This window comes from Protopterus annectens, chromosome 3.part1 (genome assembly GCF_019279795.1).
Source record: "Protopterus annectens isolate FY-2018-M chromosome 3.part1, PAN1.0, whole genome shotgun sequence".
NCBI classification, from domain to species: domain Eukaryota; kingdom Metazoa; phylum Chordata; order Ceratodontiformes; family Protopteridae; genus Protopterus; species Protopterus annectens.
Window position 1 is genome coordinate 833,131,741 of NC_056732.1, and position 72,089 is coordinate 833,203,829.

Genomic DNA, 72,089 nt, shown 5'->3' on the forward strand with positions numbered 1-72,089 from the left:
AGTAGACAATATCCGACAGAGTATAGCTGGAGTTTTTTAAGGCAGTCAGCATAGGGCATCTGCTTTAGGCCTGTGATTCTTTTAGTGAGGTATTTCTGCGGCCTTTCCAGTTGTGGCAGATGTCTTGAGAGGTACATACCAAATGGGGTGTTGTATTTTATAATGGGTCTAATGAGAGATAAGTACAGTGGGACAATGACCTCCTTTTTTTCTGGATGAAAAGCCCTTAGTAATTAGGTGGGCCACATAGAAGGATTTCCTGACTGTTGTGGCAATGTGGTTATTGAAAGTGAGACCACTGTCCACCTGTGTTCCTAAGTCTCTTATCACACTTTTGGTGTTAAGTGTACTGCCACCTATGTGGTAATTCAAGGGTACATGTTTTTTCGCAAAGGGGATAACTATACATTTCTTGGCATTGAGTTTCAGCCCATGGCTCTGGCACCACGCATCTGTCTCTGTAAGGTGGAGGTAGTAAAGAATAATATGGAAGAATACTGGTGATCTTGAATTTCTAAGCTGCCAATTTGCTGTGACGTATGCTGTCTTCATATTTTTGACCCATGACTTTCAAAAAAACAAAAGTTGTTGTTATGCTTCCCCAATCATCCAAGTCTTTCTCGAATCAGGGCAAGCAGTGAATCTGGTTGTGAAGCAAACCTTTTGAAATGTTGAAGCCTGTAATAGAGAAAGTGCATCAGCTAGCTTGTTTTTAGATCCATTAATATCAGCTAGTTTGTTTTTAGATCCATTAATGTGGTTTAGTGTGAAATACATGTTGATCTTTAAAAAAATAAAAAACAGAAGCCTTAAAATGGAGATGACCCACAAATTCTGGATGACTTTTTGGTGAGCACCTCCATTACTGCTTTGTTCAGTGATCTAAATATTAATTGCTTATTTCCACGTTGGTCTTGCCATACCTGGATTGTGACCCATACTGGAACATTTTCTAAAAATGTAATATCCCTCCTCCTAGAGTGGGACCATTTTTTGGACATGGATCCGAAAAGCAGTGACCATTGAAATAACCTCCCATGCCACATTTACACATCATCGAACAATTGAAGGTTTTTGTTTGATTTCTATTTATTCTACCAGTAAGATGTGCAGTTGTAATCCAGGATGCTAAGCCAGCTGACAGCATATCTGGTCTCTTATTTTAATTGGCTCTGTCTTTTTCTTTTTAGTTTTTTGAATCTATGGTTATAGCAGTACCATGGCATACCCCCTTTTAAGAAAAGGGACGTCCTTACAATGAGAAAATGACCTAATAATGGGATGACCACAGAATGGTTCCTTTCTATGATAACCACCATGTAGTGTGTAAACACTATGACCCAGTTGTCTCAAGACCTAAATTCTTTGGTTGCTGCCTGCCCAGGACCACACAGGCTTCTATAAAGCCTTTAGATTCTTTCAAGTTGGTATCAATGATCCTATGAATGCTATCCACACCTAGTAGATCAAAAATGATATGAAATTGCCGCTCCTTAGCTTGTCTTTTACCAGTTGTGATATACGAGCAGTGATAACTAAGCCCTGCATTTTGTTTTCAAGGTTGTTGCCCTTGCTGATTGTGTTGCTGGTGCTCTACTCTAGTGCTGATGATGGGATCCCTCAATCAGAGGGCATTGTTGGTAATAACTGAAATGATGGAGTAGTAGAGTTCTCTGTGGTTACCTTTCTGGGCCTTTGATCAAAAGGGGTGTTATTGTTCCTGCCTACAATCTGACCTAATCTATTCCTGCCTTCTTCATTAAGTGCTTTAGTAAACATATATAAATAGTCATCTATAATCACCAGTTGATCCTCCCCTTGATTATCAGGTGGTCTTAATGACTACATACCTGCAGGGTTATGTTAAGATTTGTCCTTAGGGTCCTGAACTGCTGTCTCCTTCCTGTTTTTCCTTCTTTGTCTTTTACAAGCAGCACCCTCCTCTTTACTTACTGCCTCGTTGCTTTGACCTGAAGATCTCTTCATGTTCACTTACACCTTTTAAGACATATGGTCATTCTCCTCAGAAAATAATCTGTCTTCACTGAAAATTCAGATCCATCTTTGGATTAAAGAAGGATGATGATCCCTAAAGAAAATAAATATTAGTGCAAGACCATGGAGATATTTTATATATATATATAAACGTGCATGTATAAAATATCTGTCTACTGTCTTTTCTGCTTGTATGCCTGGAAACATGTCTTAGCACTTCTCAATGTTTATGTTTTCTTTTTTCTTTATTAAGTGTATATTGAAGCTACCATCTTCACTTCTTTATATTTATTGGTCTGATGTGTATCTGTACCTTTCAGGCTGAGTAGGAATGCTGTTGGTGTGGCATCTGGGGTGGTGTGTGGGAAACTGTGGGTGTTATATCTCTGTTAAGCAGATTTATTTACTTTTTATAAGACCTATTGTTTAAACATGCCTTTAGACTGGCTTTTTTTTTTTTTTTACAATTAAGGATCCTTTTGATTTACTGATCTGGCTGTTCTTGAATGTGCTTATGAGGTGTTTTGGATGTAGTATGGAGATATAATACTTTCTGCTTAAAGGAAAGAACTGGTGATGTGTGCTTGCAGTTACTGTATTATACACTTCACGTATGTTGGGATGGTTGTTAGGCATCTGGTTGCCCTTGTAATTTGGATATCCATATTGCAGTAATCTTATTACCATATATAATTTTTATTCATTTTTTATGTATGCATTTGCTTTGGATACTTAGTTGGCTTGGGGTAACATTTCTTATTTGTTATCATTTTGGTGTAAGATTTTAAATGGTTTTAATTGTAGAAATTGGTGTGATACAAGCAGGGAGAGAGATGGGAGGGAGGTATTTATACTCGTCCATGCAAGGGAAGAGGTTCCTTTAACAGAAGTTCATGATTGTTGCTGCAAAAGGCCCTGTCAGGAGTTACGGCTAAAGTAAACAAATGCTTACCTGAAGTGATGACCTCATTTTATTATGGCTATTTCCTTACCATTACCCAATGAGTAACCACCACAACCTGATAATTGAGTTAGCTGTGGTACTGCGCTTTTAGTTGGATGACCACTTAACTAAAACTCCATGGCTAGCAATAGAAATCAAAGTGCAAAATTACCGCTTTAAAGGAGAAAGATAAGAAAATGATATAACTGAGTGATGTCCAACTAGAGATATTTGCATCCTTGATAGCTAACTGTTTAACCTCTTTCTATATATGTATACAAGTAAATATATATATATATATATATATATATATATATATACATATGTATGTATTGAATAGAAAATTACCTTTAACTCATTCTTGATATGCATATAGATTGTGGGATTTATGTTGTTATTAAGCTTCTTTGAGGCAGTCATCAAAGCCTTAGATGAGAGTAAGGTGGTTTACACAGCCTATCTTGACCTCGCCAAAGCTTTTGACACCATCCCCCATTCTGGAATTATAGCTAAACTCACTAAATTACGTATAAATCCCTACGTCACAAGATGGGTTGCCAACTTGCTCACTGACAGAACCCACACTGTAAAAGTTGCAGACTCCAAATTTGACCTCAAAGCAGTGACAAGTGGAGTACCACAGGGTTCCGTCCTGGGACCTCTCCTGTTTGGTGTCTACTTCTCTGAAGTACAGGCTATCAAAGAAAGCCTCTGGCTAATGAAGTTCGCAGATGACTGCAAACTAGGAGCCATAGTCAAGTCCCCAAATGATGTGGACATCCTACAGAAGGGCCTCACTGAGACAGATGCCTGGTGTCAGAGCCATGGCCTCAAGCTCAATGCCAAAAAGTGCAGTGTCATCCCCTTTGGTAAAAATTCTGTACCCATGAACTACCACATAGGCAGCAATCTACTTAACACCGAATGCGTGATAGAGACTTTGGGACCCAGGTGGACAGTAGTCTCTCCTTTGATAGACACATCGCCACAGTAGTCAGGAAGTCTTTCTACATGGCACACCTCATCATAAAAGAGTTCTCATCCAGGAAAAAAAGAGGTCATTGTTCCCCTCTACTCGACACTCATTAGACCCATTATAGAGTACAACGCTCCTTTTGGAATGTACCTCACAAGACATCTGCAGCAGCTGGAAAGGCCAAAGAAGTACCTCACAAAGAGGATTACTGGCCTCAAACAAATGGCCTACACTGACCGCCTCAAAAAACTCCAGCTTTACTCCATAGCATATTGCCTAGGTGATCTCTGCCTAACATAAAAAGCTATGTCAAACCCAGAGCTGTTGGACATGCTACACCTAAAGAAATCCCAATCCCTCCGAGCTACACACTCTAGGGACCTAAACCTTGTCACCACAATAAACAGGACATGCTGGAGGGATAGATTCCTGTCCCAGAGACTTCCCAAACTCTGGAACAGGCTACCCATCTATGTCAAGCAAAGTTCTTCATTAGCACTCTTCAAGAAAAATCTTAATGAGTGGATAGGAAATACACCCTGGGGATCACTTCTGTATCTCTGTTCGACAGTGGCACATGAAAATAACTTTCTTGGGTGGTATAAGCCAGGGAACCTTGTTGGCTAGGCTTAAGTAGGCCTTTGGGCCAATAGCCTAGCATCTACATATGAACCTATGAACCTACATACATTTTAATACTTATTTTGAAAGGTGTTATATCTTTACAACTGTATTATTGTTGGCTTGTTGCTCTAAATCCCGGTCTCATTCTTACCTTTTTTCTCCACTTGCTATTTAACTGATGTCATTACCCTTAACATATAACTACTGTGTTATGTCTGTTTTTCTTTTATAATAATGTATTGCATTTATTGCAATAGTTTCTTTTTATTTTGTTCTTCCCATGTTCATTTTATACTTTTATTGTCTTCACTTCAGTGTTAATATTTATTTTTACATGTATTCATATAACGTGTCTCATCTTTTGGAGCTTTTTTTCCCTGGGCCTCTGCTGAAAATGGATTCCTAGACCCAGTCAGACTTTCCTGATAATCAAATGTCAATTAAATAAATACATAAATACATTTTATTTATTTACCCAGATGACTTTGTAAATAAATAGTATGTTAAGTTTTTGAATGTTTTATAAATCCATAAGTGTTTCTTTGTTTGCCATATTCATGGAAAAACAGTTTGGGTAATGTTTTCCTAGATGATCTATGTCTGCATTATATATCAATAAAAATATTGAAAAAAAATTCCCAACACTCAAAACATTAAAAGCATTCCTGAAAACACAAAATCATGACTACACATTACATCAGAACACATGCTAGAGAAATGTAATGGAATACCTCTACTGATGAACACAATAAAAATGTGTTGTTGCAGTAGGATAAGACTGTCAGCAGCTGCCATATTTGGAGCAGGCCCCCACACCCCCAAACATACAGCTGCACTAACCTGAAGAAGGGAGAAACTGCACTGCAGAAAGGAATCACTGCCAGTGAACACTAAGGGAACACTCTGTCAGGGACTCTTTGCCAGTGGACACTAAAATAACACTCTGGTAGGGATTCACTGCTAGTGAACATTAAGCTGACACTCTGGCAGAGATTCAATGCCAATGGACACTAAGCTGATATTCTGGCAGGGATTCACTGCCAGTGGACACTAAGGTAACACTCTGGCAGGGATTCACTGCCAGTGCACACTGAGGTAACAATCTGGCAGGGATTCACTGCCAGTGGACACTAAGATGACACTGGCAGTAGTTCACTGCCAGTGCACACAAAACTGACCCTCTGGCCGGGATTCACTGCCAGTGCACACTAAGCTAACAATCTGGCAGGGATTCACTGCCAGTGCAAACTAAGTTAACACTCTGGCAGAGAATCACTGCCAATGCACACTGAGGTAACACTCTAGCAGGGATTCACTGCCAGTGGACACTAAGCTGACACTCTGGCAGTGGTTCACTGCCCTTGCACAGAAAGCTGACCCTCTGGCCAGGATTCACTGCCAGTGCACATTAAGCTAGCACTCTGGCAGGGATTCACTGCCAGTGAACACTAAGCTAACACTCTGGCAGGGAATCACTGCCAAGCACACTAAGGTAACACTCTGGCAGGGATTCATTGCCAGTTCATACTAAGCTAACACTCTGGCAGGGATTCACTGCCAGTGGTCACTTAGCTGACAGTCTGGCAGGGATTCACTGCCAGTGCACAGTAAGGTAGGATTCGGGCAGGGGTTCACTGCAAGTGCATACTAAGCTGATACCCTGGCAGGGTTTCACTGCTAGTGTATACTAAGGTAACAATCTGGCAGGGATTCACTGCCAGTGCACACTAAGCTAACACTCTGGCAGGGCATCAATACCAGTGCACACTAACATAACACGCTGGCAGGGATTCACTGCCAGTGCACACTAAGCTGACACTCTGGCAGGGATTCACTGCCAGTGTGCACTAAGGTAACAATATGGCAGGAATTCACTGCCAGTGCACACTAAGCTTACACTCTGGCAAGGATTTCTTACAATATATCAAACTTAGCAATAAGAGAATCCACCTGCCAAATACAGGCTAGAAGCTAAAAAGAGATGGGCACAATATTCAACTTATAGCACAGTTTACTGTATATTGTGCAGTTGGCATGAATTATGAAACTGTTAAAATTCTGTTCAAATGCATGTTTGACATTTGAACTGCAACCCTTGCATTCCACAAATTGAACAATTTCTGGCTTGTGTTCCTGCATGAATGCCCTGTGGAATTGTTTAGAATTGCATGGATCAGTTTTAGCCCCTATATTATTCACAGTGTATACCTTTCCAATGAAGAATGCCATTCCAAAGTCTTCTAATTATATTCAACTTCATTTTGTTAGTATCACAATTACAAGTACAACTTTATCAGTCATGGAGATTGCTTAGATTTCAGTCCAATTGAATGACTAGTAGTTGATTGAAGCTAAACCCTATAAATAGTAAAGATAGCGCAGATATATGAGACACTTAGACCTTCACAGACTCCTTTTCTTTCATGCTAATGTATTAATGGATGTATTAGACTTCAGTTTTTATCAGGTGTCAGAGATCTGGGAGAAATGAGCAATGCCTAGAATTCAACCTTCACCCTTCAGAATGGGGAAGCACAGTGATGGGCAATAAATTATCTGTATATAAATACTCATCCATACTCCTTAGTGTTATAGGTGCAAGACATGATTTGGATTTGGAATATATCTCTCAATATTTGTTTCTCCTTCTGTTTGTTTGCCAGTCTTTTTGAATGGCATGAAATCACAAGCATTCTCAGCTGCTCATCTAAAAAAAAAAAAAAATCAACATCCTGAAATACATGACTGAGTAAAAAAATCTATCAATCTTGGGAAAGCAGTATATTGGATGGCTTTTTCATGTTGTTTATTTAAAGAAAAAGCCAAACCGGTTTTCTACTCATTAAGATCCCTAATATTTTTTTTTCTTTTTTCTTTAGAAAATCTCAGCATCTAACTTGTATCACCTAACAAAAACCTCTTTATACTGCTACAGTATCCTAAGTGGCTGCTGAGCCTGTCATCCTCTTTCACTAAAAAAACATTGTAAATAGGGTAGGCGATATAAAAAACTATACAGAAGGCCAAGAGAATAGATGGATCATGAGGCTACAGGCACATATAGCCCATGGTCTTAATGACAGAACATCACTTAAACCGTTTTTAGTAGCACGACCATATAAACACTAAAACATTATATTTTAAGTATACTATTCTATTTGACATAAGTTTATATTTTTATTTGATAAACTTTTATTATATTTTATATATAAGATGTATTCTAATAATTTTTAATAATTAATAATTTTTAAGAGGCAAAGAAGCACAAGAAGTCTTTTTGTGTTTTTTGTTTTGAATTGTGTGCTTTGTATTTGATTGGATGTTCAGTGATTGAGTCACGTATATAAAACAACTATGAGATTATGTTAAACATTGAAGTCTGATGAAATGTTTTTATACGTGAAAGCGCTCACTGTTTTTTGGATCCTGTTCAAAGTGTCATTAAAACTCTTGAAGTGAAGACTGGAGTTTTATTTTGGTTAAGATACTTTGGTCGTGGTGTATCTCCTTTTATCTGCGTTTTTTTCTTATGGTCTTATGTTTGAAGGAGAACCTCACTAAGCATTGTTTGGTTTGTTAAAAAAACAATGTAGACCACCACTGTCCAACGACATTATGTAAAGATAGTGATTTTAAAGAAGAACTGTTGAATATGGAACATATCTTTAAAGACAGAGGCTATAATGAGAAGCTATTAGCAAAAGAATTATGTCAAGGTAATGCCCATAGAAAATCAATATCCACATTTAAGTTAAATCCATCTGAGGAAGAATATGGTCAAAAAATTGCACCCATTAGAATGACATTTACCTATAGTAATAATATACATGGAGTTTGTAACATTGTGAAGAAAAATTGGCATATACTTTTATCTGATGATAAAATGAAAGAAATAGTAGGGATAGAACCTAGTTTTGGATTTAGAAGAAACAAAAATTTGAAAGACATTTTAACACAAGAAAAGAATAGTCAAAAGAAAAGGGTTATTAGCCAAGTAGGTACCAAATTATGTGGGTCATGCAAAGCATGTCACTATATTAATAAAAGACTGTTTTTAGACATCCAATAACTGGAAAATTATTTTATTTTAAAGCAAAAGCTAACTGTAGGACTGAGAACATAGTTTATTTAGCTGAGTGTCAGCAATGCACAGCGTTTTATGTGGGAAAAACAAATAATATGTTTAAAGTTAGGATTTTGCAACATCTCTCATGCATACGAAATAAGAATACGCATAATGAACTTTATAAACATATAGAGATAAATAATAACCATCAGTTCAAATTCAGAGCAATTAGTAATATTTTTCCCAGTATAAGAAGGGGTAACTTAACAGATGCTACTGAGAGAGAAGAAGTAAGGTGGATAATTGAGCTGTTAGCTCATAGGACACCAGGGTTAAATTAATTTGTTCCCATGAAACCCGCCCTCAGAGAAGGGAGGGTGCAATACAAATTTTGATTTGTTAAACTGATTTTAATTAGATATTTAAATGTGGCAAAAATTGTTTCCTTTTATCTGAAGAAGGGCAGAGCCCGAAAGCGCTTATCTGTGTTTAACATTGCCTGTATTTGTTTTATTTTCATTTTTATATTAAATCAGTATTTATCGTTGGACAGTGGTGGTCTACATTGTTTTTTTCATAAAAGGACTTTCTTGTACTTTGTGGACCTTTAGTTGATTATCCCGCCTTGTTTTCTTTAATCCTCTTTCACTAAATCTTGGAATGGGATTTCATTATAATTACCTAAAATTTTCATAAGCTGCACACCCACATTGTTAAAAAAATCCATTAGTTCAATGCATAATGTAGGCTCCTTGCTCATGATATTTAGGAATTCTGACACTGTTAGACAATGTCAGGCTAATTTCTTATGTATCCACTGTATTAAAAATAGATTATCCCATTTTTTAAAGTCCTACAATTATGCAGCTTTTTCTCAAAAAAAAAAATATATATATATATATATATAGAGAGAGATATAGATATAGATATACATTGATAATATCAAGTGGGCATACATCTGCATTGTCAATATCATCGATATTATATCAGTCACGTTGCATTTCACAAGGTTAGTGAATGGAGATATTAAAACTTGCTTTATAATAACCTGATTTATTGGACTATCACTAACTACTGGGTCTACTAATATCAACAAGTGTTGCTGAAACCAATTTATAATCAACAACAAGGACTTCCATCATTTACCAGCACCATAAAGAACATGAAGTTCAGATTACGCAAAAATAAATAAAACTCATTAGGATGAGATTCTTTGAATTAGAAATCAGTTCCTTGGGAAACATACAGAGAAATATAATGAAAAGAAAAATCATAAAAATATATCTCACATGTATCGACTATAAATCATTTCAGTGTTCAAGCTATCATAAAATAATAAAGAGTCATTATGCTGTTATTATTCTGGCTGTTCATAATATGGACTATTTTCATAGACTATATTTCAAATTTTGATTTTAATGTTATTATGAATGACACACTAGTATGGCTGCAATATATTCTCCTGAACTATTGTAATTTTCATTCTGTTATTTATTCAAGATACATATTTTTAAAAACACAAATGATGTGACATCTGTGCGTGCATGTATATATATATATATATATATATATATATATATATATATATATATATAGACAGATATATATATATAGACAGATATATATATATATATATATATATATATATATATATATATATATATATATGTATCTACAGATAAATAGATATACATATATACATTTTCGAATACATATAATTCAAGTGAACCACAGTTCAGTTAGCTACGGCTCATCAAAAAAAAAAAGCAAAACAAGATATTGAATCCAAATATAGTGATTTAGCCATCACCAGGAAAGTAGAGGACCTTCCTCATTTTGGACCCTAGTTAAACCGCTTTTAAAATTATAGCAGGAAATTGATGAAATTCTCATACTGTGAGATGTATGTTAAAGACTATTTCCAATTGTCATTTGGTCATAGATTCATAGATTGTTACTGGGGGGGGGCTTTTTAAGCCTAGGCAACTTTTTCCAAAAAAATAATGATGTCCTTTATCCAAATAGAACACTGAGGGCCAGGCATTTATAAGCTATCTCTATCCATAAGGGACATGGATGCCAGGCCCAGTGTAAAATTCCTTTTCCCCACCCACTGGTCTAGGTTGCACTTAAACTGTATAACAGACAAACTCAGTTTTACATGGATGGGAAACCCATTCCATAAGAGAGGCCGTCTCTGGGACACATTTCTGCCTCTGCATGTTCTGTTTAAGTCCAAGACAAAATTCAGGTCCATGGACTTTGTATATCTGGTACTCTTTGTCTTACAAATATGTAGTAGATTCATAAGTTTGGGGTTTGTGGATGCACTTGTAAGCCAGGTATAGATCACCCCTCAGCAAGCCTTAGGAGATTGGAGGGAAAGGGTTTTAAGTGGCTCTGCATATAGCAGGTTTGTTCTGCCTTGTATTCTTTCTGTAACGAACCTCTAAAGATCTTCTAGTTGCTGCATATGCCTGGTCAAGTACACACTGAAGGGAGCATTGTACTCTATGATTGGTCTGAAAAGGGTGGAGTACGGTGGGACACTGACCTCTTTTGACCTAGATGCCATGCTTGTATTTATAAATTGTGCAACATAAAAGGATTTTCTCACCACCATGGCCATATGGTGGTCAAAGGTAAGGCTACTGTCTATGTCCTTGCCTGGATCCCTGACCACTGGGTTGACTCTTAGGGGTGTATTATCAACACAGTAATTAGCCAGGATGGTTGACTTTCCAAAAAGTACAATTATGCATTTCTTATCATTGAGGTTAAGGCCATGGCTTTGTCACTATTTATTAGTTAGAGATAGACCTTCTTGAAGAATGCTAGTATCTGCAGGGGAGTTGATGATAACCCCCAGCTTGCAATCATCTGCAAACTTAGTCAGCCATAAACTTTCAGCATTTGCTTCCATTTCTGAGAAACAGATGCCAAAAAGGAGCCGACCCAGTATTCAGCCCAGAGGGATTCAGCTAGTGACTGGCCTCTAGGAGGAGATGGACTCACCTATTTTGACCACCAGGGTCCTATAAATAAGCCAGTTGCCTATCCAGTGTGTGATAAAAAGGTTTATATCAAAATTAGTGGCTTGTCTGTAGTGGGGTACTGTATCAAAAACCTTAGCCAGGTTGAAGTAAGCGGTGAGGTAAGCAGTGTACACATTCTTTCCTTCATCCAGTGCTTTGGTGACCCTCTCAAAAAAGTCCATCAGATTTTATAGGCATGGCCTTCCTTTAACAAAGTCAGTTGTCAGTTAAAGTCAGATTGTGATGGGCCCAGTGTTTTCAGGTTGCCTGTGTCCTTATTTATCATGGACACGATGACTCTTTCCATTGCCTTACATATGAGGTTGGTAAGACTTATAGGCCTGTAGTTACTCTCATCAGTGGCTGGACCTGTTTTATTCAGGGGAATGACCGTAACCATCTTCCATTCTTTGGGCACAAAACCTAACTGTAGGCTCCAGCTGAAAAGTGATTCAAGTGGACCAAAGAGGTCATGTTTCATGCTATTTATTAAACATGCTAGAATGTTATTGGAGCCCATTAATGCAGTGTTTTTGGCCTTGGAAAGTGCATTGATGACCTGTTCCCTAGTAATGGCTGGGGGATTGTGGTATGTGTATTTCTTTTGGACTATCAGGGGGAGAAGTAACACCACCATCTACTACACTACACTGTCAACAATCTATCTAGCCAGGGTGGGAATCTGAGCAACATACTTCTGCACCACAGGCAAGTGTGTTTTCTGTTGTTCCACTGACACTACATCAAAATGCAAGTCTTTAGTGTAGATGAGCCATAGATTGTTGAATTGCAGCTCACCATATTCACATAATACATTGGTGCATTTCATAATATCTAACAATCAAAATATGTAGACTTCAAATATATAAACTCATAATATGTGATCCCCAACCCCCACCCCAAGCAACATATATATACCAGCTCCAGGATTGCACAAAAGTGAAGAAAGGGCAAATTTCAAAATTATGTTCTGGATATTCTGTGCCAGCATCAGCTTTTAGATGTTTATATATAGAATGTGGCACATGGCACATCAGATAGTGTTAAAACCATCAACAACCTGAGGCAAAACAGCCCAAATAAATGACTCAGAACCAAAAATGAAGGCTGCATAACCAGTAAAACCTACCAGCTGATAAATAATATAAAACTTTTATTAACATCCACAGTTAAGTGCTTTCATCCATAGGACTTCATTAGAACTAATTTACAATCAACCTTGACCCATTTATATTTAATATTGAGCTAAACATATGATATAAACTGCCCAATCAAATAACAGTTGCCAACTAACAATTAAATAACATTAAATATTTAAATATTTAAAAATGTAAAACATGAGCCTTACATAATGAAATATTCATAAAAAATATATCTAAAAACTGTATACATATATGAATGAATAACCAGGTGTAGAATCCATGCTAATAATGTAGCAGCACACAGTTTTAAAATACTATTTAGGGAAACTGTATCATTCAAACCAGGATATTCCCCAACATTTATCCTCAACTTCCACAATAATTCACAGTATTCTAAAGTATGTTCCCAGTTCACAGTATTCTAAAGTATGTTCCCAGGGACCACCCACAATGGGGTTTTGAACAACCTATTCTAATACCAAGAAATAATAGAATTTATTAGTGTTACAAACTATCTTAAGTTTAAAAAGAGTATTGGATTCTTTCTTTCCATTTATATCATAATAATGCTCTTGTATTCGTCTTTTAAACTGACGTTCTGTTTTATCAACATAAAAACAAAAACACAAATTACAAAAGGCTAGGTTCACCACACTTTTGCTGTTGCTATCATAACTAGGTGTAAATTTGAACTTATAATTAATACTTTTGAAGTGCAATTCACTTCCTTTATAGCTGTATTTGCACTGCCCACATGTACGACCTTTTTTGGTGTCAATTGTTTTCTTGTTATGTTGATTAGTGCAAAATTGTGTTTCCCTCTCAAGTTTCTCTTTAATATTCGCATTTCTAGAGAAAGTAAAATGGGATCTAATCCCTAGCCTTTTGCACAGAATGTTGTCATGAGAAATAATATTCTAATTGCTGGTAATCAGTGACACAGTATGATGATTACCGCTATCATATTTGATACATATGCTATTTTCATATTCTGGCAACCCCTCAGTACGTTATTTATTATTAAAAATTAGACATGTCCCCAAAATTAGACCGCGGTGGTGGTGCTGCGGTAGCGTTGTCGCCTCACAGTAAGACGCTGTCCGGTTCGATTCTCAGCTAGACCATCTTCTGCGTGGAGGCATGCGTGAATGGGTGTGCCTTCGTTGAAGGTTGTGCGTCAGGGCTGGCAACTCGGCATGTAAAAATCAACTACCAATCATTAGCGGACCGGAGTTCCGCTGTGGCGACCCCTAACCGGGAAAAGCCGAAAGACACAACAACAACAAGACATGTCCCCAAAATTGGTTTGAATTTTTGTTGCCTATTTTGAATAATCTCCTCTCTGATATTTGTAAGCATATCTAGGGGTGACCTCTCATCAAAAACATATTAATCAAAACATTTAGCTCAATAGATAAATCTGAACTTTCAGAAATAATTCTTGATAATCTAACCATTTGACCCTTAACAGACCTTTTTTTCTGTTTAAAAGGGTGATCGCTGTTAAAGTGGAGGTAACAGGTAGAAAAAGTTGGATTTGTATATATACTGTAGTAGAATTACCTTTCCATACCATAAATATATCTAAGAAGTGAAACAGGGTTATAATATTAAATCAATGTGTATTAAAATTAAATTAAAAACAAATTTTTGTTCCCAGTGCCATATCACTAAATCAGCAAAAAGTGGGTTGCTTGCAACACCAATCCCCTCCCCACTGATTTCCTTGAACTATTCATTATCAAAATAAATATAATTGTTCTTCAAGATAATTTCCATGAAGAAAATAATAATATTAGTGCCACTAATAATCAAAAATTCACATAAACAGGGAGTCTTGTTACATCAACGTAAATCAATATCATGGGGGATACAAGAAAGAAGGTCTACCATGTCTATAACAATTAATAGCTTGTGGGAGTGAAAGTACTCTGGCTTTATTTGCCCCAAAAGTCCCAGGAATCCTTCAAAATATAAGGGTATTTAGACATAAAAGATTTAACTGCTCTGTCTACAAATAGAGCCAATGGCTATGTTTTTGATCCAGCCACTGTAACAGTTGGTCTAAAAGGAGGTTCCTCAATATTCTTATTAACTTTTGGAATACCAAATAACACAGACTATAGGGTATTGTATGTGTAAAAATACAAACAGTTTTTTATCTATCACCCTCAACTCTTATTTGATTGGGCATTTTATGTCATATGTTTTGCTCAATGTTATGCATAAATGGGCTGAAGTTGATTGTAAACTAGTTCTGGAGAAGTCCTGTGGATGAAAGCACTTAGCTGTGGTTGTTAATAAAGCTTTATATTATTTATGGGCTGCTTACACAGACTTTATTTTTGATTCTACAGCAGATAGAGTTGTTGCCTCTCAACAAGAGGTTCTCAGTTTTGATTCTTGGCCAGGTTGTCTTCTGTACAGAGTCTGCATATCCTCCCTGTATTTAAATGGGTTTCCTCCGGGTGCTCCTGTTTCTTCCCACATTCCAACGTCATTCAGTAGGTGAATTTCTTACTCTAAATTGGCCATAGTTTTGAGTGTGTGTGCAAATGTGTTGAATGAAAGAACAGCCATGGCAAGACTGACCACCTGGCAGTGTGAACTTTGACTTTAGATAATTGTCAATGGTGAAGTAACACCATGACCTCCTTTGAAAAAGGGGTTTTGGATAGATGGATATATACACACATATGCATATATATGTATACACAGATAAAAAGCAATGATTTTTTTTTGTAGAGGACAACCCTTTTCACTCCTAGGCAAGGGTCTGTGCCCCCACAACCACCAGTCCTTAAATATACAAACTCAAGAGATACACTGGATGAAGGAGAATAATCTCCAACTCCAGTATTGCAGCAATCTTTCACAAAAGTCAAAAGCTTTTTTGTTGATCAAATTAGTCATGCAGGAAAGATGCTGACTTAACCATCATTTACCCAACATCAATGTTCATATACGTGTGTGTGTGTGTGTGTGTGTGTGTGTGTGTGTGTGTGTGTGTGTGTGTGTGTGTGTCTGTGTGTGTGTGTGTGTGTGTGTGTGTGTGTGTGTGTGTGTGTGTGTGTGTGTGTGTGTGTGTGTGTGTGTGTGTGTGTGTATACTAACCATTACTTTGACCTGGCTAAAACCAAACACCCAAGATGAGGAAATCCTTCCACCAGGCTATAATATATTAAGACAGGATAGAGTAAGCAAGAAGGGAGGTGGAATTGCTATCCTCTTTAAAAGTACACTCACCATAAAACCCCTACAACCCTCTTTACCTAAATTCCAAAATGCTGAAATCTTAGGCTCAGTCCTATATATAAACAGCACCAAAAAAAATCAATATACTCTGCTGTTACATTCCCCCAGGAAATAACTCCACCACCACTGAAGAAGTCCTACACTGGACTACAGATAATCTTCCACAGGAAAGCATCCTACTAGGTGACCTAAATACTGACTGATTAGCATGTAACTCTAACAACCCCACTAACCACATACATCTCTTTGGTTTTTCGCAACTCATCCTAGAACCCACTAGAATAGATAAAAAAAAACAATCTGTACTATATTGGACACTAGTCTATTGCCCCAAACAAAATTACCAGACAGGATGCCTAACAGACACTCTAAGTGAACATCTCCCCACAGTCCTCCTTCGTAAATGGACCAACTTAGCTAAGCCCATAGCTTTTAGACAAGTCTGAGATGACCACAAACTAAATATACAGGATCTTAACTCCATTCTAAAGCAATTTAACTGGGACCACTTAAAACCCTAAGTTTAGACCAGGCCATCGACTACTTTAATAGCAATTTCATTAATGTCCTAAATTTAGTCATACCCATTAGGAAAGCTAGAGTTAAGACAAACTATGCACAATGACTAAGTAGGGACACAAGAGCCCTACTGAAGTCAAGAGACAAGGCTTGGAAAATGTACAAAAGAGAAAATACTAGCCTATCCAAACAAAACTGCCAACAACCCAGAAATCAGGCCAGGAAAAAAAAAATTGGATAAACATAATTATTTCCTTGCTGCCCAAAATAATCACTCAAAAGACCCACAAAAATTTTGGCATACTATCAACTCTATTAAAACCAGGTAAAACCACCAGTCCAACTCCCACCTCCACAAACAATACTAAAGACATAGCCTCCCAATTTAATCAACACTTTACAGAATATATCCTGACTTTATCCTCCAAACCATCCAAAAACAAACTTTCAGATATCTCAACAAAATACCCTGATAACATCCCCTCCTTTACTCTCTCATCTGTTCCTATCTCTACTATTAAAAAACTCTTCCTGCTAACTTCCTCAAAGTAGCTTCTGAGCCCATTTCTGACCCTGTAGCCATCCTTATCAATCGTTCCATACAGGAAGCCTGCATCCCTCAACTATGGAAAGTTTCATATATTATTCCACTTCACAAAGGTGGCAATTCCTATGACTTCTCTAATTATCGTCAAATTGCGATTCTATCCCCTCTATGTAAACTACTCGAAAAACGTATATACTCTCAAGTAATGAATTTTCTAAACTCACACAATCTTCTCTCTTCCACACAACATGGCTTTTGGCAACACCATAGCACAACAACTGCTCTACTCTCTTTTAATAACCTGGTAAACCAACACAGAAACAACAACAACTTTGTATCTGCAATGGACCTGTGTCCAGTCGGACTCTCCTGGTCAACAAATGTAAATAAATAAAAATAAATAAATAATATTTTTAGACCTCTTGAAAGCATTTGACATGGTCTCACACTCCCTACTTCTAGACACCCTTGCCTCTCTAGCTTTTGCCCCTCCAACTATTGCCTGGTTTAAAAATTATCTGTCAGATAAGCAGCAGTCTGTCCATTGGCAAGGTATACTATCTCCTCTACTCCCAACAACCATAGGTGTACCACAAGGCTCTATATTAGGTCCTCTTTTTTTCTTGATTTTTACTAACAGTCTTCATATCTCCACCCACCCTGCTACACACATACAGTACACAGATAATTCGACTCTTATCTGCTCTGCACCCTCACTTACCACATGAGAACAACTCACACAGGATTCCTTTAGTTTAGTGGAGAGTTGGATTACTCAGATCCAAGTTATCCTAAATCCCAAAAAGACTGAACTGGTTATTTTCACCCCCAACAAATCTATTCCTACCTCTCTATCATTCTCAATCACTTCCAAAAATGGTGCTATTATCACCGCCTCTGATCACACCAAACTCCTAGGTGTAGAAATTGACAAAAACCTACAGTTTGATGTCCACATTTCACAAACCATCAAAAAAGTCCATACAAAAATGGGAACACTATACAGACACAAAATCTTTCTCTCAAAACAAGTGAGACTCTCACAAGCCCAAACCCATCTATTATCCACTCTGAGGCACCAATCCTTACCCATATATGAAAACATGAAAACATGATCTTGCTAGACTTGTGACATGTTACAACAAAATTGCCAAGTTCGCTAATAACTGCACCTTCAGAACCCATCACTGTCAGTCTCTAAAGTAACTACAATGGCTAGAATTTCCCCAACTACTCAATTACCCTCAACTAATCCTTGCCTACAATATTGAGACATCCTGATAGAACCCCAGCACTAAATCACCTACTCACGCCCTACAAATCAAATCGTCCCCTTTGCTCCACTGACAAATCACTCCTTTGTATCTCTAAGGCTAAGAACACTGCAGATAAAGCACTATTCTCCCATAATATAGCTAAATCCTGGAATAACCTCCCCCTGCTTTATCTTCTGCCTCCACTATTACGCTGTTCAAAAACTCATTTAAATTACAATTAATGAATTCCTGGCTATGTCAATGCATTACCTAACCTTCACTGTTTCTACCATGCCAGATAGCTTCATGTCCAATTATTCCCACTGTACTGTTTCTACAGTATCAGGAATTTTATTTTCTGCTCAAGTTTCTAATAGTTATACTAGCTCATGCCGAACTTACACTAATTAATTTCTAAGTAATCTCTGTCTGTCTCTATAGTCAGTTATGATGCTTATCTAGTGTCAATTTCTGTTTCTGTTTCGAAAGTTGTGATTTTTATCTAGTGTCAACTTTTGTTTTTTGTATCAGAAGTTGTATTTTTATCTATTGTCAATTTTTTGCTTGTGTATAGATGATCATATTGTTATATTGTTCAACTATTTGTTTTTCTGTACTGAATGTGGAGCTTTTCTCCCCAGGCCTCCACTGTAAATGGGCATGTGTCCAGTCTGACTTTCCCGGTAAACAAACGTAAAATAAAAAAAATAAGTATATATATATATATATATATATATATATATATATATATATATATATACTACAAATAAATAATCCAGCACTTCAAATTATTCCTCAATGGAAACATTAGTTGATGATCTATCCATTGACCATTAGTTAGCCAAAATTCCAATGTGTATGCTTATAAGTCAAGCACATAATGCATACTACACATTTAAAGTACCCAATACCCATTATTTTCCTTTTCAGGAAAAAAAAAATAAATAAAAGTAAAAAATACACAACAAAGAGACAAAAAGCATGCTATCATCCACTGAAAAATATACGCTTCAATCCATGAACATAAAAAGTCACTCCTTAACTTTCATTTAGTCCCGGTATAAATAAAGCCCCTAAAATAATAATCCACATTCTTTCTTTTTCTCCAAAATATGATGTTTTTTAACCTCAGATGAATTATCACCCTTAAAATTATCAATACTAATATAAATAAAATGTCCCCTCCTATTTTCTAGCATATGCTTATAGAGGTCACTCCTAGTAAGCTTACAATTTAAATCACTAATGTGCAGTGCTATCCTATGTTTAAATGATCGAGACGCCTGTCTGACATAGAAAGCACCACACTGACACACCGCCATATAAATCACCCATTCTGTATGGTATGTAATTAGAGATTGAATATCAAATACTTTATTGGTATTGATAGAAGTAAATGATTTAGTTTTGGACACCACCTTGCAATATATACAATTCCCACAAAAAGTGCATCCTCTAGATTCATTTTTTCCTGGTCCAACACTTGCAATTTTACTTTTTTTATAACCAGATAGAAATTCACCAATATTTTTACCTTTTCTATATCCAAAAATACAATGTTCTCCCAATACTTGATCAAAATATGAGTCAGATTTCAAAATATCGCAATATTTGTTTATTACTTCCTTAATTTTAAAAGTGTTGGTACCATAAGTAGTTATGCATCTAGGAATCATATCAGAGGCAGTCTTAACCACCTTAATTTCCTCTGATCTCAATAAATCACCTCTATTACAACATAAGGGTGCACTGTGGGCTTTATCAACTAAACTCACATCATACCCCCTATTCATCAATCTATGTTTCATCCTAAGGGCTTCATTTTCAAATTCATGCTCTGAACTGCATAACCTTCTTAGTCTCAAAAACTGAACTTGTGGTATATTCCTAATAATATGACCAGAATGGCAACTAGATGACAACAACATTGAGCTTTTAGTAAATGGTTTCAGATACAAACCCATAGCAATAGTGCCATCAATCAGCTTATAAATATTTACATCCAAAAAGTCAATATTGAACATTTGTATCTCAACAGAAAAAACAATACCAAATCATTTGTATTCAAATATTTCATAAACTCATGCCAAACCTCTACTGGTCCATTCCGAATGCACTAGCAGTCATCAAGATAACTACACCACATGTTTAAAAATCTAAGAACTGGGTTCTTAACATCATATATTAATTGACATTCTAAATACCCCATGAATAAATCAGCATATATGGGTGCAAAAGTAGCACCCATAGCACTGCCTTTGATCTGCAAGTAACCCTTTATAGGTAAAAGCATTATGCTCTAGTACTAATCTCAAAAGTGTCAGCAGAAAGTCAGTTTCCATGTCTTAAAATTCCCTAGATTCATTTAACCAAAACTTCACACCCATTATACCATCTTCATGTGGAATACTAGTATACAATGACTGTATATCAAAAGTACTCAAATAAGCATTCAGTGGTGCTTGTACATTATTCATTAATGTCAAAAACTCATTTGTATCTTTTGTGTGCTCTCAAAAATGGTTTGAGTTTAGTCTCCAGATAAACTGAAATAGATTCAGTAACAGACCCTATTCCCGAAACAATCAGTCGACCAGGTGGGCTGTTCCTAGATTTATGTATTTTTGGTAGTAAATAAAAATAAGGTATCTGGGGATCATCTACCATCAACTGTTGAACTAAATAATCATTAATTAAGCTTTTATTCTTAGCCTCATTCAAACAATTATCTATGTGCAATTTGAAAGAAGAGACAGGATTAAATGGTATCTTGCTATAATCTCTTATCATTAAGTTGTCTTTTAACTTTGCTATTATATTCATTACTGTCCCATACAATAATCACACCTTTATCTGCCTTAGTAATAACCACATTTTTATTATTCTTTAAATTTTGTAAAGCATCCTGTTGTGTAGCATTAAGGTTACTACTAACATTTCTAAAATTAGAATGTTGACTTACATGTAATTCATGGAGAACTCTCTGTTCAAATATTCTCACAGCTGGATGATAAGGGGGTTGAAATGTGGATTTCTTAAATCTAAAGGACATTTCATAGCCATTATTCATTTCCTGTATAGAATTATAAAAGTACCTTAAATTCAATGCACAACAGAAATTTTAGTATCAGATGCCACCACATGATGAGAGACAAAAAACATAGGTACAAATCCCCCAGACCTTTATTCAAAACTTTCATCTCATCATTAGAAAAAATAGCAGATGTTAAATTCACTACCAGATTATTTTCACATAGTTCTCCAATGTCAATATTTTGTCCAGCATCCACTATGTGTCCACCATCAGTCTGAATATCATTTCCATGTTTCCTTCTCCTATGCTTCCTTCCCACTCTTCTAAAGGGCCCTTCAACCATTTATTGCATCGTGAGGAACAGTCTGCTACTTCATTATCAGTATCTGTATAATAAGAGGAAAGTTCTGAAGCACTAGAGGCTGATTCATTCCTTTCTGCTGTCTTCTTTAAGATTGAATGAACTCGTTTCTGTTTGGATTTATTTTGCTTATTAGTGTTTGTAAACCTAACCGCATGCTTTTTATGTTTCCAAGTATAAGCCATATTGTTTTGTTAGTCATAAGTCTCTATTATATTTTTTGAGCTTACGGGCACATAACTCATTATCAAACTCTTTCATTTCACTTAAAAAAAACAGTATTTCTACTTTCAAACTCTCTGTTTGTCGTGAAATGCTGAATGGCTTCAAATGATTGTTGTAAATCATCCGTTAGCCCAACTAGTTGACTATCATAATGTTCAATCAAACACTCCAAAAATAACTTTGATGTCACTCTTTGTATATTACACCATTTATTTATAAAACTTTCATCTTGTGCACCAATTCCTGGCTCTACATACACTCTAAGGCCCCTTGGAGTAATATCTACTTGCACATAGGCTCTCAATAATTTTGTATGCCGAATGTATGTTCTGACTTTTTTGGAACACTCAATCAGTCTTTTAAAACCATGCTTCATGTCTGAATTGCTCTTGTCTTGACTTCTAATAACACTAAAATGTCCTGTTGTAAACATAGAGTCATCATTCCTGTCATCAGCCAAGATCTGCAAATATGATTGCAAATGGTTGCCCTCGGCCATAATTCACCACTATTTATTTATTTATTTATTTCAGTTTGATTACCGGGGAGGTCCACTGGGCTTGGGGGCCCATTTTCAGTGAAGGCCCAGGGAGGAAAGCTCCAACAGGAAACAACAGCTTAATTACATGAAAATTCAAAGACAGTTTGCATTACAAATAACAGGTTGCTACAAAAAGAATAAACACTAACAATTTCTATTTTGTTCAGGAGGAAAAAAACAGGCTTATAGCATAAAAATCAAGATTTTACTATTTAGTTACCTATGCTAAGTATATCTAAAAGTGTTTAGGAAGGTAAAGAGGTTAGCCTGGAGAGAAAGGGGAAGATAGCTTGAGAGGTATGGGCTGAAGAGTGCAGTTGCATTTTCTGTTTAGGTAGAGGTAGGAATGAAGTTGGGTTTTGAAGTTATTAAGGTTGGTACATGTCCTTAGTGTGGAGGGCAGGACATTCCATTTTTTAGCTAGGTTAAAGGATAAGAGAAGCTGACCTGCTGGGTGCTTAGGTTTTTGTATGGTGATCAGGTTTTGGTGAGAAGATCTAAGTGATCTAAGGAGGGTATAAGGTTGTAGAATATTAGAAAGAGCAGGGCAGTTAGTAGGATGGAACAATAATTTGTGGGCTGTGATGATTTGGGGAAAGTCAAATTGATTGGGGAGTTCAGGCCAGTTTAGAGAGTGAAGGGTGGTGCAGTGATGAGAGGAGGATTTGGCATTTGTGGCAAATCTGGAGATTTTGTTGTAACATTGCTCCAATTTGGAGGTAAGTGTGGATGATAAATTAGTGAGCAGGGGAGCACCATACAGTAGGGAGGGAAGGAGGTAGGTAAAGACAATTGTTAGTCTGGTGGGAGGAGAGAGACAGTGGTTGTTTCTATACAGTAAGCCAAGTTGTATGTGTTTTTTTGATGTTTAGCTAGATATGAGTATTACATTTTAGTTGGTCATCAATTGTAACACCGAGAAGTTTGATGAAGGGTACAATCTCGATAGTGGAGTTGTTAAGGCTGGTAATTTGAAATGAGTTTTTATCAAGAGAAGAGGATTTAGAGGGGGAGAAAAGGAGGATCTTAAGTTTTGTTTGCATTTAGAGAGAGGTGATTTTGGAGCATCCAGTTTTCAGTGGTTGAGAAGGCACTTTGTGTTAGAGCTTGGAGCTCTGTTAGGTTAGAGGCACAGCAGATCAAAGTGGAATCATCAGCGTATTGCACAATTTTGGTGTTAGGAATGGCTTTGTGGAAGTCATTAATAAAGATATTGAATTGTAACAGGCTGAGTATGGAACCTTGGGGTACTCCAGTAGGGCTATGAAGGAAAGTAGAGGTGGCTTGGCCCCATTTCACAGCTTGGGACCTGTTCGAAAGGTAGATGGAGAACCAGGAAATAGTTTTTTGGCAAAGGTTGAGATTAGAGAGGTGGTTTAGAAGATGGGTATAAGAAATTATGTCAAAAGCTTTGGATAAGTCTAGTAGAACAGAGGATACTATATTACCAGAGTCACATGCTGAATTGACAGAGTGCAAGAAGGAGAGAAGGGTGGTATTAGTACTGTGTCCTGGGCGGAAGCTGTGTTGGGTAGGAGAGAGTAGTTGGTGTTTGGTAAGGAATGGCAAGAGCTGCAGGTGGATACATTTTTCAAGGATTTTGGAGATAGGGGAAAGGATGGCTATGGGGCAGAAATTGGAGACATTACAATTTTGCCACCCTTGTGGAGAGGAAGAATGAAAGCAGTGCGCCATAGTTTAGGTACATAGGATTCAAGTAAAGACCTATTAATTAGTATGCTGATAGGTAGGGCAATAGTGTCAGAAGCTATTTTTAGGAAGGAGGATGGAATTCTGTCAGGGGCATTGGAGCAAGGCTTTAGTTTATAGAGAAGTTTCTTTATTAGGTCGGTGGATACAGGTTTGAGTTCTAAAGAGGGGGGGAGAGAAGGGAACGGAAGATTGAGCAGGGAGGGGAGGAGGGTATTGTTGGTGAAAGTCTTGGTTAGCTCAGTGATGAAAGAGGTGAAAAAGGAATTGAATAGGGAGGCTATTTCAAGGTCAGATTTGCTGGTATCAGGATGGGGGTTGCTTTTTGTACCTGGCCTAAGGAGGGAATTAATAGAATTCCAGAATTGCTTGGGATTTCTTGCATGGTTTTCTTGTAGTTTGATGTAGTAAGACTTTTTATCTCTAATGACTTGTTTTTTGGCAAGGTTTTTCAACTGCTTATGCTTAAAGAAGATTTCAGGTTGCTTGTGTTTAAGGTAGGCTTTTCAGGTTTTTATCCCTTTGTAGCATTATCTTTTTTGTATCATTGGTGAGCCAAGGGGTGGTATTTGTTTTAACTCTTTTTGTTCTTATAGGAGCTAGGGAGTTAAAGACAGTTATGAATGTAGAATTGAAATAGTCAATACCTTCATCTAATGGTAGTGTTTTTAGGGGGTTCCAGTTAGTTAGCTTAAGAGAGTCAGAGAAAGAAGTAGGGTTAAAGTTAGATAGGTTACGAGTATGAATGTAGTGGTGAGAGTGTGGGGAGGTGGGAGTAGTTCGAATGGAGAAGGCAGGGAGGTGGTCTCCTAATGGGTCAGGAGTGACACCAGATTTTATAACTTTGTTTGGATGAGATACTAGGATCCAGTCAAGTATGGTGCCAGGGGGATTAGTTTTGTTAGGTCTAGTAATGGAGTTAGTAAGTTGAGTGAAGTTGAATAGGTTGATGGTTATTGTGGGATTAGGGTTAATGATTTTTCCCCAGTCAATATTTACATCTCCCAAAATGAAGGTTTCTAGCTTAATATTGGAGAAAGTCCAGGAGATGATGTCTTCCAGTGTATTGGTATTGTTACCAGGAGGAATATAGAGGCAAATAATGCAGATGCTTTTATGGTTGTTTATTTTTAGTATGCCAATTACAAGTTCAGTGTTATTGAAAGAAGGGATGGGGTTAGGGTAAGGAGTAATGGACAAGAGATTGGAGTAGATTAGAGCAACACCACCACCTCTTCTATTAGGTCGGTCAAATAGGAGAGAATGAAATCCTGGAGGTAGGAATTCAGAGTCATTAATGTGAGGTTTTAGCCAGGTTTCAGAGATAGCTGCTATATCAGGAGAGTTGTGATTGAGTCAGGCATGGAAGTGGGTTAATTTATTTTTAAGCTTTGGGTGTTGATAGTGAGGAATTTGAGGTTTTTGTTAGAGGATTTGTTGTTGGTGCATGAGAGATTTGTAGGAGAGAAGTTAGGACCAGGATTGGGGTGAATATCGCCAGCTAAGTAAAGGTAAGTGGGATGGGGGATGTGTTTATTAGTTTTGTATTTTGATAGAAGAGGCTGGTAGAGATTTGATTTATGTTTGAAGTTATTATTTGAGATTGGAAAAAGTTTTACTTTTAAGAGAAGGATAGGGTGGGAGGGAACTAAAGAAGCTGACATGTTGTGGTAGTGGGAAGTAAGGTGGTGCTGGGGAGTAAAAGGAGGAGAGAGTAAATGGAAATCAGTATAGCAGGTGAATTGGTATAGAGATAATAGAAGGAAGGGGAAGGATGAGAGGAGAAGGACCTTGGGAGGAAGGGTGAGCATGGTAGTTGGAGTCAGTTAGAGGTAACAGAAAAGAGGGTGATGTGATGTTAGGAGTGTGGGGGGAGTGGTAGAGAGAGGAAGGTAGGGTGGAGGAAGGGGAGGGGAAAGGTGTATCAGGATTGGTTGGTGGAGAGGGAGGGACTGGTAGGAAGGGAATAAATGTAGAAGCACTGGGGGCGGGGTAGGGGAGTGGAGTGAGCCCACAGGGTGAACGGAGCGGGAAGAGCCAAGGAGTCAAGAAAGGCCTGAAAAATAAGCAGTGACCTGAGGCTGGAGAAGGAGAACTACAGCAGGGGTGCCGGTATATGGTTATAAACTATTATTTGGAAAATGGCAACATTTTTTTTTCTTTTCAGAACAATAAAAAAAAAGTAAAATTTTTTAGTATTATTTTTTTTTCTGAAAAGGAAAATAATGGATATTGGGTACTTTAAATGAGTAGTATGCATAATGTGCTTGACTTATATATACACTGTTTAGTTGGATTATTTCATGTATGCACTGTGGCTGCCAGGGGTGAAACCTGTCTGTTCTTTCTTGTCATTGGCTGGTGGTTGCCAGTGGATTCAGCCTACTAGGACTGAAGCATTGCTTTTTACTGTTTTCTTGTGGATTACTGAACTTTTGCATTGGAATTTTGGCTAATTAACAGTCAATGGATGGATCATCAATAAATGTTTCCATTGAGGAATAATTTGACGTGCTGGATTATTTGTAATGTGTTCATTTGGATTTGTGCACTTGGACTTTGGGTTGTGCATCATATTTGTTTGTTTGCTGTTGGAATATGGCGAGTGCTGACCAGGTACTGTGATCTATTATTTCTTTTCTGCACTGCTGTGGAGTTTTGGCATTTGTATTATTTATAGCATTTCCTGTGGTTCTAGTTATTTTCATTTAAACAAGTATTTCAAGATCCAGTAAAAGTTATTAAGTCCAAACCTAAAAAAAGATTCTACAATATAGCTGTTATTATTTATTAATCTTTCATGAATGGATTTCCAAGTGGATTGGTAAAGGAAATTTAACCATAGAGATATTAAATTGAAAATTATGGATTTGGCATATAATTCAACATTTGGAAAACTTAACCCACCTTCTTGCCAACTTTTAACCTGCCAATTATAGGATATTCTTAGTTTATTTGGGAACCAGAGAAAATTAGGCAGAGTACAATTTAATTTCTTAAAGATTTTTAGTAGGAAGAATAATTAGTAATTGCAGGTAGAAAAGTATTTTGGTAAGATTATCGTTTTTATTAGTGTAAGTATATCTTCCATTAAAAAAAAAACTTGTTCCAGTTAATAATTATTTTAGCAACAGTGTCTATTAAAGTATTGCACTTTACTGCTATTGAATCTTTTACAGTAGATTTAATTACAATTTCAAGATAATTAATTTATGAATTGGCCCAAATAAAATTCTTATAGTTTGTTAAATAATTATTAACTTTTTTATTAATAAGTACATTTTCTGTTTTATCAGGGTTAAACATTAAACCTGATACATTTTCAAAGTAATTAACAGGCTTAGTTACATTTTCTATTGAAGTTTCAATATCACAAATTGTTATTAAAATGTCATCTGAAAATAATTAAATTTTACAGGAATACATTTCCTCTATTGAGAATCCCTGGATTTTGTTATTAGATCTAATAAAGTTTGTGAAAGGTTCAATTGCTAGAGTAAATATTAGAGGTGACAAGGGACAACCCTGGTTTATACCTTTTAATATTTTATAAGAGTTGAAAGAAAAGAGACAATTTTAATAAAACCAAATGAGTTACTATATAGATTAGTTATAAGATTTATAAAATCTAGGGAAAATTCATATTTTTAAGTGCTTTGAACAAATAATTTTAAATAATAGATTCAAAAGCCTTATCAATATGTAGACTTATTACAGGTTTTTGTTTTGCTGTTGTTTTTGTTAGCCAGATCTATTAAAGTATTAAGCCTAATTATGTTATCCTGAACCTTTCTATATAGTATAAAAAACAGTCTGATCATCCTTTATTAATCCTGGCATAATAAGGTTCAATATTTTGCAAGAATACACACCAGTATTTATAATTAACATTTATTAATGAAATAGAATAGTAAGAAGAACATAAGTTAGAATCTGTATTTGGTGTCAAGATAGGAGATATCAGAGATATTTCCAGGAGGGGAGATGGCTGACATATGTTTAATTTGTTCAAAAACTTTTAATAGGATATTTAAAATATTCTATGGGAATAATTTGTATAATTCTGGGATTATACCATTTAGACCAGGGGCTTTATTTGGTTTACGATTTCTGTTCTTTGGTTAATTTAAGCCTTGTAACTCTTTCAAGAAGTCATTGGTTATGTTGTTGATTTGAAAGTCTGTCTTTGTTTTTATTTTCTTCAAAATATTTCCCAAAGCATTCTGGTAGGTATTTTACATCACTCACTTTTTATTTTTATCACCTTGTTTGGAAAGTATTTCTTTAATATGATTATTTTTTTTTCTTATATCTAACAGACAACCCGGACAAGCTTTTTGGATTTTTTGAGTAAGTTTATAATTTTAATGTTTTAGATTTATTGATATTATATGATGAAGTACATCAAGATATTTCTGTTTTTATATTTTCAACTCAGCACTTGCTGATTTATCATAAGGTTTTAAATTGGATTTCAGTTTATCTGTATTAGACTGCAAAAACATCAACTCCTTATCCCACTTTTTTAAATATGTACTGCTTTTTAATTCTTCCATATAGATATGTTTTTAAAGAATACCAGAGAATTACTTCTGATATTTCTCCATTATTATTAATTTCAGTGTATTGCTCTATTTCTTTTAGACAATATTCATTAAAACATTTACTTTTACTATAAAAGCAGGGATTTTCTGATAGTAAATCAAATTACTTGACCTTAATGTTAATGTAAATTTAATAGCAGTTTGGTCAGAAAAAGGACATGAATTTATCAATGCATCTTTAATTTTAGTAAATAAACTACTAGAAGTTAAAACTTTATCAGTGTTTGTCTAGGTGCCAAATCTATAAGACTAATGTGTAAAATTAAGAGAGTTAGTTGATTTAATATAATAGTTATTTCTCAAATGTTGAGAATTAATAAAATGATCTAAGTGTTTAGCTACTGAGGATAGCTTAGAAACTTTATCACTAGTTGTGTCTTAACTAGAAAGAATACAGTTAAAATCTCCTGCAATAGTCAATTGACCTTTTTATTATAAGGTTATAATATCCGGGTCTATATTATAAGAATGAAGTTTTAAATATTTGAACACCATATGGGCAACACCAAATGGTAGAATATTTAAAAATTTGCAAGTGTGAATGGAGATCGCCGTAGGTAATTTTTTCCTTTACTTCGATGTAGTGCAATCACTGAGTTGGTATATTTAAGTAGCAAGGGGTGAGGGAGGTGCAGAGGGGCTTGCCCCCCCCCCCGCTCAGAGTGATCAAGTAGGTTTTTCTTTTATTTTTACATTTTTTTTTTAAATTTTGGTTTAAGTGTTTTACAACTTTGCTCATATGGTGTCGCTCATATGGTGTTCAAAGTTATAAAACTTCATTCTTATAATATAGACCCATAATATCCAAATATTTCTTAGCAACATTGGCTCCAATTTCAGGTATCCAGTAAGAATTCATAAAAGTATACATTTTTTGTCAGTTTCTACTACTGCTAAACCCAATATGCCATTTTTATCTGAATAGGTATTTAATATTTTATGCATAGATAATGAATTTGTCCAAAGAATACAAGTGCCTCTCCTTTTGATTCAAAATGAGAGCTCACAAGAGTTGAATAATCTTCAGATAACAAATGTGTTTCTTCTAAGAAAATTATCTTTATACAGTTTTAAATATTTGTTAAGCTACTCATCTTCAATGGGTTATTAAGTCTGTTGATGTTTAATGAAAAACAGTTATATGTTGACATTCATAAGAACATGTAAATGCACTGATTTATGATAATTTAACTTAAAATATAATAACGAAGTTCTAATAATTCTTGTTATGGACAGATACAAAAAAAGCAAAATGTCAAACTTATGTGCATTCAAACCTCTCATTATAGAATGACAATTCCATGATTTGATGATACAATCATACAAATTACACACCAACCAACCCATCCCAGTGTCACCAAGCTAAACAGTTGTTACTGCTACTTAATTTAAAACAACATTGTTAATTATAACTATTTAGAGCACACTCAAATCATTTTAAAATGAAGAGCAATATATGGTATTCATTTGGGAAATATTAATATTTAAGATCATAGGAATATAAAGTTGGAGATGTTAATAATAAAGAATGATATTATGTATTTCTGAATATATCAAAAGATATCCCTAAAATAATGCATTTCAAATTTCTCTGTTTGATCAAGACCGTCTATATCGTCATTTCTTCTAATTAATCCTACTATAGAAAATACTATGGTATCCTAGAATTTAAGCATTTATATATAGGAAATAAATAAAACTGACAACTCCTATAACACATTAACCTATAGACATCATAACACCAATACATATGAAGATCACGAATCTTAAAACTTTGAAAACTCATTTAATAACATGGGTGAAAAGGTGAAAACAATAGTCAGAATATCGAAACATAATTAAAAGGTGGTGCAATTTAAAATTACATATTTGTGTATACTGTATATGCTTATATATGCATAATATGTTTACATGGATATGCATACATATAACTGCGTATATGTTTAAATTATGAGTGGATGCTTGATATTTATATTAACAGTTAAGAGAATGAATATATTTGTATTTATGCATGAGAGTAAATATACAAATGAGTGAGTGTTTTCTAAGTGAATGTTGGTTTGTATTATGAATGTATGTATACTGCTATCAATACCTCTAGTACTTGGAATATACATTTAACATATAACTTCTGGACAGGAAGCATTCCTTTATGATTATATTTTAAGTATCATGTCCTTAATTTGCTTATAGTACTTTTTATTGCCATATTCTGAAATGTGAGAATTTAGTTTTTGTATTCAAAATATTAATGGGAGATGAAAAATGCTTGAAATTATTTAAATGTTAGTTTTGTATAAAATAAAATTGCATATTTCACTAAAAATGCAGAACATTTCGAAGAGTTAATTCTGCTCATTAATATTATTTTCCAATAATTAGCCAAGTAACTCCGAGTAATTAAGGTAACAGATGTTCAGCAGATTGTGGTGTTTTAAGCATGTTCTCCTTTAAAGTGTTTCATAGAGCACAGAAGACAACAGCTTATATTAAAGTATAAATACAGTAATGTATATAAATGCAGCAAGTTTATAAACACTGTTAATAGTTTCCAGTCAAATGTCTGTAAAAATCATTTTGTATAAAAAAAGTTTATAGCAACCAGTCTGCAGAGATGTGAACCAGGTCTGTACACTTTGTCAATCCCACATCAGTGACTACCACTTCGTCGAACACCTATGTATCAAAACTCTTATTCAGGGAATGGACTTTTCAGTGGAAGATTTTCTAGGACAAAACAATGGTCGGTTACCATCTGGAATTTGCTCTTTTCCCCACTATAGTGTGATTTTGGAGTTTGTATTTTAATTATTGGGGTGTTGCAGGTGCAGGCCCCACAATGGGGTGTGGGAGTGATGTAGCCCCCACCTGGGTAGTTGTTAAGTTTTATAATTGTGTTCACATTCACTAGGGTGATGTACCATTGCTTTGCCCTAGGAAAAAATTCTCTGAAAAGTCCATTTGCTTATTAGCAGCTTCAATTAATAGGTGTTCAACAAAGAGGTATTCATTGATTTGTGATTTGACAAAGTGATATAGACCCATGTGAACCATAAGTTATCCCATATAAGATATGCTAGCTTCCTGCATACTTGTTTTCATTTGCATTTTAGTAATGAAGTGTTCCCTGTGTTTAACCTTACAGTTTTGTTGCATTGCATGGCTCTTTTGTCCATCACATCAGGTGTTAGATTTCACAGTTGCATTTCAAGGAAAGCACTGGGAGAACTGTATACTGAAGTAATACCAAAGAGTTATGGGGTATTTAGTTTTTGTAGGCAGTTGATTGTACCTTGTGTAAATACATCTGTAGGCTCCTTACTTATGAATGGATGAGTATGGTATGTGTAAAGATATATTTCAGTCTGAGTGTGTTTTTGCATGTAGATTTCCTTATGTATATATAGTTGCAATCATCATTTACTTAAGTACAGATGCTTAACCTGTGATTTACCAACTTTCAGATAATTAATAGCTCTCTATAACAATATTTGAATACAATGGCAGATGTTATGTATGGCACGTGTTATTCTCTGTTTACTATGTTATCAGCCTCATTCATGCTATGCATTTGAAGTATTCTGTACCCCAACAGTCTTGATACTTATCGACCCCTTTGTATTATATCTCAGGTCTTCCATTATCTCTTGATCATCCATGGTCTATCTGTTTGTTATATGTTTTTGTATGAGATTAAACCTTCAGGTCTGTCACTGTCTGTTGGAAGAAGCAGATCAGCTATTTAACTTATTAGATCGTATTTAATGAAACTATTCATTTTTGTGAAGAATCTGTATTCTGAGCGAGCCCAGGTAGAAAATGCCAGATATCCCTTGAACAAGGCAAAAGTTAGAAAATGTCAGAAATATAAGATGTAGCTAGCAACAAGTTAATGGTTTGTACTTGCATAAATGAAATGTGGATATGAAACTATTACGTCAGTGACGATAATGGATCAGTTAAGGAAAATAACCTTTTAAAATATCAGGACTTACAATTCCAAGTAATGAAATGTTTAGACCGAATAATCAAAAATCCAGTCTGACAGTGTGTACATACTTGTGTGTAATGTTCCTGATTGTTTGCTGGAAGGATACTTTGGGAGTCAACGATATTTTTTTTTTTTTTTTTTTTAAAAGAAAACTCACAGTTTTGCTGCTTACATTTATACTTGTGTGTAATATAACAGGTATATATGTCCTAATTCTATTGAGAAAGTGTGTATATATATATATATATATATATATATATATATATATATATATATATATATATAAAATGTATATTGTATATAATATATATAATCTGGTTTCTTGGTCGTATCAATGAGAGAAACTGCACAGGAAATTCCATTACTGTAATAGGTACTTCTTTGTTTATCAGACGTATTCTGCATAGCAGAAGCAGTATAGCATAGAAGTAACTGTCTAATTCGTTATCATTAAAGTTTTATTACTTTCTTTATCTTTTTTCATGACATATTAACCCAGTAATATTGTTTTAAACAAGTATTTTCATTACTGTAAATGACATATTCCTGAGTACTGTGATGATCTGCTGCATGAGTATATTCGATTTACACTGTACTTATATAAAGGATACAACTTTCACTGACCTAGAATTAGGATGACCACAAGATGACACTAATCTGTGATTAGTACCAGATGTCTTTAAGTCTGCAGATGTATTTTTTTCTTCCCACTGCGTTCTTCTTTCCTTTTCTTTTTTCATTATTCCACTTTTTGAAAGATAACTAGCAAAAACAACTACACAGATATATTTTAAAATTAACAAGATTAATTTTGAATGTTCTGTTTTTGTGCTTCTGCTACTCATTTTAACATTCTAAATGTTGACTTCCTGTAAATGAGGGTTAAAGTTCAAAATGCATTTCCTGCAGCACGGGCAGCTTGAACACGGAATTTAGACTGTTGTAAGTTAAAAAAAAAGCTTGAAGTATATGAAAAAGATATTCTAAAGCAATTTAACTAATACTAAGCAGGAAAAGGGACTGAAAAGAAGCAGTTACTGTAAAAAAAAGTCAATAGCCTGTCCAATTCCTTGAATAAGAGCCCAAGTAGTGAACAAGCACCACACAAGTTAAACCTATTAAAATAAAGTGAAGTAATATATATATAAATAATTTCCATGTAGCCAGAACCACTCAACACAACACCCACTGCACATAGATAAAGCTTAGTACACATAACCACATTCACCAGATAGAATAACCAAGAATAAAAAAATAAATAAATAAATAAATAAAAAATACAGATTGCTTGAAATTATGTATAGAAAGTATATATATATATATATATATATATATATATATATATATATATATATATATATATATTAAGTGGATTAGCTAAACATGTTACTATAACCCCCCCCCATGTTTGATGCTTGAGAGGATTTAAATAAAATAATAAAGAGACTTATGGATGATAGTAATATTACTATATATATATATATATATATATATATATATATATATATATATATATGCACACTATCTCAGATACTGTCAACACACACCCCCACCACGTACACACTATTCTCTATGTTTGAAAATAATGTTAGAGAGAATTAAAATACTAAAGGGCCTTATAAGTAATAGTAATATTAACATATATGCCAAAACACCAAAGCACAGGTACCAAGTGGAGATAACCAAGCACAAGACACGAATCACAAGTCAAAAGTCGAGGTAACAGCAGTTTATTCAATACAGTAAAGCAACTCTCCCCACAGCATTTTCATCCACAAGACTTCTTCAGATGTAACAAAGAATAACTGACTGTTGCATCCTATTATATCCCACCCCTTTCAAATTATATAATTGTTTAATAGTTAAATCACTTAGCAATTTAATGCAAACCATACCACTAAAAACACATAAATAGGCAAGTCTATAACCAACAAAACATTCTAAAATCATGTGCATATGTATATAAGTATAAACCTAAATATGAAGGTTGAATATGAATATAAATACATATAAATATAAATATAAATGTACACATACATAACACGGTGGCCAATTAAATACTTAAAAAACACTGTATAAATGAATAACTATATAAATAATTTAAAATATATATAAATATATATATGTCCTAATTCTATTGAGAAAGTGTATATATATATATATATATATATATATATATATATATATATATATATATATATATATATATATAAAATGTGTAAGTAAATGTACATAAAGAAATGATTATAAGAATAAAATGTATATTGTATATAATATATATAATCTGGTTTCTTGGTCGTATCAGGTACCTAGCCTCATTGTGTTTGAGTGATTAAAGTATATACACTATTGCGGATACTATAAAAACAGGTATTTTGATAAAGTATACATTTTTTGTTTGTTTTACCTTGTATTTGATGATGAACTGTAATAGATGACAAAACTGAATACCTGTGGAAAAGCTATTTATGCAAAATAGAAAATGAGAACAACATTGCTTTTCTTTAATTTTTTTACTATTTTTTCCTTTGAAGAGCAGCCATTTCTTTCTGCATGTCTCTTTAAGCTGACAAAATTCTAATCAATATTTTCTAATTGATCAGAATTTTTCTTTTTCTGAGAAAAGTCCTCTGCTTTTTCTAGAGAGTTAAATGTTTTCTGACCTTCTGGTAAACAGATTTTAATTCTAGCTGAAAAAATATTTGAGCTTCAATCTTCAATTCATTAAGTCTTTTATGAATGGAATACATGCTTTCCTTTGAGTCATAACAGATGCAGTATAGTCATTGTTAGACCTGATACTGTTGTTATTTATTTTTATAAGAGGATTAGCCCAAGCAGTCTTCAGTATCAGGTCCTTTTCTTGATGGAAGAGAAATTTTTCAATAATAGATCTGGGAGCTGGAGAAATTTTCTTCAAAGAAGTTGAAAGAGGTCTATGGGATCTCTGAATACCAAAAAAGATAACGTGTAGATGTAGAATTTTAGGCATCTAGTTAGTTAAAAACTGCAGCATGTTATCTCCTTCCTTTTCTGGTATTCCAATATATCCTCATGTTATTTCTTCTTGACCTACTTTCTAGGTCCTCTAGTTTTTCCATAAGCAAATAATTTTGTTTTAACAGGAAATCTGTGTGATTCTCACTCTCTGTCACACCACTATCCAGGTCATTTAATGCGTCTTCTATTGCTGAGATCTGAACAGGTTGTTGTTTCATGACCTATTTTAACATTTATGTTTGTTTTTTGGAATCTTCTTTTATATTGTCCATTTTGATCTCAAGTTTATCAAATTTAATAGAAAGCTTGTGGATTCTGTCCATTATAGACTGTAGTTCCCTTTTCACTGATTTGCATTGAGAGTTCACTTTTGAGTGGCTCATTCTGTCACAACAGTTAACACAACTTCTGACAGGAAAAAAAAAATCAAAGAAAAAACATAAAAACGTTGATTTTTCTTTCAAATAGTTGTCCAGGTTTGTTTAAAAGACTCAAAATGTATTAGAAAATAAGTTTTTGTTAAGTTTGTATAATAAAATCCTGTCAGAAAAAAAAAGAAAATAAAGCAGAGCTAAGACTTTGTTCTATTAACAGTTTGCTATCTTGGCCATGTCCCTCAATGGCAAGATTCTTTTGAGATAATAGAATTAATGTATGAGGTGAATTTTAGAATTTGACAGATGGGTAAGCGACGGCAGAGATGATATATCATATCAATATTTGAAACAATGGAATGAGGTAAATACCTCTGTAATTAGTTTAATTGCAGAGACTAGTAACTCTAATGAAGAATGAATATTAGCCTTTATTTCTGTAATTCAGGGAAGAGGTTCACCCTCTAAGCCACAGAAACAAGAAATAAAACATTTTTTGTTAAGGAGCAAGAAGTTGTTTTCAGGGAAACTTGACTGAACAAACCCGATTTAATAACATATTGGAATAATTTTTGGAGGAAACATTAATTTAGAACCTTTCTAAATACCCAAATCACAAAAAAGGCAGAAGAAGAGTAACTATACAAGATACACAAGCATACCTCTCAACTGTCCAAAAATGACCAGATTGTTGCCTCATATTTTCAGTCTGTTCCTGATAAAATTTGTGGTTTTCTGGATTTTTGTGGCAGAGACTCCCCATACTTTGGAATAGACTGCCCATACATGTCAGGCAGAGCGCCTCAATAGCCCTCTTCAAGAGGAACCTTGATGATTGGATGGGAGAAAGGAAATTCACCCCAGAGATCACATCAGTAGTCCTGCTAGACAGGGGTCCAGGAAAGTAAATATTTGTGGGAAGCAATTGCCAGGGAATCGTTATGGCTAGGCTTGTATAGGCCCTAGGCCCGATAACCTAGTACCTACCTTTGAACCTAAATCACTATATAATGACAGGAATTTGAGTTTCAAACTTCATATCCTTCAGAAAGTGCAGGATAATGCAAGACCTATTATTATAGCAACTCTCTAAGTCTATATTTAAAATTTGCCCCTATTTTGGGGTCTTTTCACCCCCATTATTTTTGGCTTTGTCCATATTTTTTGTGCCAAAAGGTTGAGAGCTGTGTGTGCAAAATGAAAATAAAACAAGAGTCAGAGAGGGGACAAACCCATAGTATTACTCCCTAAGCCTGAAGGAGAAGTTGGGTATCTCAAAATTTGATAGTGGTCCACTATTATGAGAAGTTAAATGCACAAAACAGGAAGGGAAGGAAAGGCTTCTGAATATTCCAGACTTTACCAAGTGGAACTGACAAATCCATCCTAAAATAAAGCTAAAGAAGACAAAAACCTATTCAACATTTGAGGTGTTATTTGACTGACCACCCTTCTGAGTTGCACATTGTCTCTTCCCCTTTTCAGTGATTCATATAGCAAGTCTTAAAGCCCATGGTTACTCTGCAGCTGCCTACTTGGATGATGTCATGTTGTACTTAGGACCGGGACTCCCATCTGACCAAGGTATATACTGTAATTGAAGCTTTAAAACAAGCAGAAATCTTCTAAAAACAAATGAGGTACGATAGAAGTAAAGTATCTGAGAAACACAATAGGTAGGGAATGGTTAGGCACCAAATAGAGAAATTAGATCCAGTGAGAAATTGCACTGTTCTAAACAGATACACATACATACCATACCATTCAACCTCTTAACACAAGAAATCTGGACAAAGCCAAAAATAATGGGGGAGCAAAGGCCTGGAAATACGGACAGATTTTAAATGTTGTTCTTTTAGAGCTTTGCTAGAATAATAGGTATTTGTGTTAGCATGCATTTTCTGAAGGGTATGGAGTCTGAAACCCACATGCATGTCATTATTTAGTGGCTTCAATATTCAATGATTTGCCAGAAAACCACAAATTTTATGAGGAACAGACCAAAATTATAAGATGAAAATATGGACAGTCTGCTGAAAGCTGGACAGTTGAGAGATATGATACATACACACACACACACACACACACACACACACACACACACACACACACACACACACACACACACACACACACACACACACACACACACACACACACACACACACACACACACACACACACACACACACACATGCACAAAAAGGAATTATTGTCTTTATTTGGGAATTAACAGAGGTTTGTGCTCTACTATGTGGCAATAACAAGCACTTTGATTTGACAAAATAGAAAATATCAATAAAAATAAAATAAACAGTTGAAGTAGATAATGCTTTTAAACATTTAAAGGAACTTAATAAAAACTTCAGCAGGAAGACAAGTATAAACAAACACAAATCCAGCTACTAATATATCTAATGAGGAAATGTGCTAGTACCAGACATCAGTAAAAACAATTTTTGGAGTTCATTAAGCTGGGTCTGTGGGTCCGTGGGAATCTGCTTATAGGCCATATCAAGCAGGAATGGAAATCAAACCAGAAGTAGATAAAAATCAGGCAACACATGAATGTGCCAAAACAACAAAATAAAGAATATAAGGTGAATGCTCAGATGAAAAGGCAAGAAATGTAGAAAATGCATATATACAGTTGCAAGTATAAAAAACTCTCGTTGATCAGGATCAAATGCAAGAATATTTAAGGGGAGGTGAATTTAAATGAAAAGACGAAAGGTTAATATTGGCAGCCCAAGATAGTGGACTAAGTACAGGTTGATTTATAAAGTCCATTGAACATGCAGGAGAAACAGACAAATGTAGGTTTTGTAAATCAGAATTGGAAACAGTCATCTTGTTACTGGTTGTGATATACTAATGGCAGAAGGACTGCATACCGAAAGGTATAATAATGTGGCAAGACTGTTGCATTGGGGATTGTGCAAACATTATAATAATGAAGCAGGTGAAGAACACTGGAAACATGAGCCATAAAGCATTGTAGAAAATGATGAAGTTCATATCACATGGGCTCACCTATTACCAAAATAGATATGTGAAAACCAGACATAGTAGTTCAGGAAATGAAGACAAAAATAGCATTGATAATTAAAATTGCTACACCCGGTGACTACAATGTTTTACATGCAGAGAGACACAAAGTCATAAAATACCAGAATCTGCAGGCAGAAATGAGATCAATGTGCAAGAAGGATACCCAGACAGTTGCAATAGTAGTAGGAATAATGGGTCTTATAATTGTACTTAGAAATGTTACTGATACATGCAACTCCATACAAATTGTAGAAGGAGTCATTACTGGGCACATTGCAGGTGCTGCAAAGAGCACTTCTGGATGACATCAAAGATTGAAACAATACTAATTCCATAAACTTTAATCATACTTTGACTTAGGAGTTGGGTCCATTCCTGTCATGGCATTAGAAACCCAAAAGCCTTGGAGAAATTAAAAAGTAATATAGTCCATAACAAATGTGGAGGTGTCACCAAAGTTGCTTTAAGGTCTGAAGACAAGTATAGAGGGAATGCTTTATGAACATTTTAATGAAGGCTGCATATTTATACAGATATAGCTACACTGGACATGCAGGAGAAACTCACTGTCAGGCATTTTGTGATTAAGATATCTGGCATGGGAAGCCAATTGGTTGGATTTTGCTGCTAAAAAGGCACTAAGGGAGATCAGCAAAGGTTTTAGTCAGTATGTAGAAGGCATGGATCAATGCATCCTTGTCAAAGCAAAGTAGGACTGACTAACATTTCATCTCATATTTGATACATACTGGACCCTTGTGGAATGACACCAACTATATTGCCAATTATTGAAGCCAATTATATTTTCTTTCTACCTAGTCATCACTGTTGAAGCAAGAAGGATTGCACTCCATGCTATAGTCTTGCCTGCATTGAAGACATGCATAGAGATTTGAATAGAAAGTTCTGACTTGTCTCTTTGCATAGCCCTAAGGGTTGGGTATGGCAAGTTATTCACACCCCCATTTAAATTTATGTTACTATATACTGTAAGTACTCTATGATTAGCTATTATGCGACTGTACTTCATGGCAATTCATTCACAACCACTTTTTAAGGGAAAAAATTCACTGTTCTGAGCTTTTGCTGTTTTTAGAGTTCACGGTTAGCAGTTCGAGGTTGTGGTATTCAATGTTGAGCTGTTTCGATTAACTGATATAGACCCATGTCAGGCAATTAATAGCAAAAGAAATATTACCAAATTAATAAGCCCACAGAGAAAAAAAATCCTATGTAAACATAAAATAAATAACAAAGGAAGAATATATATATTTGATTAAAGTCTGGCTTGTAAAGTATCACCAGCTTTGTGACTTATAGTTCCTGGAGCCTTGTCTTTCTTCATTTCAGATGTATCTTTACTCAAGAGTTTTAGACAAAGCCAAAAATAGTGGGGTGACTAAGGCCAGCATGTTTGGAATCAGTATGCATTTTCTGAGAAAAAAGTACTAAATCCTAGTATCTGGAATTATTGACTGACTGACTGCAATCACAAATACCAGAAAATCAGCATTTTTTACAAGTGATAGATCATAAATATGAGGCAACTTCAGGGACATTCTGCAAAATCAGGTATAGTTGAAAGGGATGAGATGAGAGAACTCATTTGTAGTTATAACGTTCTAGATACTTAACAGCAAAGGGTGTTATCTCTGAACTTATAGCTTTAATGGATGTCTTACTACAATTCTAGCACAGTACACACTCAGATATATGGTTCAGCCTGGACAAAAACAAATATTGGTTATCATGCTACATAAAGTCAATCTAAAAACTTGGTAACAAATACAACAGCGCTTCCTAACCTTTTTTAGTTCAGGCACTGATTCCCCCGTTGTCATCTTGCCCCATCCACCTTAGACTCATACATGAAATTATGCATGACATTGAGGCAATGCTTCTAGCAAAGGTTTTTTTGATATAAAAAAAAATGAAACCACATTAAATCATTTCAAAACTTTTCCCACCTTTAATGTAACCTATAACCTGTACAATTCAATTGATAAACAAACAAATCTGTTAGGGAAAAGTATAAAAAAAAAAAACATACAATAAGCTGGTTGCATAAGTGTGCACACTATTAAACTAATACTTTGTTGAAGCACCTTTTGATTTAATTACAGCATTCAGTCTTCTTGGGTACACACCTGCCATCAATTGAAGAGACTCTGATTAACCCCAAATAAAGTTCAGCTGTCCTAGTAGGATTTTCCTGACATTTACTCAGTTGACTGCTACAGCAAACGCCAAGGTTAGGAAGTGCTGTTGTATTTGTTACCAAGTTTTTAGATTGACTTTATGTAGCATATTTGTTTTTGTCCAAGCTGAACCATAGATCTAGCTTACAAAGCATCAAATGGATCTCATTGCTGAAAGGTATCAGTCAGGAGAAGCATACAAAAACATTTCCACAGCATTGGATATACCATGGAACACAGTGAAGGCAGTCATCAAAAAGTGGAGAAAATATGGGACTACAGTGATGTTGCAAAGAACTGGACGTCCCTCAAAAATTGATGAAAAGACAAGATGAAAACTGGTCATGGAGGCTGCCAAGAGACCTATAGCAACACTGAAGGAGCTGCAGGAATTTCTGACATGTACTGGTTGTGTACTACATGTGACAACATTCTCCCATAGTCTCCATATATCAGGGCTATAGAGTAGGGATGCAAGATAGAAGCCTTTTCTTACACACAAAAACATCCAGGCCCAGCTAAAATTTGCAAAATAATACATCATGTCTCCCAAAAGCATGTGGGAAAATGTGTTATGGTCTGATGAGACCAAGGTTGAACATTTTGGCCACAATTCCAAAAGGTATGTTTGGTGCAAAAACAACACTTTGCATCACCAGAAGAACACCATCCTCACACTGAAGCATGGTGGTGGCAGTATCGTGTTTTGGGGGTGCTTTTCCTCAGCTGGAACTGGGGCTTTAGTCAACGTAGAGGGAATTATGAACAATTCCAAATACCAGTCACATTTGGCCTAAACCCTTCAGGCGTCTGCTGGAAAGCTGAAGATGAAGAGAAATGTCACCTTTCCCCACAACAATGACCCCAAGCATATATCCAAATCAACAAATGAATGGCTTCACTAAAAGAAAATTAAAGTTTTGGAATGATTCAGCCAGAGCCCAGACTTAAATCCAATAGAAAATTTGTGGGGTGACCTGAAGAGGGCTGTGCACACGAGATGCCCTTGCATTCTGGCAGATTTGGTGCAGTTTTGCAAAGAAGAGTGGGCAAATATTGCCCAGTCAAGGTGTGCCATGCTGATAGACTCCTACCCAAGAAGACTGAATGCTGTACTTAAAACAAAAGGTGCTTCAACAAAGTATTATTTTAACGGTGTGCATACTTATGCAACCAGCTTAGTGTAAGTTTTTTATTTTTTATATTTTTCCCCTAACAGATCTGTTTGTTTTTCAATTGAATTGTACAGGTTATAGGTCACATTAAAGGTGGGAAACATTTAGAAGTGATTTATTGTGGTCTCATTGTGGCATTTTAACAAGGGTGTGTAAACTTTTTATATCCACTGTGTGTGTGTGTGTGTGTGTGTGTGTGTGTGTGTGTGTGTGTGTGTGTGTGTGTGTGTGTGTGTGTGTGTGTGTGTGGGTGCATATGTGTATATAAATATATATTTGGGAACTGATGAAGGATCAACAATAAAACATGAACAAATGCAAACAAAACAATAAAAAATATTTTAAAAGACTCAAATTAATACCGAAAACAGCCTTGACATAGAGAAATAAAGTCCTTGCTATAAACCAATTTGCTATTCCTGTTCCAACTTAAGTTTTGGGGTGACTGACTGTCCCCAAAAGGTAATGGATCAGTTGGACAGGAAAACAAGAAAAATTTCTTCACGCTTATCAAATGATCTATAAAAATTAGTGTATACCAAGATTATATATTCCTCATTCAGAAAGATGTATGGGCCTCTTCAAAATTGATTACATGTAAAAAATACAATTGTTGGACTACATACATATCTGCCCACCTCATCAGATGCAGACATATTGAAAGTTTTGAAACATGAAGAGAACAAATCTAAGATGACTTCTCTGCTTAGTTTAGAAGAAGCATATTGGTATCAAGTGGGAATGGAAACCAAACCAGAAGTAGATGAAAATCAGGCAGTAGCTGAACATGCCAAAAACAAAAGAAAGAATGTTAGGAGAATGATCAGATGAGAAGGCAAGAAATGTGAAATGGCATAAAATAGTTGTAAGTACGGAAAATTCATGTTGATCAGGATCCAATGCAGGAATGGCTAAGTAGCGGTGAATTTAAACCAAAATATGAAAGGTTAATATTGGCAGCTCAGGATAGTGGACTAGGTACACACTGGTTTACAAACTCCATTGAGCATGTGGGAGAAACATACAAATGCAGATTCTGTAAAACAGAACTGGAAACAGTCACACATCTTGTTGCTGGGTGTTTTATACTAATGGCAGAGGGCCTGTATACTAAAAGGCATAATAATGTGCCAAGACTGTTGCACAGGAGATTGTGCAAACATTACAATATTGAAGTAGCTGAGATCCACCGGAATAATGATCAACAATTCATTATAGAGAATGATTAATTTTATATCACATGTGATTACCCATTACTAACAGTTAAAAACAGAAAGATGTGAGAAAACCAGATATAGTAGTCCATGAAAAGAAGGCAAAAGTAGCATTGATCAGTGGATTGCTGTACCCTTTGATTGCAATATATTAGGTACAGAGAAACACAAAGTCATAAAATATCAGCATTTGCAGGCAAACATGAGGGCAATATGGAAGAAGGATACCTAGACAGTTTCAATAGTAGAAGGAGCAATCAGTCTCATAAAAAAAGAATTTGCAGTCTTATTTAGATATGCTACCAATACATGTAACTCTATATAAATTGCAGAAGGAGTCAGTTATGGCTACATTGCAGGCGCTGTGAAGAATACTTTTGGCTAACATCAACGACTGAAATAATATTAATTTCATGAACATTAATCATGTTTTGTGGTCCATTCCTGTCATGGTATTAGAAATCCAAAATACTTGGAGAAATTAAAAGAGAGAGGCCATAGAATTCTGTTGATAATGCTGTATGTGTGAATACAATGCTGTATGTGTGAATACTGAATAATATATGCATGTGTTACCTCTGCAGTCTAAATTGCAGAACAATCTGTTAGAATCCATTAGTTCTTTTATGTGACTACCCATCTACATAATTTACATGTATAGGTTTGACTAACACAGTTGTACAGTAATTCCTTTAATGACTATTTATGTGTTTCAAGTGCAGACAAATGTTCTCTTGCAAGTTATGACAGTTGAAAACCTGAAGTGGTATAACTGAGGGGTATCACTATAAGCAATGTGATGATATGCAGTCACAATTGCATTATTGTTCAAATCCCACTGCAGACAGTATGTCTGTCACTGGTGGCCAGGTTGAATATTATTACACATGCATGCCAGACTTGCCGAGGTGTGAATGGCTTTTGTTACACTCTGTTAATCATTTATGCTTTGGATATTACTGATGCATTTTGGATATATTATGTACAATCTGAAGTTAAATGCATATAGCAGCCTGTGTAGTGTACATGACAGCAGCTGTAATCTTCTTTCACTTGTCATGCAATATCCACCTGCACATAACTTCACATTTGGTAAATTTGTGCATGTAAGTACCTGGCTAAAGTGACAAACATGTATACTTGCACATACAAATACAGGTATTGATCTATACATATCCTCTTATGTACACATATGTATGTGTGTATTAAATTGTATGTATGTATATCTCCATACAGGAAGATTTCAGTGTTGAGGTACCATTCATCATATACATGTGTACACATTTTTATTGATAATGATGTAATATTACAATAAGTTCAGCATACAATAACTGTGTACTTTGGCAGGACTTTGTTCACATGGTTGGATACATCTGTATACTTACAAACTGTCATCTCAGACTTACACACATGTTAGTGGGTGCTATGCTTTTCTGCAAACTAGCACACATGTTAGTTGGTGTAATGCTTCCCTGCATAGTCACAGATGTAAGTTGTTAGTCATCCCTCAATTCATACTATTACAATTAAGATTGCTAACTAGGCAGGTAAGGTTCTGGTTTATAGAGTAAACATAGCTGTAGGTTTGAAGCTAGGTTACTTCACTTTGTCTACAATAATCCTCATGTGTGTGCAGAACCAAGAATGATACATTAATCATTGAATATGCAAAATGTGATACTGTGTGGAAATGATTGCTAACGTGCTAATAACAATTTTTCAGTGTTCTTTTGTTGTACCTAGAAGTCATTATGCACTGAGCATAAGCAATCCTTCTGTTGGTATAATACATTGTCTTTTTCTGTTTTCAGCTGCTGAAAGTTATCCCATTTACTGAGCCTTTTGCATGGAGTGTTTGCAGAGGCTTGAGAAGCATCCACCTTCATGTCTCCAGAAATAATATTAACATACAGTAGAGAGTCGATTATCCAGACAATGAGTTATCAGAACTGGCCTTCCATAGCTTTTGGGTAGGAAAAATCATAAAGTCTGAATATGTAAACATTATATGAATTCACTTGAGCATGTTTTTTGAGCTTGTAGCCAGCTCGTGTAAAAAATATTCTATATTGTCCACTGGAATTGCTGTATGGTTGAAGTGTATATTCCTGAGTGCCAAAAAAAAAAAAACAAAGATTTTAGACATTTTTTTATCCAGTTCATTTATATGTTTGATTATCCGAACAGTTTGATTATCCAAACTACCCTAGGTCCTAATTAGCTGGGATAATTGACTCTCTACTGTATTTAAATCTACAGATTTAGATGTGTAGTCTTAGGACATCCAGGGAAGCTAATGTTATGTCAGACTGTGATACATCTGCAAAGCATGTGCAATATGTAGGGATTTATCATGAATAACATTATTTTTGTGTATTCTTCAGTGAAATATAGTCATATGTGTTAGCATCAGGTGTTTGTTATTGAAATGAATGCATGCGCTGTTTGTGGACACAACTGAGTAACAGACATCTGTGTTTACCTGGCATATTGATTTTGGCTTGAAAGTTTTACATATACAGTTGATATAAAAAGTTGACACACCCCTGTTAAAATGCCAGTTTTTTGTGATATAGAAAATGAGACCACAATAATCATTTCAAAACTTTTCCCACCTTTAATGTGATCTATAACCTGTACAATTCAATTGAAAAACAAACAAATCTGTTAGGGGAAAAATATAATAAATAAAAAATGTGCAATATGCTGGTTGCATAAGTGTGCACACCCTTAAACTATGACTTTGTTGAAGCACCTTTTGATGTAATTACAGCATTCAGTCTTCTTAGATACACACCTGCGATCAATTAAAGAGACTCTGATTAAACCCAAATAAAGTTCAGCTGTCCTAGTAGGATTTTCCTGACATTTACTCAGTTGCTTACTACAATAAAAGCCACGGTTCACAGAGAGCTTACAAAGCATCAAAGGGATCTAATTGTTGAAAGGTATCAGTCAGGAGTAGGGTACAAAAATATTTCCACAGCATTGGATATACCATGTAACACAGTGAAGACAGTCATCAAAAAGTGGAGAAAATATAGGACAACAGCGACGTTGCAAAGAACTGGACGTCCCTCCAAAATTGATGCAAAGACAAGATGAAAACTGGTCCTGGAGGCTGCCAAGAGACTTGCAGCAACATTGAAGGAGCTTCAGGAATTTCTGGCAAGTACTGGTTGTGTACTACATGTGACAACAATCATCTGTATTCTCCATATGTCTGGATTATGTGGTAGGATTGCAAGTTGGAAGCCTTTTCTTACACAGAAAAACATCCAGGCCCAGCTAAAATTTGCAAAACAATACATCAGTTCTCCCAAAAGTATGTGGAAAAATGTGTTATGGTCTGATGAGTCCAAGGTTGAACTTTATGGCCACAATTCCAAAATGCACATTTGACACAAAAACAACACTTCACATCACCAAAAGAACATCATCCCCATGTTGAAGCATGGTGATGGCAGTATCATGCTTTGGGGTTGCATTTCTTCAGCTGGAACTGGGGCTTTAGTCAAGGTGGAGGGAATTATGAACAGTCCAAACATTCAGGCATCTTCTAGAAAGCTGAAGATAAATAGGAATTTCACCTTTCAACATGACAATGACCTCAAGCATACATCCAAATCAACAAACGGATGGCATCACCAGAAGAAAATTAAAGTTTTGGAATGGTCTAGTCAGAGTTCAGACCTAAATTTTTATTTTATTATTTGTTAACTGGGAAAGTCCAACTTGGAACAAAGCCAATTTTCAGCAGAGACCTGGGGAGAAATGCTCTAGATATATGTTTTTGTAATGTGGGAGGAAACCCACACAAATGCAAGGAAGATATGCAGACTACAGATAGAAGTTACCCCTGCCAAGTATCAAAAAGGGAAATTTCTTAATGTGAGGCAACAACACTACTGCTACACCACTGTACCGCCAAATAAATTGAATGGAAAATCTGTGGTGTGACCTGAAGAGGACTGTGCACAAAAGATGCCTCACAATCTAACAGATTTGGAGCACTTTTGCATGGAAGAGTGGGCAAATATTGCCAAGTCAAGCTGTGTCATGCTGACAGACTCCTAGCCAAGAAGACTGAATGCTGTAATTAAATCAAAAGGTGCTTCAATAAAGTATTAGTTTAAGGGTGTGCACACACAACAAAGTATTAGTTTAAGGGTGTGCACACTTATGCTACCAGTGTATTGTGCATTTTTTATTTTTTATATTTTTCCCCTAACAGATTTGTTTGTTTTTCAATTGAATTGTACAGGTTATAGGTCACATTAAAGGTGGGAACGGTTTTGAAATGATTCATTGTGATCTCATTTTTTTATATCACAAAAAACTGACATTTTAACAGGGGTATGTAAACTTTTTATATCCACTGTATTTTGCATGTACTGTTACTGCTGGTTTCACAGCAGGCAGTAGCAAACTTGTATGTATGGTAGTGGTTCTTAGGTTGTTGTGCATAGTCTACCTATTCTGTTATTAAATGGGTGTCCGCTGACTCAACATTCTTAATGGTATTTGCAGACCTGTATTGTCATGTACTTCTTGAGTTCCAATTCTCTTGCAGTGCTGTATAAATGCACTGTGACGGTTTGTTCATACCTCTCAAACTTTTAGCTCAGGAAATCCAGACAAAGCCTAAAATAATGGTGAGACAAAGGCCCAAAAATAGGGACAGAGTTTAAATATTGCTCTTACAAACTTAGAAATTGCTAGAATAGCAGGATTTATCTAATTTCCTGTGCTAAATCTGGGAGCCTTATTTCATAACTGCCAACTGTACTACTGTCATCCATACCCTAAAATGATCTAACAACCAATTACCACCCAATCAAATACTATGTTTTACTATAACTGCAAATGTTTTTTTTTTGTACTGGTGCCTGACTGTGCATATATTGTAGTCTTGATTGCATGACCATGTATTGTAATTTTCTGCAATTTCTAATTTTTGTAATACTTTATTGCAATTCTCTGTCATGTCAATTTTTTTTTGCTGTAAATATATATATATATATATATATATATATATATATATATATATATATATATTGTATGTATTTATGTTGGAGCTTTTCTACCCAGGCCTCCACTGAAAATGGGTTTATTTTGGACCAGTGAACTTTCCTGGTAAAAAAAATGCAAATAAATAAATAAATACATAAATTTATGGCAGCATACATTTTCTGAAGACTATGAAGTCTGAAAGTCGAATGCATGTCATTATTTAATGACTTCAGTCTTCTGTAATTTGCCAGAAAACCAGAAATTTTATCACAAACAGACCAAAAATATGAGGCAAAAATCTGAACATCCTGCAAAAATCTGGACAGATGAGAGAGATGTTTGTTAAACATACACATTTCTGTTATTAGTGTGCCACAAACCATGCCTAAATTTATTTTATGTCTGAGGTGTTGCAAACTATATTCAGTCATTGTATTGTTTTAACTGTGTAAGTAAGTAAGCAAAAAACAAATACAGGCAGTGGCCATGGTACGTTTGTTGAGGGTCAAATTATTGTGTGTGTCATGGGCATAATTTTTAGATATTATATGCTGTTGCTGTGCTTGTCACTATGTTCAGTTTTTCATCAGTTTTCAGCTTCTAATTTAACTATATAGTGTTGTGATGTCACCCATCAATCATGCTGTATTATTCATCTTTTTGCATGTACATTTTAACTTTAACATGGATTGTTAATCTCACAGTATGTTTTTGCACATGTATTTTAACCATGGTATGTAAATATGACACAGTGATAAGCTATAAAGGCAATTTAAATGTTATATTAACACCTCAACATAAATGTGTGACACACACACACACACATTGAGTAAAAACTAGGTGTCATATTCCAAAGGAGTTACTCTCAGATTCTGTAACTGACATTGTGTGTATGACATTGTATGCATGGCTTATTTACCAACATGCTTACAACAGGGGCAACACTCTCAAAACTCTGCAGTCAGTGTCAGTGTCAACTCACACTCCAACAAGTCATTTGGAATCAGGACCTATGTCAATGTTGCATGCTAGTGTGGCGTGATGTATCTGTCTTTCCAGTTAATGATATATATGTCTGTGTGCTGTGCACATGTGTTTTGCATTCATAGTGAAGGCTGAGATTTCAGTAAATATAGAAGTAATAATAGAAGTGTGTCTGACAGACTAATTATTGCATGCCATGTAATGTACCAGAGTAACTTAATGACTATGTGTGATGGGCATACTGACCCATTCATGGCCTTATATTTATGTTGAAAATATATGCCTATTATAAAATTTAGAACCTTGCATAATCATAACATTCCACTTGCTGTTATTACACCTTTGTGTCTTTTGTTATATGACATAAAAATAAACCTTATGGGCTAGATATTGTGACTGCTACATTGTCACAACAAATGTATCATAATGAGATGTAAACTGGCAAACATTTCACATGTTCTGTTTTATACATTTTGATGTTGTTACTTGCATACCATATACTCTCTTTACAGCTATATTGGTTCACATCTATTACTACATTGATACATAGTTGTTTCAGCTGTCTGCCTTTAAGGCTCATGGTGATATGTGACACATGTCAATACATGCTGTGAAGCAGTAGATATATGTGGCAGTATAGGACAACTTACCATGTATATTACATCTGCATACATATCACTATTATAAGCGTGACTTCCTTTTCAGGACCTTCATTATGCTTCAGTAACATTTATTGTGCATTGTGCAATCTCTAGCTTGTTATACTATACATGCACGTATGACCTCTGTCATGTTTTGTAAAGGGTCACACCATGTATATGATGCCTGCCTATATACATTCATAATGGAAATGCATTTTAACTGGCATATGTATTTATGTGCATGCCTTAGGACTGATTGGGTTTTATTTCAGACATGTTTTGTATATGCCTGTGATGTACGTTATATACCATCTTTTAATTAAGTAGAATTGAATGTATACCTGACATCACATAAGGTATTATTCTTGGATAAATTCAGAACGTACTGTAGTATCATGTATATTACATTTACAACATATTGACTGTGTAAGTTTTGTATGCCTTTTTGTTTATTCATCTATTTTAAGTTAATACCTATAATGTATGGAGCATTTTTTGTTCTTGTGTTCAAATTTGAGAGAGGGTGACACCTGTGCCAGCTCACCAACTGGACAACAATGACAACTGCTAGCCGAGTAGGACTGCAAGGACCAGAATGATGACCATGACAGAGTTGAAGATAACAATGACAGACTAGGACCTGCACATTCCATTGTTCCTGCTGCTCAGCTAAAAACACATTGATTACCATGCCAGGCAGACAATTTTCAGGATTGGATCAAGGATGTAATGACAGATGTCTTCCAGATGCAGATGAAGGGCATGATGGGTAACTTTTTTTCAGGACATGCCGTGGGTCATGAGCTACTAACTTCTGGTAGATTGCGAGAGAGATCTTTCTTGCTGTTACACCCCAGTAAGGTGGTCCCTCAGGAATGTAAGCATTAGCAGAGTGATGCACTTTTGTAATGATGCCACCATGGTGTTTTCCATTTTCAAATCTGTATGGCCTAGGCACAGTTATGCTGACATCTCATATCGCTGTCATAATTTTCTGTCCTACGTCATAATGTGCACTGTACATATTGGGTCATATGTGGCATTATCTTGCTGTAGTAAAAGCAAGGCCTTTCAGCTTCTCCCATTAGGGATCACCAGAATGGATCACCAGTCAGTCCACAGATTGATTGGCAGTGGAGTTTTTACATTGTTAAGTTGCCAGCACGGTGCCCAACCTTCACAGAAGGCACACAGACCAACTGCAGGTCTTTAGAATGTACTCAACTGCAGGGGGATATGCAGACCCCACACAGAAGGGACTCCAGCTGAGTCAAATTGAAGAACCTCTTACTGTGAGGTGACAACACTAACTGGTCCACCACTGGGGCCAACTTTATCTTGCTGCAGTATTACACACGTTACCAAATCACACATGTGTCACCATTATTACTTACATAATTATCATATACTGCCATTGCTGCATGCATTGCTCCATATGGGCAGAGGTTCTGCCTCTTCAATCTGTATCTGAGTGCACTCCCATGCATGCAGTGCAGCATAATATTGTTATGTTTAGTGCACTCTATCCCTCTATGTGACAGATATGACTGCTGCAGTTAGCATAATGCAAGCGGAACACAGTTGCTCTACTTGTGTTGTTCCTGTCTGTACTTATGAGGGATAATAGCAACTCACATGCTACATTATTTCTGTTCTTATCACAAGGTGAGGTTAGTCAAGGTTGTTTATTTGCATGTTATCCACATGTATGTATTGCATGCATTTGTGTATTAATAGTTGCTGTCTTATGTCTGTTCAGAAAAAATGAAATGTTCTTGATTTTGTAACTTATGTAACATTTTTTGGATCATGCTGTCCCACTGTCACAATGACCTTGTGTGTGCTATGTACTGATAATTATTGTGTCATCTTATTTTACAGTACTATGTCAGGTACAAATGAACATGAATCATTCACATACTGAACTGACATACACTGATCCCTCAGTGAATATACAGAGGTGATGCTTTGCTGAGAATTATACATGATTCTTTTTTTTTCTATATCATACTTATGGCTCTAGCCAATCTTCTGTGGGACTAGCTTATATTAGGATATGTATACACGGGTTAGCATACATCCCCATGTGCATGTGTTTGTAGTACATATGAACTGATTTAAATGGATGAACATGCATATGGCCATAATATGATCAACACACAACTGCTCTTGTAATGTGTAACTGGTTAAATGCACTTATTCCATTTTGTTGTGCTGTACTTGTGTATACAGAACTGTCCTTTGATCAGTCCTATAGATATATGGTGATATTTATGTTAATAACTATGATTGGGGCACCTGTTATAGTATGTTTGCATGGCAGTATATATGGATATATGATATTCAAACCTACTTTTGTTATGAATGCGTCATTTTCTATTTACTTGTTGCAGATTACTGTATTGTTTATGTCATTTGTACACAGATGATGATATGTTTATAGCCATTCCCAATGCACTATGCACATGTGCAGATGTTGACCCTTTGCTTCAGTGTACCATGTGAAGACTTGCAGTCCATCTTGTGTTGTGGAAACATGCATGTGTTCCCCTTAGCTATGGCTATCCTGCATTATTCTGTGCCTACTTTCTCTTGTTCATTTTTCCTCACTGCTGTGGGCCTACATTGTCCATCTCCCTTCCCCCTTATAGCTTTGCCCTACTTGTTTCACATATACATGGCATACATTATCTGTATGTTTACCTTCCTGTAATATAACATTGTTATGTAGGTGTTCTGGTACAATATGACCTTGTGGCACTATGATGGGTATCATACACATTCAAGCCACAATCACATAAGGTTGTGGCAACTGATTCTATCAGTGTTTATGTTGTACTTGTGTGTTATACATTAACCAGATATTTCTATGTTTCCTGCCTATGCACAGGCTTGCATTCCTTAGCTTACATTAATCATATATGTTTCACCATTTACTTCATATTCCATCTTATTGGTGTGGGTATGTGTGATGAGTCTTCTTTTAGTTTGGCTTATGTAATACCATTCCATGTTACACATCTATGTTGTATACCTGAACACCGATATGTGTTGCCTCTGGCATGACGTGTATTTGATATATGGATGCCATTTCTCCTGTGTTTGTGGTGTGTATACTTATTTATTACACAGCTACATTAATCATTTGCTGTGGTACTGCTGTTTGGCACTGTGCTTAATTGTTTGCCTTTTGCATGCAGAGTTGGACATTCTAATTGGTCCTGCACTCATCTGCTCCAGCATTTGCTAATTCTTGCTTTTGCTTGGCTTACACTATTGGCACCCTAATGGATGCTTGGGTTCAATATCTGTTGTGCACTTCAGTGATAGCAATCTCCAACACACACCTGCTATCAGTCCATCACACAGTTTGCAATAGCTCAGTGATGACTCGCACATTTGTACATATGTATTTCTGAATTGCACCATGCCTCATATGCATCCTTGCCCTGTTTGTCATTTTTCCTTCACCCATGTTTTATGGTCTATATGTGTGCTGTCTGTGTACAATGCCTATCCTTTATGTGTATTTCCAACCTCCTCTTTCCATGTCTTTTCTGCCCCTTCTATTCTGTAAAAACAAAAAATGGGGACTATTCCTAAAAATATTTTCCCCTTGCCCTTTGACTTTCCTCTGACCTTCCTATTTTATCATATCTCTTGTGTGCCCCAACTCTTTACAATGACCGCACATCTGCTTTTCTATCACCCTGTTTCCTTGGCTAAGTGTATTATTTCTATTCCCCACACGTGTCCTGCATACATTGTTAGCTACTGTTAACAATGGCGAAGTGGCAATGATTCCCCTTTGTCTTAATTATTCTTTTTATTAGAAATTTTCTGGGTTATGTTGGATTCCACAAACTGTCATAAGTGTATTTATATATATCCCTCTATGCATTATAACAATATCCATTAGCATTTGCAGATATTTCTCATTTTTCTGACATAACGGCTGATGCAAGTTTGTCTTCATTTAGTACTTTCCACATATTAATCTAAGTTCGTTTGGGCTCGTATACCTTCTGTAGATACGCATTGTGATACACATACATGTATTACTTAATGAACAACTTTTCCTTGAATACACAGTTGACATGACTGATTGCGGTTGTGCTGACATTGCTGTCATTGCTATTTATACCTGTCTGGCACAGAGGTATTCTCCATATACTGGCGCATTTTGCATATTACTTGCATATGCACAAATCCTGTGAGGAACTGGCGGATTGTGCCAAGTTCTGCAAAGTTTATTGGAACTGACCCAGGATGATGTTGTAGAATAGTTCATGGGCTGTTCTTCAGTTTTAACTCTGCAAACCTTCTAGTGTATTTTAGGTTATTTTTACAAATCACATATAATAATATTTTTTGTGCAAGGAGAAGCACAAGGAAATAGAAACAGCTCTGATCAATATGACCACCCTTTCCTAAATGAGGTTAATTTCAGAATGATATCCAGAGAAACTGTATTTCTTTCCTGTGGAAATTGTTTAGCTTACTAATAAGGTTCTCAGGAATGTTTAATACCTCATTTGTTACATCAGAGCTGTAAAAAATATATTGCACTTGATTTTATTTTTGATATTTCTGTTTCTAAAACAGTTTTCAATGCATGTTAAGTGCATTATTTTTTCTTTAAATAAAATAGTTTTTTAAACCATGTGCTGGGGAAACCTTTGAAACTGTAGCAGTTATATTTATAAGAAAAGATTAATCGCTGCCACTTTGTAAATGCCTGAGTGCCATTGGTTCTTCCAGTATTGTTAGTTGATTGGTTATCTTGTTTTGTTTAATTGCTGTTTATAGTGCAGTACAGCATGCTATTACTGACCTGTATGGCTGCACTATTCCCACACTGCACCTCAGTGCCTCAGTATGGAGACATGTTCAACCTTAATGGATGTTTTTTCTGAGTATATCTAAACCACAGAAGTAAAAAATAAATTGCACTTGATTTTATTTTGCTACTTCTGTTGTTGCAACAGTTAAGCTTTAACTGCACTTTTTTTTGTTTAGCCTAAACAGTTTATTTATCTGGGTATTAGGGGCCATCATGGAAATAGTAATAGATATTTTTGTGAGAGAAGGCTAATTGCTGCTATTTTCCAAATATCTGAGTAGCTTTGGCTGTTCTGGAGCTGTTTCCTGGGTGGTTTTATTAATTCCATTGTTTTATTTAATTGTCATTTATATAGCTCCTGACCACTGAGCTATGTTCCATGCAATATCACCATATAGTTGAATAGTGGGAAGTGAGTGAATTTTTATTTTTCCCTTAAATTAGTTCTCCCAAACTATCATTGTTTGCCTGGATTTCAGCTGCTTGTTTGCACCTAAGGCAGCATTCGTTTCTGCATATCTTAGCTTGGCTGCTCTGATTTGCTTCTAGCTGTGCTGGAAGCATCACTGAGCTGCATGTTGATCTGTTTACACCACTTAACTACATAACATTTAGCTTGCCTGTATAGCTAACAACACAACACTTAAAGCATTGGAACATATAAAGGGCCTACAAACTTGTTCGCCTTCTCTCCCCAGCATCCTGGCATTTTGTATCCTAAGAGAGTACAGTAACTGTCTCCTGCTCGTTGATAATGAACTCTTACTTAACAAATACAACTTTGTCAGTGAGGTTTAAAAATGCTTAGCTAATATGGAGGCATTCATCTTGTAGACACTAATAAGCACTGAGCATCACAAAAGGACACCTCTCATGATCCACTACCACATTTTTAAAATGAATACACTAAAATGTCATACTCTGATGCCATTAAAAAATCATTCTCAAAGCCTCATCGAATACAAAGGAACAGACCATGTCAGAAGTCTTCTAACTCACTTAATCCATGAGCACTTGCAACAATAAGGTAACTTCAACTACCAAGACATAAACTGAAACAATTATATCTCTAAAGTAAAATATGCCCTAATATTTCTGGATTTGCTAAATTCCTAGAACAAGTACTTACCAGAGGCCAAAATATTCTGGATCTTGAGATCACTAATATTGCATCTGTGTGTTCTACTCCCCTAGCTTGTCCTTCTCTAGCTAAGTCAAACCATAAACTCATAACACTTACTCTCAATCCCTCCCCCTTTAACCAATGTCTTTATATTTAAGGACTTCAAAACATGAATCGTGCACAATTAGATGATGAAATCTCTAAATTTTCCATGACACAGTTACTATTGACACAGCAGCCAACATCACTAAGGAATTTTATGTCCACTTAGGCATATGCATAGGTCTAGCAGAACCAGCTAGAGCCAAATACAATGGGAAAATTCGAATCAAACCCCCATGAAAGTCAACTGACAGAACCGATCTTTGTGCCAAGAGAAAATGAAACACTCCCGAAACTGTACAGTAGGACAAGAACTCTTCAGAATGAGAAAAGTATAAAAATATTACTAAGAAAAGGTAAATCACTTTAAGGACAAGCAAAGTAACTCAGAAACAAAGATTAGCTTCTGTTGCAGAGAATAACTACAAATCTATATTTAGCTATCTTAGAAAGCTGAGGAATAACATTTAACAATGCTCTATGATTTTTCTTAATCCTCTGCAACCCAAATGATAAAGCAAATGTAATAGCAAGCAAGTTCTCGACTAACTTCACCTATGAAACACTTATTCCCACACCCAGATCATACCTCCCAACTGGTTAGTGCAAGAATTCTGGACAAAGCCGAAAATAATAGTAAGACAAAGACCCAAAAATAGGGACAATATTTAAATATTCCTCTTACATAATTAGAAAGTTGATAGAATAACAGGTTTTGCATTATCATGCATTTTCTGAAGAGTATGAACTCTGAAACTCAAATGTCTTTCACTATTTTGTGAATTTAATCCTTAATGATTTTCCAGAAAACCACAGATTTTTGGAGGAACAGACCAAAAATGTGAGGCAAAAATATGGGCAGTTGAAAGGTATGTTCCAGATATGGACAGTTGAAAGGTATGTTCCAGATTCACTAGCCTGCTCTATCAGTATTAACAAGCATGTTCATAATTTGTTATTTAAAGCCAAAACCACTTCCTGTTCTTGTCCTGATAACATATCTGGGTGCTTATTAGACAATGTCAAGCAGGCTACTGCAAAACAACTCCTTAAATTGTTTAACCTAATCCTAGCCACAGGTTATTTCCCTGAAGTCTGGTGCACTGCTGTGGTGATTCCCCTCCACAAGTGTGCCCCAAACACTGAACCTGGGAACTACAGACTAATCACCTTACAAGTCTGATGTGCAAAGCTATGGAGGTACAAATAAATGCCCAAATAAATCAAACTTACATATGACAAACGCAACACCAATATAAGAAGCGACATGATCAAACATAATTAAACAAATGATCGATGCTTCAAACCTTTCATGGTACATAATTTTATAAGGCATTTAAACTTTGGTTTTTAAGTTATACTGATAACGCTTCCCCTCCTGGATGTATTAATAATTTGTACAAACAAAAAAGAAATTAAAAATTTGTTTTCTATTATTTCCTGATACATTCTTTGCTCATGCATTTGCTATTTTCTCTTTTTACCTCTTAGAGATTTCCGCGGTGGTGGTGCTGCGGTAGCGTTGTCGCCTCACAGTAAGACGCTGTCCGGTTCGATTTTAAGCTAGAGCGTCTTCTGCGTGGAGACATGCATGAATGGGCGTACCTTCATTGAAGGCTGTGCATCAGGGCTGGTAACTCGGCATGTAAAAATCAATTACCAATCATTAGTGGACCGGAGTTCGGCTGTGGTGACCCCTAACTGGGAAAAGCTGAAAGATGCAACAACCTCTTAGAGATGTTTGACAATATCCTCGTCTTAATGCATTTTTTTTTTTTTTAACTAATTTTACATTTCAAGGTTTGAAGTATTGATTGTATGTTTAATTATGTTGTCTGATTTTTGATATATAAGTATGGTTTTATTAGTAGTGATCCATTCTCTGATGAAGCACTTTGGTGCTTGAAAGTGTTTTTACACTTTTATAATAAACTTTGTTTTATAGCATTTATGGCCATCTGCACAGCTTTCCATTTCTGAATGTTAGTTATTCAGGGAATTTGTTTGCTACTTGTGCCTACTTTGTTTCACAGGAGTTTGGTGTGTTTAGTCAGAGGAAACATGGCTGATGAAAATGTTGAACTGCAGTATACTCCCTCTGTGTTGTCAGAAGTTCATAGGTTCATGGGTGTTTACTAGGCTGACAACCACAAGGGTCTTTTTTAAGCCTAGCCATGTATCCCTAATCTTTAACAAGTTCTGGTAACCCCGATAAGTGTAAGCACGGGCTTGATGAAACATTTGCAAGCAGCGGCCTGGGAGATGAACCATTTACAGGTTAGCTGTGTTTATTAGAGACATAGGTATCAGGCCAGGGATGAATTTCATGTTCCCCATTCAATTGTCCAAGTTACACTTGAACTGGATTAGGAAGGAACTCTGCTTCACATGGATGGGGAGCCTATTCCAGAGACAAGGTAGTCTCTATGATACATACCTTTCTCTAAAACATAAGGAACATCAGAACGCCAAAAAAAAAAATGGAACACAGAAATCAGCACAAATGCCAAACTATGAAGGAACTGAGTGAGTCCATGATCTAATACAAGTAAGTTTTAACCAAGGTAAAGGGAGAAAATCTGTTGGATTGTTGAAATAAAATAATCAGAATTAGCATTATGAAGCACTTTACTTTATTATACTAGTGCATATCATCCACACCAAAAAAGAGCCATCATAAAAGGACAAGAGCTGTCCGAATAGTCACAAAGGAATTTGACTTTTTGAAAGGGTGTTGTCTGATGGAGAGTATGTTTTCACAAAGAAGTTACCCCAGATTTATGGTTTGAAGGTTAAAGGAAGAGATAATTTATAAAAGGGAAACGGCATTTTAACCAGATTTTGTCAGAATGACCTTAGAATTTTAATAGGGCTCAACCAATGGATAGTTTCATAGTTTCATAGTTTAGTACTAGGCTATCTGCCCTGGGGCATTTGTAAGCCTAGCCATAGTGATGTGGCTTTTGCCACCCCATGAAATGGTACAAAAATGTACAGAATAGCTTTAGAATACTATGCCTCTGTCTAGTAGTGACACAGTGATGGTCCCCTTATATAATAGAATTAGTTTACTGTGCCCCTGTCTAGTAGTAACACAGAGGTGACCCCTGGGGTAAACTTACGATCTCCCATCCACTCATCAAGATTTCTCTTGAAGAGAGTTAGTGGGGAGCTCTGCCTAACATGAACTGGGATTCTGTTCCAGAGCATGGGTAGCCTCTGGGTTATGAATCTATCCCTCCAGCATGTCCTATTCATAATTGTGCTGAGGTTTAAGTCTTTAGCTCTCGTGGTTCTGATGGATTTGGATTTTTTGAGGTGGAGCATGTCCATCAGTTCCTGATTGGACATGGCCTTGTACGTCAGGCACAGATCACCTCTGAGCAGGCGGTATGCTACTGAATAGAGCTGGAGTTTCTTTAGTCTGGCAGAATAACACATATGTTGGAGACCCTTGATCCTCTTGGTGAGGTACTTTTGTGGTCTCTCCAGCTGTTGCAAATGCCGGGTGAGGTACATACCAAATGGGACATTGTACTCAATCATGGGTCTGATGCGGGAGAAGTATAGGGGTACAATGACATCCTTGGATCTGGATGTGAATCCCTTCATGATAAGGTGTGCAAGGTAGAATGTCTTTCTAACCACTTTGGCAAAGTGGGTGTCGAATGAGAGGTCACTGTCGACTTGGGTCCCTAGGTCTCTGATTACTTTTTCCATACTCAGTGGGTTGCTGTCTATGTGATATTTTGTGGGTGCTTTGTTTTTCCCAAAGGGGATGACTATACATTTTTTGGCATTTAGTTTAAGGCCATGACTCCGGCACCAGTTGTCCGTTTCTGTGAGGCCTTTTTGTAGGATGTATGTGTCCACTGGTGTATCAACTATGGCACCTAGTTTGCAGTCATCTGCAAACTTTGTCAGCCACAACCCTCCCATTTTTGCTTTAACATCTGAGAAATAAATGCCGAACAAAAGGGGTCCCAGGACAGATCCCTGTGGGATACCACTAGTGACTGGCTTTTAGTCTGACATTGCTCCAGCGATTTTAACTTTATGGGTTCTGTCCTTTAGCCAGTTTGCAACCCATCTAGTGACATAAGGGTTTACATTTAAGCTGTTGAGCTTATCTATGATGCCTGAGTGGGGTATTGTGTCAAAGGCCTTAGCCAAGTCCAGGTAGGCTGTATGGACTGCTTTGCCCTCATCAATGGCTCTAGTGACTGTTTCAAAAAAGTCAACCAGGTTCAAAAGGCAGGATCTGCACTTTACAAAGCCGAACTGGGTGGGATCAAGTGTCTGTAGGTCCCCAATGTCTCTGTTTATGAGTTCCATAATGATTCTTTCCATAGCTTTGCAGACCAGGCTGGTTAAGCTTATGGGGCGGTAGTTCCCAGGGTCTGTAGAGGTACCCCCTTTGTGGAGTGGGACCACTGTTGCTGTATGCCAGTGTTCAGGTACATATCCTGTAGTAAGGCTAAGGTTAAATAGCATTTTTATGTGCGAGTTTAGCTCCTCTTGGAGTTCACGTAGCATGCAACCCGGGATACCGTCAGGTCCCATTGATGCTGTGTTTTTAGCTTTGCTGAGGGCATTTCTCACCTGGACATCTGAGATGACAGGGAGATTATATTCAGCTGGGATAAGTATTTCTTCTTTTGGGGGTGAGGGAGGGGAGAAATTTGCAATGAACCTGTCAGCCAGAATGTTGGCAATATCTGTGGGTTCAGTGTATTTTTTGTTGTTGTGAACTAACTTTGAGCATATCTGAGGGTTTCTGCCCAGGTTTCTAACATAGCTGAAGAAGGCTTTGTGGTTATCTTTAGTGTCCTTAGCAATTTTTCTCTCAAAGTTGGCCTTGGATGTTTTTATGAGAGAACGTAGTTTTCTGCTAGTGTTGATCAGAGATGTCTTCCCTTTATGGGATTTTACTCTGTCCTGCAGTAGCTTCCTTCTTTTGTTATACAATTTGTTGATGGCTGAGGTCCACCAGACAGGACACTTGCCTTTGGTGGAGAGGGTCTTGGATTTATTTGGGATTGCATGATCCATGCATTCTTGGAGATGTCCATAGAAAGCATTTGTGAATGATTCAGCATTGTGGGATGTGGTATCCACTGGCCCAGTGGGCTTAAAGGATACCATCTCAGTCTTAAGAAGAGCGAGGTCTGCTTTTGAGAAGTTTTTCACTGTGGTCTTTTGTGCTTGGGGTGGAGGTGGGATATGTATATCCAGGGTGATTAGTTTGTGGTCAGATCTCACTAGTGAGGGGTATACCTCCGGTGTGGAGCATTTTGTCCCCATGTTTGTGATGATCAGGTCTAGTATATTATCTCCCCTAGTGGGAGAGGTGACTAGTTGTTCCAGTGCATTTGAATTTATGAATTCCAGGAACCTTTGGGCTACTAGAATAATGTACCCAATCTATGTTAGGGTAGTTGAAGTCTCCCAGTATGATGGTATTTTGTGATACATTCATATCCTCCAATGTCTTCAGGAAGGCTGAGTGGGGTTCCTGAGATTGGGAGGGTGGTCTGTAACATGCTACCAGTTGTATAGCAGTTTTGCCTATGGTTAGTTGCACCTGTATGGTCTCCGATGCTTCATGTGTTGCTACTAACCTGGAGGTGTGGGTGTCTTTGATGAATATGGACACTCCCCCTCCCTTTGTGGTTCGGCCCGGGTTTTGGGGCCGAAAAGCATGATACGAGGTATAGCCTGGTAGCGCTGGGGTGCTGTCATGAGCCTTAAACCAGGTTTCAGTTACTGCACAGATGTCGATGTTCTCCATACTAAGGGGTGCATCGAGTGCCTGCATCTTGAGATTTAGACTTCTGGCATTGAGCAGCATTACCCTTAGTTTTTTTCCATTTTTGTTTTCTAAGGAGGTGGGTTTGTCTTTTGAGCCTTGCCTAAAATAGGCACTATGGGGGTGGCAAGAGACTTAGCCAATATCTGGAAGCCCAGTGGTGACAGGTGCAAGTCGTCCCTTGCGAAGCAGCGTAGCTTGCCCAACATGTCATCCCAAGCAGACAGACATTGGATCCCCTTAGAATGACACCAGTACTTGAGCCAATTATTAAAGCTGATCATCTTGTCTTTGTATTGTGGCATCATTCTTGGTGAGGGCAAGATGCTGCTCAGGGTCAGGGTCATACCAGCCTGGGCTACATAATCAGAGAGCTCCTCTATGTCTCTTTTCATGTAGTCCAGGGAGGTATGTCTCAGGTCATTCACGCCAGCATGGACAATGACGGAGTCATATTTGTACTTGCTTTGGAGTGACCTGAGTGCGTGTGTTATGTGGCAGATCCTAGCTCCCGATAGGCAGCTCACAGTCACCCTCTCCTTGTTCAGCCTGGTAAGTGGGACATCAGTGTGTCTGACTATAGAGTCACCTATTACTAGTGTATCAGGCATGGTGTTTGGCCTTAAGGGCTGTGATTGATTGACACACTGATTTATTGAAGTATGTGTTGCATGTGTTTTGTTTTGAGGTGGTGGATTTTTGGATGTCTGCTTTGGGAGCCTCTGTTGTTTTGGTAAGTTTTTTATTAGAGCCTCCGAGTATGTCTTTGTGTTTTTATGTGTTTGGTTTGCAGTTGTGGTAGGTCTATGTGGGACTGGGTTTGATGTGTGTGTGGTTACCATCTCCTCCTGTCTGGTCATGCCAGCCCTGAGTTGAGAGAGTTCAGCCTCCAGTTTGGCTATATAGTTGCATCTCTCACATGTATTTGTGTTTGTTGGGAGGAGGAGAGGGTTGTCTGTGTACATGAGACAATTGTAGCATTGTCTCAAGATACCCAGATTAACCAGCTGAACTGGAGAGGACGCCAGTAATCTACCACTCGACATGCTAAAACAGTATAAGGGAGTGCTGTGCCTTTAAGGGAAGTGGATATTCACAGGGGTGGTAGGTGGATGTAGTGCTTACTTTAGTATGAGAGTGCTTACTTAGTAGAGAAGTTTTGATAACAAGTGCTAGGCTTATGATATAGCGAGTAGTCTGATTATACTAAGAGTAGAGCTTCCTTAAGGGAAAATTTGAAGAGCAGACTTGGCGGAGCCAGAAGAAGTTTATCCTTGTTTATCTGGCACTGCGCTATGCGCACAATCGTGCAAAGCCACGCAAACGTGGATTTTAAACAGGGAACTTCAAAGAGCTAGAAATGGTCCAAAACAACCAATTACTACAGCTCTTGTGCGGAGGTCACTTCCTACAGGGACAGGTAGGCTGCTCAAGGCTTCCCACTCCCACTGGTGAGCAAAGAAACTTCCTTCTATCCAAGTAATGTAATGGACAACACAAGAACTACACCACAGCCCAGAATACAGCAAAGCCTGTAAACTTGTCTAAACTAGTCGAGGAGAGGCGGGAAAACAAGGATTATTTTTTTGTTTTTTTTTTGTTTTTAGATAGAAAACACAGAAAATGCAGAAACAGTAATAAATCAGTTATACAGGCTAGCACACTTTAGTGGGCAGCCTCAACAGTTAAATTAAACAAACAAACAAACTTTTGACCAATTTTGACTAAAATGTAACTTTAAGTGCAGCTATTAAATAATGCAGCAAACAGCTAAAAAAACAGTTTAAGCTTGTTTAGGGTAAGCTAGAGAAGGTATTTCAAGTAAAAAAACAGCAAAGATACTTAAATCAAGAAAGTAGTCGCTTTTCTGAGTTCTCTGTAGCTAGGACCACTCTGCAGGACCACGAGGAGCTTGTCTGAGTAGTATAGCCAGAAAAAAATGCCCAGGGGCGGATTTTAAACATGGAACTTCAAAAGAGCTAGAAATGGTCCAAAACAACCAATTACTACAGCTCTTGTGCGGAGGTCACTTCCTACAGGGACAGGTAGGCTGCTCAAGGCTCCCCACTCCCACTGGTGAGCAAAGAAACTTCCTTCTATCCAAGTAAGGTAATGGACAACACAGGAACTACACCACAGCCCAGAATACAGCAAAGCCTGTAAACTGGTCTAAACTAGTCAAGGAGAGGCGGGAAAACAAGGATTATTGTTTTGTTTTTAGATAGAAAACACACAGAAAATGCAGAAACAGTAATAAATCAGTTACACAGGCTAGCACACTTTAGTGGGCAGCCTCAACAGTTAAATTAAACAAACAAACAAACAAACTTTCGACCAATTTCGACTAAAATGTAACTTTAAGTGCAGATATTAAATAATGCAGCAAACAACTAAAAAACAGTTTAAGCTTGTTTAGGGTAAGCTAGAGAAGGTATTTCAAGTAAAAAAACAGCAAAGATACTTAAATCAAGAAAGTAGTCGCTTTTCTGAGTTCTCTGTAGCTAGGACCACTCTGCAGGACCACGAGGAGCTTGTCTGAGTAGTATAGCCAGAACAAAATGCCCAGAGGCGGATTTTAAACAGGGAACTTCAAAAGAGCTAGAAATGGTCCAAAACAACCAATTACTACAGCTCTTGTGCGGAGGTCACTTCCTACAGGGACAGGTAGGCTGCTCAAGGCTCCCCACTCCCACTGGTGAGCAAAGAAACTTCCTTCTATCCAAGTAAGGTAATGGACAACACAGGAACTACACCACAGCCCAGAATACAGCAAAGCCTGTAAACTGGTCTAAACTAGTCAAGGAGAGGCGGGAAAACAAGGATTATTTTTTTTGTTTTTAGATAGAAAACACACAGAAAATGCAGAAACAGTAATAAATCAGTTACACAGGCTAGCACACTTTAGTGGGCAGCCTCAACAGTTAAATTAAACAAACAAACAAACAAACTTTCGACCAATTTCGACTAAAATGTAACTTTAAGTGCAGATATTAAATAATGCAGCAAACAGCTAAAAAAACAGTTTAAGCTTGTTTAGGGTAAGCTAGAGAAGGTATTTCAAGTAAAAAAACAGAAAAGATACTTAAATCAAGAAAGTAGTCACTTTTCTGAGTTCTCCGTAGCTAGGACCACTCTACAGGACCACGAGGAGCTTGTCTGAGTAGTATAGCCAGAAAAAAACACCCAGAGGTGTATTTTAAACAGGGAACTTCAAAAGAGCTAGAAATGGTCCAAAACAACCAATTACTACAGCTCTTGTGCTGAGGTCACTTCCTACAGGGACAGGTAGGCTGCTCAAGGCTCCCCACTCCCACTGGTGAGCAAAGAAACTTCCTTCTATCTAAGTAAGGTAATGGACAACACAGGAACTACACCACAGCCCAGAATACAGCAAAGCCTGAAAACTGGTCTAAACTAGTCGAGGAGAGGCAGGAAAACAAGGATTATTTTTTTGTTTTTTTTGTTTTTAGATAGAAAACACACAGAAAATGCAGAAACAGTAATAAATCAGTTACACAGGCTAGCACACTTTAGTGGGCAGCCTCAACAGTTAAATTAAACAAACAAACTTTCGACCATAGGATGTTGTGCAGAATAATATTTACAATTGTTCTCTTGTCCCTTCTTTTAATATGGATAGTTAATTAATAAGATGAGTTATGGAGAAGAATTGGGTTATATTTAATGATGATGATGTTGAAACAGCATGAAATTAGGGAATAGACCAGCTATAGTTTATCAAATGTGTAGTCGTTTTAAAAACTTACTTGAGAAGCACCACTGTGATTCTGGTATTGTTATGAAAAGTATGAGTAAATGTAGCTGTTATCACTATTGTAAATTCATCAACGTTGGTGCTAACTTTACACTTAATAACAGATGAGTTAAGATGAAGTACAATTTTAACTGTCTATCTAAAGGTGTGCTTTATGTTGCTTTATGCCAGGTTTGTAAAGCATACTACTTTGGTAAAACCGAGCGGACTTTAAATCAACGGATTTGAAAGCATATTTATTATATTGGAAACGATAACAATATTAATGCACTTCCAAAACACATATTAATCCTGGTCACAAGTTCAAATTGACTGTTTTGGAACAGATTACATCTAATACTAGAGGCCGTTCTTGGTCCCTACTTCTAGAACTTAAGCAGTTATATTTGGAATTATCCTTTAATGCTTTCAGCTATCCAGGTCTTAATGAGCACTGTTCCATAGTTTGTCTACTAAAATTGAAGGCTCTTGACAGGTAAACTAAAGCATTGTGAGATGCTTGCACAGTCCTGCTTATTTTTAGAATGGGCTATGATTTTATGTATGTTATAATATTCATTTTTTGCTTTAAATTATTGTCTGTGTTTGTAAACAAAGTAGGGACAGTAACTAGTTAATGTGTGTTTCTTAATTTTATTGTGTATAAATTTTAGTGAATGTTTTTAATGATGACTTTTAATTTATCATGTGACTTGCCTTGGCTGTCTATTTAAACTGATGATTCCAAGTTATGACTATTTCTGAAGAAGTCCTGTGAATATAGAGGACAAAAGTGCTTATATTTTTATTGGATTTTTGAATTTAGTGTTTGTTAGGATTGAAGCTTACATGGATTTAATCATGGACTCTCTCTCTTCTTTCATAGTTTGGCACTGATGCTGATACATACCTGTCTCTCCAGCAAGTCCTATTTATATCACAGGCAAGGTTTAACTCTTTAGAATGAATAATTCTGGTGCTCTTCGTTTTGCAGATATGCCTAAACCACAAAACAGTGAAGTTATGGAACAGCGATTTTTCCCCAGGGAAAAATATCGCGGCTCCAAAAAAAATGTAAAGACAAAATAAAGTGGGGTGCTTTGCCCTCCACACCCCCCCCGATGTGGGGGGCTGTGCCACCACAGCCCCCTACTTAAATATACCAACTCCAAGACTGCACCACAGTAGAAGAAACGGCAAAGTCCTGAGAACAACCCAGTGATTTTTTTCCCTGGGAAAAAAATCGCTCTTCCGTAACTTTGCTGTTTTGTGGTTTCGGCTTTTATGTGTTGATGAAAAAGCATTCACTCTTCTGTCATTTTGTTCATTTAATACAGACCTGACTATGCTAGGTCTTCTTCCCATTGGCATCTATTTCTTCTAGCTCACAAATGATAACAACCTCTGGTTGACCAAATTTCCAGACTACTGCAAACTGGGTGTAGTTGTTAAAACCCTTTCAGACATCTGCAACCTTCAGAAAGAGTTTGCCATAGTAATAAATCATGTATGGAAAATGGGCTTAAATGGAATGCAAAAGAGTATAGAATTGTTTCTTTCACAAAATGTAAGTTTTTTACAACTTGCAGTATTGAAGCACCTACACAAAAATTTTGATGAAGGAACTGTTGTACGGAATTCCTACTTTAAACAACTAAGATAATGTATCTTGTTTAGACCTGAAGATGTTATGTTCTTCCTATATTCAGCACTGATCAACCCATTATAGAGTATAATGCTCTCTTTGGGATATACCTTACTCAACAAATCAACAAATGCAAAAAATCAAAGAAGTTCCCAACCAAAAAAAAAAAATCTCTAGTCTTAAGAACCTTAATCACCAGAAGAGGCTCAAAACCCGATCCCTGTACTCCAAGTCTTAAAGACTCCTGTGGAGTAACTTGTGCCTTGCTCAGTGCACCATGAGATATCCAGTGGCCCTTGATAATAAAACCTGATAAGGGGGAGGGAGGTTGGGCTGGTAGTCATGGACTGTGTGCATCATTCTAATCATATGAATGTTTTATTGATGGAGGATTCTTATGAAGATATATCACATAACGCAATAAATATTGCTTTTCTTAAAATAGATCTATTGTTAAAAAATATGTGTTTTGCTCCTAGGTCCAGTATCAAAAAGTGAATATGACTTCATGGGTCTATATTATATAGCTGAGGGTACTAAATCTCGACTACCCTTTCATCGACTCATATGTGTCGAATGTGCACTTGTACGAATGGCCACATCGTCAATTTATTTCCAAGGGAAGGAAATCAGTTGTCCGTTGTTTTAAATCTGCCCTTTTCCCAACTGTAGTGCAGTCTCGGAGTTAGTATATTTAGTTGGGGGGGTGAAGCCCCCCACTGCATAGTGTTTGTTATATTGTGTCATGTGTAGTTAGCCTATCAATTTCTTTACCTTGGAAATAAATGAATTATGTGGCCATTCGCTCAAGAGAACATTCGACAAATACGTGTCAATGAAAGGGTAGTCAAGATTTAGTACCTTTAAGTATATAATATACACCCTAACTTCATGGTGAATGACAAGCCTGCTATAGCCAATGTTTTCAGCATTCCAAAAATCCATAAGTCTTTACCCCCCCCCCCATTACAGCTTATTGTGGATACAACAAGATCAAAGACATTTTTTTTATAAATTAGTTTTTAGATTATAATTTGAAAAAATGTTTTAACCAACATTGCACACATTTGTAAAGATTTGTGGCATTTTTTTAAAGTTGTTGAATTACTTATTTTCAACAGTGATTTTCAAAGCTGTTGGACACTTTATACCAGATTCTTGGATGAGATATTTATTCCCTGGGTTGAGAAGAAAAATGTTCTGTTATATATTAATACCACTGTGGACTTTTTAAAATGTCTGTGTAATTTTAGTGACCACAGAATAGTGCTTTTGATATTGAGATATGAGAATCAAGGAAGGCACTGCTCTAACATCTATAGAAACCAACTTTTTTTGAATTCCTACTTCCATTTTTCCAGCTGACAACCTAGGCATCAAAATGAGTCAGTAGTTAAAGGACAGCTAGTAAGGCTGGCTAGGATGATATCCAAGCTTGATAATTTCATGACTTATTGGAAATGCTTTCTAGAAGAGCTTACCCTAATGATTTTTTTAAAGAAATAACAGATGAGGTAGTTTCTAAAAGGAAAAAGGGTATATAGATATATATATATATATATATATATATATATATATATATATATATATATATATATGCGCCTATATTAGGTGGTAATATAGCAAAAAACAAATCTATAGTTACTATTTCAAATAAACCTTCAGAGTTTGATAAAATCATGGCAACAAGTTAAACAAGCCCCAAACAGTGTAAAGCCTCCAAATGAAATAAAAATGCTGCTTCAATGTCACAAACCATGCTTTAATTATTTCAATGTAAGCTCTTTCATTCTGAAATGAAAATGGAACGTCATCAGACATAAAATGCTGCACTACAGCACTTTGTTTATATTACAAAATTGGCAGCATAAAACATCAAACCATTTAAAGGGCCATAGTCTTAAATGACAAAATTAAAACGAATTATGCATTATAAAAAGAATCCACTAACAAAGTACAAATTAAATGCTTATGCATGCTTGTGTAGAAAAAACCTTTAATAATCGTCCAAGCATGTAAGTCTTCTTTTGGCTTTCCCCGGTTAGGGGTCACCACAGCAGATCATCTGCCCGCTCATGACTGGCAGTGGAGTTTTATGATGTTGAGTTGCCAGCCCGGTGCCCAACCTTCCACAGAAGGCACACACATGCATGCACTCATGCCTAGGGCCAATTTGGAGTGTCCAATCCACCTACATCATGTTTTTGGGATGTTCGAGGAAACTGAAGCACCCAGAGAAAACCCACGTGACAACAGGGAGAACATGCAGACTCTGCACAGAAGGCACCGCAGCCAAGGATCGAACCAGAGAACCTCTTGCTGTGAGGCGGCAATGCTAACTGCTGCACCACCGCAGCCATCCTCCAAGCATGCAAGTCTACTATGTATTTAAAAACTCCTCATAGTAAAACTATTCATAATCAGGAATCATATGAATGTACTCTGTTAGTGATTTTTTTTTATAATGCTTGCAGTATTCTTTCTCCAAATCTAGGAATGCCCACTTGGACTCTTTCCTTGCCTTTCTTTGGCTCCAGCTTCTTCTCTACGATCTGCTGCAGGTCATATCATGCTGCAATCCTGATCTGATCCAAACTGTTCATCTCCCCTCTTTCTTTCTACAGTTCTGCATTTTCATTCATCAGTCACACTTTCTACCACTTCCATGCAGCTTAACAAGGGTTTGATACTTCTGTACTGTCCACACTTGTGAATGTCTCCTTGGTTCTTGTACACGGTCACCAGAATGCTTATTCTACTGTTATCTGGTATGTGCTTTTCTCTCTATACTATGATTAGTACCTCCAGAAGCTATTTCTTGCCTAACTCGCATGATATTTTGATCATATCTGCCATGCCCTCATCTGAGCTTGCTGCTTTCCTGACCTCATCTTTTTTAGTGCATTTCGTATGTCTTCTAGTGTGGGTTGTCCTTTCCCTTTTGCTGTAGGTTGTGCATGTATCTGTAGGGTTTTCTTCATTCGGAAATTTCTTCAAGTACTGCTTCCATCATTCCTTGAGGTGCTCAGGATTGTAGAACTGATTGTCACCACCATCCCTTATGAATGGTGCATGATAACTATTTTCTTGGTCTTTCTGGCATTGCCTTGCAGCCTGATAGAGATCTGTTGTGCAATTTGCCAAGTCCCATTCCAAAAGCTGGTAAAGTTTATTTGACAACTTGCTCTTTACAGTTGCAATGACTCTCTTAAGCTCTTTGATAACCAGCAAGTATTCCCTCTTAGCTTGCTCCATCTTTCTAGACCCTACGTTTTCCTCCACTCCTTTCTTTTGATGAACTTCTGTACTCCACTATCAGCTTTCCTAGTGTACCATAGTTCTATACCTGGCTTGACAGCGTATCTGTTCTATCATCTTCATATAAACTGTTATGCGATATTGCCTTTCTTCTTTCAACTCATCTCACTCATTATGGCTGCATCTTATCAATATATCTCTGCTATGCAAAATTCCATTTTTCCATCCAAAGTTTTGACTTTGTAAATGGCCTCTTGAACTAAATGCTGTAGCATATGTTTGCATCTGTAAATATGTTTTGTTAATTTCTTTTGTGATTCTATTCACCAGGCTGCACCTGCAAATGGTACATTGAGGTCAGTGCACTATCCCAGTAAGCAAATATAAATAAGAAAACAAACCCATCTGTTCTATATGCATTCTGAGTTACGGTCAGTTTGGTCATTAAAATCACTAAAACACTTGTATCACATCTTTTGTCGGATTTTTAATAGCTGTTTTACTGCAGGCTTTGTGCATAGCTGACTCTGAACCACAACAGAGGAGTTCTGTATAGTGTGTTATCTATAATATCTTGCTTTTGCATTTAAACTCCATAATTTCTTCAGCTTTCATTTGTCTAGTGTGGGCTTCTGAGTTAGTCACTTAACCAGACAGAGTGACAAAAAGATTTACGTTGAGAAGTACTCTATTTGGTTATTAAATACAAACACATGAAGGAAAGGTAGTGTCACACTTTGCAAAATCACTGTTTTGCCATTTCCTTTCTTTTAATATGGCTACTATTCCATGCAAAAGAAGAAAGCGTTGTCTTATAATATACATCTCCTGTGTCCATCACCCGTTCACCAGCAATTAGCAGACTAAATTCAGTAAAATCCTTGAAATTGTGCCCCTGTGACATTGAGAGGTAAAGCCCTGACTAATATGCAGGGTTTGAGTTACAGCTCAGCATCTAAGGCTCTGGCAGGGGGAGGATGAGCTTGCCTGTACCAGAAAGGCAGGGGATATGTACATGATGCACAACATAGTTAGAACTCCCTGGTGCAGGCCAGGTGAAACTACTGTAAAGTGCTTCTTG